Here is a 72,089-nt window from a genome sequence, read left to right as displayed (position 1 = left end):
CCAACCTAACACCCAATTCAACCCCTAAACATCATCAACATCTCACCCTCATCAAAACCCAAGTTTCCAAACTCAAGAACTTCCATTAATTCACAACTAACACATCAAAATCCTCAACTGAAAATTTAATAGAAAAACAGGGTATACCATGAAACTCATGGTTGGAACTTACCTCAAACTTGGTTTTGAATCCCCTTTCATGGCTGAATCAAGTTCCTAAGCTCCCACCTTTGATCTCCTAGCTTAACTCCTCAATTTGGCCTCTCAAAATTCAAAGGGAAGTGAAGGGAGGAACATGTACGGGAGAGAAAAAAATGATGAGGATGAGACTCTGTTTCCACAGCTTTCTAAACCCCAAAAGCTGATATAAATCCTTAAGGTCAAAAGACCATAATGCCCCTAGGCCAATTTAAAAGCTTCTAAACACTCCCAAGGGTAAATTCGTCATTTCCAACCTATACCGTTAATTATAATTAACGCTCTCCGATTCCCGCTAATCTCAACATTCTCAAATGCCAATAAATCATACCCCATTACCCTTTAATTCCCGGTAATGCTCTAATCATCAAAATGACCCCGAGACTCACCCCGAGCCCCGAACTTAATCCTGTTATGACTAGACCGAAAACTTGCATTTCCCATGATCGTCTCATGTCGAATGGCTCGAACCAATCCACACATAATGTGGTAAAATTATAACTCACCCATATGCATAAAATTACACAATCACGCCCCCAACGGCCAAATTACCAAAATGCCCTTGGAATTAAAATATGAGCCCATATGCATGCATTCACCATCATATAATAATATAATTCACATAAACATGCATATAATCATTAAATACCATAGTAAATCAATTATGGCCCTCCCGGCCTCCTAATCAAGGTCCTAAACCTTATTAGGAAATTTTGGGCATTACAGTGATGGACTGTTTAATGTATCGAATGTTATGTGTTCAAATTAACATTTGTTAAACAGTGGGAATAGTCAGCAGTTGTCAGTCTAATTTTTTATTGAGTCATTGAATAATTATAAGGACTTGATTTTCTGAGTATATTGAATAAAATAGAGATTATATGTTTGTGTATTTAGGCAGTGACCTAAAATCCCAAAGGATGAATTGATTTTCAATCAGATAGAAATTTTCAAAGATTGATATCAGTATCAATTTCTATAACTGTGGAGGAAACACATTAATCTGAAAATGTGCTGGACATTTCAGAATTGTAAATTCCACCATAGAAGCCGAAATGTAACAGCTACTGAGCAGTTAAATAGGCTATTTGATTTAGGTGAGTTTCTTACCATTCTACAAAAGGGTTTCAGAATAAGCTACTAGTACTTTATTGTGAAAGCAATGGAGATATAACTATTCTAGAAGAATTGAAAAATCATGAGGGGGAAATCACATGAAATGAAGTATCATATAATTCAAGATAATATTGCATAATTGAAGTAACGATCTTGAAGATAGCTTCAAAACATTTTCTTACAAAACTGTTTACAAAGATTTTGTTAGAGAGCTTCATTCAGGATAATGTGAGTGACACATTGAGAGAGATGCCTCAATTTGCTTTAGGGCAAGTGGGAGATTGTTGGGAATAGTTCCCTTAAAGCAATTGTAGTTGACAAATATTTTAAATGAAATAAATAATTGAATTGAATTATTATATATATAGACTGTGTCTGATATTATGTTGATAATATTAAGTAAATATCAGAAAATTCCAAAGTTCATTTATGTGGTCTTAATCTCATATTGGTATGAGAGGATCGAGATTGAGATAATGAACTTAAAATAGTTCGTAGTAAAATAATGTTATGGAATCTTTAGATTAATTACTGCTACTACGGTTCACTAGTATTATGAATACAAGTGACCTAGATCTGGGTCACTAATGTAGTAGGACACTTTACTGAAGGTACTTTCTATATATAGAACTGGACCAGATGTGACTTGTTAATACCTGTTTAAACATTGTTTCGTAGTATTAATCAAACACATCAAACGATGATCATATACACGATGATCTTAATCCTAAGGTTTCTATGAACTCCTATATATGACATCTGATCTTTTGATTCATTCGTTAAGGTTTGTCAGAATGATCAGGCTAAAAACAATTGTTTTGGGGACTCAATGATATATATGGTTGGGGACATAGTTTAAAAGATATGGAATCTATACCTTCTTATAGATTGAATACTGGTTCTCTATTGGGTTGATTTTTGGGACTGAAAAGGATATGAGAGCTCACATCGCAAACTTGTTGTGACACAACTATCACTGGTAAAATCAATGGTACACTAGGAACTAGATATAGTTAAATGGGTAAAACGGTAATTTTATTCCTTTTTAATTATGAACCATTAATAGAGGATTAACGTTGTATGTAATGAATATATCATTGGACACTTTATTCTTTAATAAAATACTTTGTAAATATATGTCTATAATTATCAAGAGTTCAATCTCATATTAATAGTAGAATAATCATGAGATTAATAAATATAATTATTTAATCAAAGAGCTTTTATTAATAATATAATATTTATTAGAGCTTGAAATTATAGGTCCATAGGTTTCCAGGGTGGCTCTATCAACACTATATTAAGGTAAGAGTTGGTACAAGGGTAAAACTGTAATTTGGAAATTTGATAAGAATTTTATTCTTCGAGTCAAATATATAATTATATGATAATTGAGGTTGAATAATTACTTGTAATTAATTATTAAATTTTGAAAATATATTTATTTATTTAAATATTAAATTTTTTGAAATATATAATAATAATAAATAAATAAATTTTTTAAATTAATTATTTTATTTGAGTGGGAGAAAATAAAATGGTAAGTCAAAATAGTTTTGATTTATTATTTTTTTAAAAGATGATGATAATTATCATCATTAATTTGAATTTTGAATTTAAAATTTAAAATTTAAATTTGAATTATCGTTATGATATTTTCCTTAAAAAGATGATACCATATTTTATGGGAATGATTTATTTAAATAAATAAATAAAAGAAAAGAGGAAAAATGCAACATTCCGTGAATGGGAATAATGCTACACGCATGACACAGTCCAAGGACTATACCATGTGTGCATGTGATACTAATAACGTATCAGTATTGGTTTTTTTTCTTCATATTTTTATTTATTTAATTAATAATTTGAAAATAAAATTTTCAAATTTGGTAAGTTAGATATTACCTAAATCTATTCCTATCATCATTATTATTATATTATATATTATTAGTATTATTATTATTATTAGTATTGTTATGAATAATGGTATAATTTATATCCTATATATATTAAAATAGAATGATTCAGAAAATTGTCTGACAATAAATTATTCATCTTCTTCTCTTATTATTCCAACCTTTCTTAAGTAATAATTCAAGTTCTCATGTGATGAGATAAACTTGTGATTTCTAAATTACAACATTTGTTCTCTATGTGTCCACCCACATCTTGATGTGTAAACAACACTCCGGAAGATCGTGGTTTGAGTACTTAAAGTGTTGGATAGGAAGATCGTTATTTATACATAAAGACTCAAGGACACTTGATAGGCTTCAAGAGGTAAATATTTCTATCCTTAAATATTTGTATACGGGTGCATGTAATATATAGTTGTGAGTATATATATATATGTATGCGTGTATATCTATGAATATATATACATGTATGGGCGTGTATATATATATATGTTACATGATTAATAATATTCTATATTAATGGTTCCTGCATGTATTCTTGAACATATAAACTGTTTATATGAGTGGTGGGAAAAAAATTTGTTGTTAATCAACAGGCCAACCGTGAAATTTTCTTGCGCACTTTGGATGTTTGGGGAAATGTTGTACCCCAAAATAAATACGACAAGTGCATGAAGAAAGCGTGTGGATAGAACATCTAGTTAACTCTGGAATGTGTAGCTCGAGTCAAACTTGACAGCTTACGACAACCAGATAGCCTCTTGCGCCAACAATTTAGTACGAGATGCGGGATGGCTAGATTGCCTTCTAGAAACTATGGACATGGCATGTGTCAAGATAGGGTAGTTCTTCGACATCCAGGTCGAAGGAAGTGTTCAACTTGTGGAAGCCTGGTCATGACGCACAGTGACGGATTCCAAAAGACTCAGAGATTCTTTATACGCCTCATAAAGGCCCAGATTTTATTACACATTTACTACCCGAGATAATGGGTGTAAATTATATAGGAAATCATATCCTTATTTAAATGGGAAGTTGCCCTAATTTATTATTTACTGTATTTATGTACACGCTTACCCAAAGTATTCCAGGAGAATCCTCTATAAATACCATGGGAATGGACAGAAAAATGGCCCAACTCTCTATATACTGAAACTCTGCTGAAATTGTCATTAATAATTTCTTCTAGAATCCTAAATAGATCAATAAGATTGTCTCGTGGACTAGGTGGATTCCAACCACTGAACCACGTAAAAGTGTGAGTGCTTGTGATATTTTTCATTTGTTCAATTACGGTTCAGAAATGCATAATATCTCTATTATCGGATTACTTAATCCATTGTTGGCGAAAAACCGCATCAAAAGTAGAATATTATCACTCAGAATTAAGATCAAATTGATATATGGTCAACGTTGTGACATTGATTAGATTCGATAACAATGACACTTATTTATCTATCAATAACCAATATTGGTACTAGTCCAATGTATCCATATACATCTGATCTTATCTACTTGGTCAATGTCTTGGATAAGACATCACACCCCGAATGTGTAAGTAGATCATATCGTAGATTACCAGATCAGTGATATGTGATAAAATTACCAAAATTATGTTAATTGTGACAAATTTTATTTTTGGGTCACATTTAATTTAATTAATTAAGCTTGGTGATATTTAAAAACTATATGGTAAAATTTTAAGGAATTTTAGATAAGTAAAATTACCAAAGGGCATTTGAGTGTCTAAGGAGAGAGGTAAGAAGGTGCAAGAGCATAAATGTATTTTCCAAAAGAGGAGAGAGAGAAGGGGTAGCAAGGCTATGCCTAGGGCTCTCATGAGCCTAGGACACCTACCCTAGGAAGAGTAAGAGCCTTACCCACTCATTGGCTTAACCTTAATCATTTTACTCTTACACATCTAATCATTTTTTTTAAAATTTCCTTTTCTCTCAAGAAAACAAAAACACACTCTTCTATTTCCTCTCCCCAAAAACTAAATCCTAGTCCCTCTAGTAGCAGTAGCAGTAGCAGTAGCAGTAGCAGTAGCAGTAGCAGTAGCAGTAGCAGTAGCAGTAGCAGTAGCAGTAGTAGTAGTAGTAGCAGTAGTAGTGGTAGCAGTAGTAGTAGCAGTAGTAGCAGTAGCAGTAGCAGTAGCAGTAGCAGTAGTAGTAGCAGTAGCAGTAGGAGTAGCAGTAGTAGTAGCAGTAGTAGTAAGTTTAACCTATAGTTTAGAAATATTAATTATAACATAAAGTTTGATTAATATAGCTGGTCCTAGGAATATTATTTATTATAACCTAAGGTTTAGATAGAATAATTAAGAACGTGACAATTGTCACATGTATGTTTATTAAGGATTTAAGCATTTTAGATGATTAAATTAGTAAAGGATAGATCTAGAAGGTCTAGAATCTTCCCTCATCTGGTAGGATAACATTTTACTCAGTCAAAGTGGTTTAAACAAACTTCAAGTGTGTCGAAAGTGTGCAAAAACGTGTTTAAAATATCAGTGTATGCCAATATATCGTAGCTATAGGGGTCGATATATCGCTTATGATCGTTACGGAAAACATGTCAACTTCACACAAACGAAACCATGGACCCCCGGGGTATAGGTAGGGGCGATATATCGCCTAGGGTAGGCGATATATCGGCTCCAGTAAGCCATTTTTTAATTTTCTTAGAATTCTGAACTAGAAACAACCCTCAACAACTTTGACTTGTTCCTGAACATTTTTGACCGGGTACTAGGCATCTGTTGAACAGATAATTCAAATTTATTCAATTTTTTAATAATTTATTTATTCATTTTAAAAGGAGTTAGTTTCACTCCTTGAACTCTATAAATAGGACCCTTCACTCAGCCATTTTATTCATCATTCAAGCAAAGTTCAGAGCCTCCAAGATGCTAAGTTCGTTCTAGAAAAAGAAAAAAACACTAGGTTTTTGGGGTTAAAGCTTTCAAATCTAAAGCTTTTCTGAACACTTTGGAAGTAAGCTTTTGTGTGATTTTGATGTTTTAGGTATAAATCGAAGCTCTAAGCCATCTAAGGTACCGTTCATCGTCAGGTTTAGTCCATTTCCATTAGTCTTATTCTTTTCTTTTATTTCAAAACCTAACTTGTTGTAATGACTTTTGGTTAGGTGTTCAATTTCTTTGAAACTTAAGGTCTTCAGTAAGTTACTATCTTGATGGTTTAGATTTTCTTTTCATCTTCTTGTCGTTAGAGGACTTATGGTTTCTTATGTTTGGTTTTAGGAGTTTTCAATCCCGCTCTTGTCTCCAATATTCCAGTTTTTTGGTAAGAAAAGTTAGATAGTTTAGTTTATGATCTAGGTTATATTTTGTATGACCTAACATTTCAGGTACAATAAAGGGGTAAGTGTGTCTAGACCTAAGGCGTCCAATGATGTATGATGGACTTATGTCCGGTAGGCTCGGTTGCCAAAACTTTATGACGGACCTAAGTTGATGTCCGGTGTATGATAGACTATTGTCTGGGGCTTAATTTCCACCCCTGTATAAGCACTTATCTTTTTATTATATCTGACTTGTTATTATGACATTTAGTTATGATTATGATCTATGACCTATAGTTATGATTATGACTTATGACCTATGATTATGACTTAGGATATCATATGACCTAAGGTTTTGTGATGTGATATGATTAGTGTCAATAAGTTATTATTATGACTCTTGTGTAATTTAGGATATGTTGATTGAATGATTATATGACTAACTATTGTTTGTATTGTCCTTACTGGGCTTAGAAACTCACCTCTTATGATGTTGTTATTTCAGGCAATTAAGGATAAAAAGGTCGGTGGCAAGTGGGACTTAGGAGCTTCGTGATGTACTCGTAGGGAACATATAGTCGAGGAAGATCAAGCGGGCCTATATATTTATTTTTAATAAAGAATGTGTTCTTTTAAGGTTTTTTTAAATGTTGCTCATTTTTATGTTAAATATAATTATTTTATTTTTGTAAAACCATGGATCCATATATTAAATTTCAATTTTTTATTCAATAAAGGAGAAATATTTATGTTTATGATCCAACGCTGTGTTCTCGATAATTTATGAGAAATTAGGGCATTACACATTTCTCATTGAAGGAGGGAGAAGCTCAAGAGCACACTAAACAAGAGTAAATTTCGAACCCTACTCTATTTTTTTCTCCTTTCTTCCTCTTCAAACCTGCAACCCTAAGGGTTTATATTACATGCATGTGATCTAATATCCATGCATGGCTTCGATCTTGTGTTCTAGGGTTCAAGAGAGGCTTGTACGAGTACTACCTCAAGGATTTAACATTTTTGTGATCTAGTGAAGGCAACGTAAGAAATCTTGGTAGTTTGCATGTTTTCTTCCTCATCTAAGTTTTCTACTCTAATACTTTTCTTAAAATTCTGCATGTGGAACTTGGGGCTCAATTTTGAGAGTTTATAGCACCACGGAAAGGTTTTGAAGAGCTAAGGAACACATCTCCAAGCTAGGGCTTCGAAAGGTAGAATCTATGGTTGAGTTTTTTATGTTTTGTGGTGATTCTTGTAGATCTGGTTCTATAGGTGTTGACGTGGTTCTTCGCCAACAGGTAATTAAGAAGATAAGAGAAAGGGATTAGTGCTTATGTTGAACCGAAATAGATGAATGATCTTTTTTGGAAATGGGCTGGTGACACAACTACGTTTTTAGGTGGTTCAAAGGTTAAAATCCTTCTACTCCACCAGTCAATATTATTGCTATATGTCTGGTATTCTTTTACAGGGTATTTCTTACATAATAGAATCCAACCCTTTGTAACTCCCAGGGTCTCCATATTTATAGGAGAAGGCACCTGGGAGTTGGTAAGAAGGTCATCCCGTGACCTTCTTACTTATCATATCAACTCTGTGACATTCATGATTAATTCCTAAAACCTGACACATAAGTGTGGTCTAATCAATAGGTAAGGGGATAATGGGCTGCACGGCCCAACCTAGTCGTGGGTGTCTGAATACGCACGTTCATGCTGCGTGTACGAGAAGTCAGGGATATATCAAACACGTGATGTCTGATATATGCATGTTTACCTTGCGTGGTTGACTTTATAAAGGGTCACAACCTCCAACTCTAGCTCGTACCACGAGCTGGATGCTTCCCTCGTCCTGTGGCCTTCAAAGTCCAAACTCAGTCTATTCTTGGTGAACCCTTAGGTTACCTCAAGCTGAGGAGATAGGATCTTTCTATGGCAGCTCTGATCTTGGGGATGTCCACGTGGTAGACATTATTAGGCCGAATCTCATGATTTAGGCTGTATCTCAGCTTGCTAACAGCCCATGGGAAAACCAGGGCGTACACTTGCCCCCCAAGCCCCTGCTCATGGTACACGAAGTCGCATAGGGCCACAGTAGGGGCTTTTAGGCTTCCCCATGAACTCTTCATATTCCACATTCTATGCAGGCGCCGAATACGTGGAACATCGTGGTTGGTGACGGTACGTCTTCCGAGAACCGCATTTAATGGCCTAGCCTATACTCAGTCGTCGTTTCGTCTTTCGAGTGGAGGGCCTTGGATCCCACATCAGGGCAATCCAACGGTCCTCCTCACGTGGCCCTTCACGTATATAAAAGGGGTGGCCACCTTACGCATGGGCCACCCGTTCATTTGAAATTTTTCAGAAATTTTCTTCTTCTTCTCTCTTCATTTTCAAAAGAAAAAACCCTCTTCTTTCCGGCTGTCATTCCCAGCACTCAAGAAGTTCAGGTGTAAGGGCCCCTTCGAAGCCTTGGAATCAACTATTCCGACGAAGCCCCCAACCTAGGCGATCCCTTCATCCTTTTCTCAACCAGAACACTCAGTAAGTCTCCTGACCGTGCATGTTTTGAAATTATTTTTCACTGTAGCTTAGGTAAATATTTACTGTAGCCACATGCAGCGTTTTGCTGGTTTGTTGTGGGTATGAAGGGTAAAAGCCTTTTAGGTTAGGGTATCATTTGTAGTAGAAAACCATTTAAGAGCACGGTTTATAGGGTGTGTTTTCTGGGGAAATTTTCTGGGTAGGATTTTTGGTAGGCTTGTTCAAAATATCCAGTATTTTGGGTGCAAAACCGGGTAGCTTAGGGGACACGCTTCACAGGCGGTTTTGCCTCTCTTGCCTACTGGAACTTCCCTCCAAGGAAAAATTCTATCCTGACCCTCCTGACACACGAATTCCAAGTAATTGGGGATCTGTTGGGAGCTTAGGCGCGTGTTCATAGAACCACGTGGTCTCACTCTCCACGGGCTGGGCTTACCTCAGCTCGTGTTAAGGAAACACATTCAGATTCTTCTCCATTTTTAGGTCGCCTTCTTCTAAAATTTCTTCTTTTTGTTCGCTAGGCGACCAGATGGGACCCAAGAAGAACGCTCCCAAGAAGACCGTAGGCAGCTCGTCTTCCCAAAAAAGCAAGGGAAAGGAGGTGATGGCTGAATCCCCGATTCCCACCTTCGGGCCAGCAGTGGAACGGGAGCTCGAGGTGGCCCCCGACGCATTCTTTGAGGCAGAGAGGATCGTCTCGAAGATCACTGACCAGGCGAGGGTAAACAAAATATTCCTCTCCCACAACATCGAGCTGGGGAGGGGAACCGTGGTTGCCCGACCTCCCTTAGAAGGCGAGCGGAGCTGCGCGCCACTTGATGAGGTGTTCTCAGCCTGGAGCGACGAACATTTCAAGGCGGGGGCCTTCCTCCCGTTGGATCAGTACTTCACCGATTTCCTCAATTACGTGAGGTTGGCCCCATTCCAGCTCCCCCCCAACTCTTATCGTTTGTTGGCGGGGTTAAGATACTTGTTCTTGAAACAGGAGTGGGAGGTCCCCACTCCTGCAGACATTCTATATTTCTTCTGCCTCAAAGCTAGCCCGGAGCAGCGGGGGAGAGGTGACAGGTTTTATTACTTAACCCGGTTCCCCAACATGGCTGCGGTCATCGAGCTGCCCAGCCACCCCAATGACTTTAAAGATCAATTCTTTATGTCGACGGGGTTCTGAAACTGCAAGCTACACTACTTCAACCGTCCTCGTAAGTGCCTTTCAACCTTAGCTCGTAAGTTAAGTATCGGTTAGCTCCTCTTGTATCCATTTCTGACTTAGATTAATTCTGCAGCTATCTTCGCGAGGACAGAGAAGTCTGTGATCCTCGGGAGCCAGAACGAGACACTGGCGGGCTTTCCCCCAGTGAAAAGGACTATCGCCAGCTCGTGACAGACGAGACGATGCCGGCCTGTAAGCTGATCTCCCCAGGCCAGACTCTGAACCTGAGGAGGCCCCGAGTGCTTCCCCCAGCTCGCAATACGAGGCCTGTCATCATGGAGGAGGTCGCGGGGGATGAATATGAGGAGGACAAGGAGGACGAGGTGCCTCTCGTGAGGACGAAGAAGCAGGCGTTGGAGGTCGCCCAAAGAACGGACGAGGAGAGGATCCAGTCCGAAGCAGCTGCAGGTCCCTCCGGCCAAGGTAACCCTTATACGTTTAGGAACTTAGATAGGGCCACTGCAGACCCTCGGCTAGCTAGGTTCAATCCCAGACAGATCGTCCAACGCCATTGAAGTGACCCAGACTTAGATGAAACCCTGCTCCACTGCGTCGACCAGCTCGTGCTGGACTACGAAAGTAGCCGCCCTAGGGGGACCATAGTTGTAGACAACACCCTAGCTTTTAGGTCGGTCCTATTCGAGGAGTATGGGACTAACCTTCGGTCATGGCCATCACTCCATGAGGGTACTGTAGCTCCAGGACTTAGGCAGTACGTAGAAGAGTCTAGTCCTGAGGCAGCCTCGGATCCAGAACCTGGGCCAGCTCGAGAAATAATTGCCTTAGATTCCCCTGCAGAAGCTCCGGGGCTGATGGTCGTAACCATAGACTCTTCTTCTAGCTTGGGGAGTAGGATTCCCTTTAGTACATATATATACTTGAATTTCGCATTTTTTCCCTTTGTTTTTGTTTTTGCATGACTGTTGACTTGTGTACTAACCATATATTTGTTTTGCCAAAGGAGATGTCTCAGTCCGGGGGAAAAAATCTGCGGGCCATGTTCACCGGGGGGAACTCCCCAGCTGGGGCCTCTGGGCCCAAGATGAAGAAGCTGCAGATGGCGAAGAAAGCCGCCGAGACCCCAACCAAGTCTCCTGCGAAGGAGAAAGAGCAGCCCCCAGCCGCCTAGGTCGAGAAAACCGTACCTTCTGCTATAGGAGGGAGCATGCCTCCACCCCCTCCGCAAGCTCCAGCCTTCGTCTGGGGCACAGGGGCGGAGCCCGGGACTTCGGCGATTGTGTCTTCTGAGGTACGCATCCCCGTGGACCCCTAGGATCTGGAGAAGATCCCAGATATCTTTAGGGGGACAGTGTACGAGACGGCGAACTACGTCGTCAGCCACTTCTACTGCTTCAAGGAGACGGAGCTACGGGCCATCGAAATGATGAGCCCGGTGGGCGTGCTGGAATCTTCATTGGGCATGGCCCTTATGGTAAGCTGACCTTATCCTTTTGTGATCTTTGATTAGCATGCCTTGCCCTGTTTTTCCTTTCTCCCTTCTCTTTTTCTTAAGGCAGTTGCTTCTCCTTTTTGCAGAGCACCTTGGCCCTTCACAGGAGCATAGCCAGGACCAAGGCCCAGCTCGAGGATATGAGGGGTGAGCACCAGTCGATTGTGGCCACCCACCAGACTTCCTTGCAGGAGGCTAGGGATGCCCTAGCGGCCGCGCGGGCCGAGCTGGAAGAAGCCCGCCCCAAGCTTCAAGAGGTCGAGGCAATCAAAGCCGCCCTCGCCGCTGTGCGGGCGGAGCTAGACACTGCGAAGGCTGGGGCTGAGGAGACCAAGGCCGCCCTGGAAGCCGAGAAGGCAGCCTCCAGCACCGCCATGGAGGACATGCTCTATCACAACTGGTTCTACAACCCAGACGGTGACTTCTCCTTCTTGGGAGCGGACGTCTATGAACCCTTGTTGGAGGGGTTTAAAGCTCGCCTCGAGAAAGAAGCACCTTCAAAGACCGGGGAAGTCTCCGGCATAGCTGAGCAGGAGGGCGAGACAGCGACCTCCACGGGGCAGCCTAGCGGAGCTTAGGGCCTTCCTCTTTTGCACCTTTTCCTTTAATATCATTTACCCTTTTTTTCGTTGTAACTTTTGCATGAGGTGTTTCCACCTCGAGACAATCTAATTATCAATTTTATTTTTAATTGACTTATTTCCTTGTCTTTATGCACTTTAGTTAGTATTTCGAAAAAACTTAGTTCGCGTTAATTTTTGTCGATATCTCGTGCTCTTTAAGAAAAACAACGATCAATCGATTTAAATTAACTTCTAAGTTTTATGACCTGGTTATATCCAGGAACTTAATTTGAAAACTTAGTTCATGCTAACTTTTATCAATATCTCGTGCTTTTTAAGAAAAACAACGATCAATCGATTTAAGTTAACTTCTAAGTTTTATGACCTAGTTATATCCAAGAACTTAATTTGAAAACTTAGTTCGTATTAACTTTTATCAATATCTCGTGCTTTTTAAGAAAAACAACGATCAATCGATTTAAGTTAACTTCTAAGTTTTATGACCTGGTTATATCCAGGAACTTAATTTGAAAACTTAGTTCGTGTTAACTTTTATCAATATCTCGTGCTCTTTAAAAAAAACAACGATCAATCGATTTAAATTAACTTCTAAGTTTTATGACCTGGTTATATCCAGGAACTTAATTTGCAAACTTAGTTCGTGTTAACTTTTATCAATATCTCGTGCTCTATAAAAAAAACAATGATCAATCGATTTAAGTTAACTTCTAAGTTTTATGACCTGGTTATATCCAGGAACTTAATTTGCAAACTTAGTTCGTGTTAACTTTTATCAATATCTCGTGCTCTTTAAAAAAAAACAACGATCAATCGATTTAAATTAACTTCTAAGTTTTATGATCTGGTTATATCCAGGAACTTAATTTGAAAACTTAGTTCGTGTTAACTTTTATCAATATCTCGTGCTCTTTAAAAAAAACAACGATCAATCGATTTAAATTAACTTCTAAGTTTTATGACCTGGTTATATCCAGGAACTTAATTTGCAAACTTAGTTCGTGTTAACTTTTATCAATATCTCGTGCTCTATAAAAAAAACAATGATCAATCGATTTAAGTTAACTTCTAAGTTTTATGACCTGGTTATATCCAGGAACTTAATTTGAAAACTTAGTTCGTGTTAACTTTTATCAATATCTCGTGCTTTTTAAGAAAAACAACGATCAATCGATTTAAGTTAACTTCTAAGTTTTATGACCTGGTTATATCCAGGGTACAGCTTAGTTCGCGTTAATTTTATCAATATATCGTGCTCTTTAAGAAGAGCAACGATCAATCGATTTGAATTAACTTCTAAGCCTTTTAAGGCGACCTGGTTATATCCAGGTACCATATGCCCCCCAAGTAACTGGGAAAGGGTCTTTCGTGGTTACTTTAGATTACACTTGTAAACATGTACAATCATAAATGAAAAATTAATTCCCATTGCTTAATACATAATAAATGGCCTTTTAGGCCTTACAAGGGAATCATTGATAATATCTCTTCAAATGGATGGCATTCCAAGTTCGTGGGACTGCCCCTCCATCAAGCCGAGCTAGTTTATAAGTTCCCTCTTTAATGACCTCGATGACTTGATATGGTCCTTCCCAGTTCGGTCCCAATACTCCATCCTTGGGATCCTTACCGGCTAAGAACACTCTTCTGAGGACCAGGTCGCCAACGCTGAAGGCGCACTTTTTGACTTTTGAGTTGAAATAAGGAGTGATTTTTTGTTGATAATGTACAAGCTGGAGCTGCGAATCTTCTCGTCTTTCATCAACCAAGTCAAGGGAAGTGCAAAGTAGCTCGTGGTTGCGATCCTGGTTGTATGCCCAGACTCTGTGCGAAGGTACCTTAATCTCCACGGGGAGGACCGCCTCGCTCCCAAAAGTCAGAGAGAAAGGAGTATGACCCGTAGGAGTCCGGTGCGAGGTCCGGTATGCCCAGAGAACCTGGGGGAGCTGTTCTGGCCAGACCCCCTTGGCTTCGTCTAGTCTCTTCTTGAGGCTCGCCTTTAACGTCTTATTTATGGCCTCGACCTGGCCATTCGCCTGAGGATAGGCCACGGAGGAGAAACTTTTCACAATTTCGTACCTTTCACAAAATTCGGTGAAGAGGTCGCTGTCGAACTGAGTCCCATTGTCGAAAACGATTTTCTTGGGCAGTCCAAATCGGCAGATAATGCTCTTAACCATGAAGTCGATGACTTTTTTGGAAGTTATCGTTGCCAAAGGTTCTGCCTCAGCCCACTTCGTAAAGTAGTCGATGGCTACCACGGCGTAGCGAACCCCGCCTTTTCCAGTGGGGAGGGCGCCAACTAAGTCGATCCCCCAAACTGCAAACGGCCATGGGGAAGAGATCATCTTCAGCTCGACTGGGGGAGCTCGGGCAACTGAGGCGAACCGCTGGCACTTGTCGTACTTCTTGACATACGAGATCGAATCCTTGGACAGAGTGGGCCAGTAATATCCTTGCCTCATGACCTTTAGGGCCAAGCTTTGCCCCCCAGTGTGATCTCCGCAAAAACCCTCATGCACCTCCTGCAGGATGGCCTTTGCCTCACCTGGAAGAACACATCGTAGGAGAGGTAGGGAGTGCCCACGTCGGTATAACACCCTGTCACCATCGTATACCTGGGAGCTTGATACAGTACTCGTCGCGCATCATTATGCCCTTCAGGTAGCTTCCCCTCGGTGAGATACTCAAGGATGGGGGTCATCCAGGTCGGCCTAGCGTCGATCATCTCAACCTCCGCCTTGGCTTCTTCTATACTTGGTTTTTCCAAGAACTCTACCGGAACTAACCCCAGAGCTTCCGTCTCTCTGGAAGTGGCGAGCTTGGCAAGAGCGTGTGCGTTAGCGTTCTTCTCCCGAGGTATCTGCTCGATTGAGCCTTGCCCAAACGCGGACAGCTCAACTTTTACCTTTGCCAGGTAGGCAGCCATCTTGGGTCCTCGTGCTTGATATTCGCCCAGAACCTGGTTTACCACGAGATGGGAGTCTCTGAAGCACTGGACGGAGCTCGCCTTCAACTCCTGGGCTATTCTCAGCCTGGCCAACAAAGCTTCGTATTCGGACTCGTTGTTGGAGGCCTTGAATCTAAATCTCAGTGCCGAGTGGAATCGATGTCCCTCGGGGGATATTAAAATGATTCCGGCCCCATAGCCATTCTCATTGGATGAACCATCAACAAATATCCTCCACGACGCCTGGGCTGAGTCTTCTACAGGATCCTCCCGGAATCCTGCGCACTCTGCTATAAAATCGGCCACGGCCTGAATTTTTATAGCAGTTCGTGGGGTGTACAAAATCTCGAACTGACTGAGTTCAATAGCCCACTTTAACAGACGTCCCGATGCTTCAGGTTTTTGCAAAACCTGCCTTAAAGGCTGATCGGTCATGACGTGTATTGAGTGGGACTGGAAGTACGGCCTGAGCTTTCGAGAGGCCGTGATGAGGCAGAACGCCAATTTCTCCATCAACGGGTACCGGGATTCAGCTCCGAGAAGTCTTTTGCTGATGTAATAGACAGGTCTCTGAACCCGGTCTTCTTCTCAGACCAATACGGCACTAGTTGCATCCTCTGTGACAGCTAGGTAGAGAAAAAGAGGCTCTCCTGCTTTTGGTTTGGATAATACGGGTGGCTCGGCCAGATGTGCCTTCAGGTCGAGGAGAGCGCTTTCGCATTCTTCTATCCATTCGAATTTCTTATTTCCTCGAAGCAGGTTGTAGAATGGCAAGCACTTATCGGTGGATTTTGAAATAAACCGATTGAGGGCTACCACCCTTCCTGTCAGGCCTTGGACATCTTTGCGCGACCTAGGTGAGGGAAGCTCGAGCAATGATCTGATCTTGTCGGGGTTTGCCTCGATTCCCCGGGTATTGACAATGAAGCCCAGGAATTTTCCAGAGGCGACTCCAAAAGTGCACTTTTGTGGATTAAGCCTCATGCCATACTCCCGTAGTATCTTGAAGCATTCTCCCAGGTCGGAAGCATGGTTATCGGCAGTCTTTGACTTGACTAACATGTCATCAACGTACACTTCCATGTTCTTCCTGATCTGGTTTGCGAACATTCTATTTACTAACCTTTAGTACGTAGCACCGGCGTTCTTCAACCCGAATGGCATGACCTTGTAACAATAAACGTTAGTCGGGGTCATGAAGCTGGTGTGCTCCTGGTCCGCCGGATTTATAGTGATCTGATTGTAGCCTGAGTACGCGTCCATAAAGGACATGAGCTCGTGTCCCACCGTGGCATCCACCAATTGGTCAATCCTCGGCAATGGAAAACAATCTTTGGGACAGGCTTTATTCAGGTTGGAGAAGTCGTTGCAGGTCCGCCACTTCCCGTTGGGCTTTGGAACCAGCACGGGGTTGGCGACCCAAATCGGAAACTTGGCTTCACGGATAAAGCCTCATTTCTTGAGCCGGGCCACTTCTTCCTCTAAGGCTTCAGCCCGGGTTGTTCCAAGGTGCCTCTGCTTCTGGGCCTTTGAAGGAACGCTTTTATCCAGATGAAGGGTGTGCATAATGACACTCGGGCTGATTCCCACCATGTCCTCATGTGACCATGCAAACACATCTAGGTTGTCCTACAGAAATTTAGTCAGCTCCGCCTTCCTCTTGCTACAGAGGTTTTTCCCGAGCTTGACCATCCGTGAAGGGTTCTGCGGATCGATGTTTATTTCCTCGAGCTCCTCAATAGCCTGGAGCTCGGACCTGTCCTCGCCTATTCGGGGGTCAATATCCTCACTTAAGACGATATTTTCCCCTTCGGCGCTCTGAGGTTTTTCAATCTCAGGATCAGCTAAGGGTTCCTGAGATTCCTCTCCACCACCTTGGATGGCCATTGCTAGCTGCCCGGGTTTCGATTTTCCCTTCATGGAAATGCTATAGCATTCCCTGGCAGCGAGCTAATCGCCATAGACAGTGCATATTCCCGTGGAAGTAGGGAATTTCATCGCGAGGTGGCAAATGGAAGTGATGGCCTCAAAGGCTATGAGCGTGGGTCATCCCAAAATTGCGTTGTATGCAGCGGAGCAGTCGATGACCACGAACTCGAGGAGTCTGGAGATTGTCCAAGGTCCTTCTCCTAGGGTGATCACCAGCTCGATAGTCCCTATAGCTGCTGATCCTTCTCCCGAAGAACCATACAGCATCATGGAGGTCGCCTTCAGCTCGGCGACAGTCAAACCCATCTTCTCCAGCGTGGACCGGAATAGAAGGTTTACCAAGCTCCCATTATCGATCAGCACCCTCCTAACTCTCCGATTAGCGAGCTGAACTGCTACGACCAGAGGGTCATTATGAGGGAACTGGACATGGTCTGCATCTTCTTCTGTAAAAATGATCAGTTGCCTCTCCAATCGCTGCTGCTTTGGCAGACGCTGCTCCGGGACGAACTCTACTCCATTATGCGCCTTGAGTTCGTTTACGTACCTCTTCTGGGCACCCCTGATTGTGCCAGCCATATGCAAACCTCCAGATATTGTGGATATCTCTCCTCCTATCACGGGAGGAGGGACGTCCTGATCTACCCGAGACTCGGGCTGACTGATCGGGACTTCCAGAGCAGGTCGACTTGCTGGAACCCTGTTCCGCGTGTACTGGGCCAAGGGTCCGGCTCGGATGAGAGTCTCGATCTCATCTTTCAAATGCCTACAATCATCGGTATTGTGGCCAACATCGTTGTGAAAACGGCAAAACTTGGAGGTGTCTCTCTTCCCCTTCTGGTGCTTCAACGGCTTCGGCCTCTTCTAGGGGAGACGAGTAGAATTTTCCAGGAATATATTCTCCCTAAAGTGGGTGAGTTCCGTATAAGCCACGTAGACGGGCTTAAACTTGTCTACGGGCTTATTCTTCTTTGGGCTGTGCTGGCCGTTCTCGCTGTTCCCCTTTCTTTTGCTTCCACCGAGCTGGTTATTCTGTGTGACGTTTTAGGTCGCTGTCACGACCTCCGTCCCCACTTCAGCGGGCTGCTCGGGGACCTGGCTGGTCCCTGCAGCTGAGGCTTCAGCCTCCTCCAAGTTGATCCATTCCTGGGCCCTGTTAAGGAATTCGTTCACTAAGCTAACTCCCTTCCTTTGTATATCTTTCCAGAGTTCCCCTCCAACGAGGATTCCAATTCTGAGGGCCATGAGCTTGGAGCTGTCATCCGCGTCTCTGGCCCGAGTAGCGACGTTCGCGAACCTGCTCAGGTAAGCCTTCAGAGTTTCGTTGGGCTGCTGCCTCACGTTAGCCAGAGAATCGGCCTTGACGCAGGCAGCCTGGGATGCTCGGAATGCCCTTTTGAAGTCACCGGAAAAAGTCTTCCAGGAACTGATTGATTGTCTTTTGCTTTGCTTGAACCACTGCCTGGCTGGTCCAGTCAGTGTGGAGGGAAATATCAGACACCTCAGCTCGGGGCCAATGTTATGGGCCTTCATCAGAGTGTTGAACATCCCTAGATGATCCGACGGATCTCCGTCTCCATTGAACTTGGACAGGTGCGGCATACGGAAACCGGGTGGGTAAGCCGTTGCTGCTATGCTGGGGGCAAAGAGCTCTATCTCGTCCCCTGAATCATATTCATCTTTTTCTTTCTCCGACAGGAGCTTCCTCATTAGCTCCTCCATCTAAGCCAGGCGCTCAAGGGTTTTGTCCTGATTTCCTTGGTTATTCTGGGGCTGCTCAACAGCTTCGGATCCATTGTACATATTTGGTGGTTTATTGCCCCTCCTATCTTGAGATAGGTTATTTGGGGCATTCCCACTGTTACGTACTTCGGACAGGTCTCCCCCTGAGCGAGCATGGCTACCACCTCCTACTGGCTCTCCTCTATGAGAGTTTAGGCGATCTCGCAGGTCGCCCCCGTGGGTGGCTTGAGGACTTTGTGCCGAGCTTAAATGCTGGCGCAGGTCTCCGCCAGAAAGGTCGCTCCGGCGACTGCCGGTCCAGTAGCTCCCGTTAGAAAAGCTAGGAGTTCGCCTTTGATGGTGAGGATCCATGCTTTCTCTCGGCGCCCTGCTACGTCGGGAAGGCCCTGCGGATGGCGGGTTTCTCCTGCTACTTTCGTAGGCTGGAATATCTCAGATGGGCCAAGGAAGAGATGGATATCTTATTGGAGAGGGAGGATGCTTGACCGGGGATGCGATCCTGGTTCCATTGGGGCGGATCAAGTTAGGTGGGGGCCTTTCGGCCCTGCCAACCTGCGGGTCCCGCGCCTGGCGATCTAGACGTGGCGCAGGACGGCTGGTGGGGACGGGCTGATGCTGTGAGCCCTCCCCGGATCTCCTTCTGGAACTTCCTCAAGCTCTCCTGGGCGCGCTCGAGGCTGGTTGGGATCTGGGAGTTGAAGTTTGGACCGAACGGCTGTACTGTTGTCCGGCTCTAGGCATTTCTTCGAAGTTTGCCTCTCGACGGTGTGATGAGGGAATAGAGTTGGCTGTTGGAGGTCTGTCCGAGCGGCTATGCCTGGACCGATTACCCCGGCGAGACTTATGAGTCTCGCCTTGCCTCTTTCCAACGTTAACGTCGGTTGTAGGAGCATTCTCCATCTCCACCGCAGTGTAATAACCTGGGTTTGGATTAGGTGGCCAGGGCGCCGAACTTCCAGTGTCATCTTGGCCCACCGGCTGCTTGCCTGGCCGCTGTTGGACTTCAGGAATTTGTTCGCCGAGGATGGCGATATGATGAGCCTCTTGCCCATCATGTTGTTCCGTCTCGTTACCGTGTCTGGATCGAGTGGTCACCATAGTGGATGTATTCGACAACACCAATCTAACTTGCTCTCAATGAAAGCACCAAACTATTGACGTGGTTCTTCGCCAACAGGTAATTAAGAAGATAAGAGAAAGGGATTAGTGCTTATGTTGAACCGAAATAGATGAATGATCTTTTTTGGAAATGGGCTGGTGACACAACTACGTTTTTAGGTGGTTCAAAGGTTAAAATCCTTCTACTCCACCAGTCAATATTATTGCTATATGCCTGGTATTCTTTTACAGGGTATTTCTTACATAATAGAATCCAACCCTTTGTAACTCCCAGGGTCTCCATATTTATAGGAGAAGGCACTTGGGAGTTGGTAAGAAGGTCATCCCGTGACCTTCTTACCTATCATGTCAACTCTGTGACATTCATGATTAATTCCTAAAACCTGACACATAAGTGTGGTCTAATCAATAGGTAAGGGGATAATGGGCCGCACGGCCCAACCCAGTCGTGGGTGTCTGAATACGCACGTTCATGCTGCGTGTACGAGAAGTCAGGGATATATCAGACACGTGATGTCTGATATATGCACGTTTACCTTGCGTGGTTGACTTTATAAAGGGTCACAACCTCCAACTCTAGCTCGTACCACGAGCTGGATGCTTCCCTCGTCCTATGGCCTTCAAAGTCCAAACTCAGTCTATTCTTGGCGAACCCTTAGGTTACCTCGAGCTGAGGAGGTAGGATCTTTCTATGGCAGCTCCGGTCTTGGGGATGTCCACGTGGTAGACATGATTACGCTGAATCTCATGATTTAGGCCGTATCTCAGCTTGCTAACAGCCCGTGGGAAAACCAGGGCGTACAATAGGGTATTTCAATAATTTTTGAGCTTATTTTATGCTTAAGTTTGAAATTTTGTGTGGTATGATGATTTGCATGCATGCATGTGTCAAGGGTTTATGCTGGAAAGCTTGTTGTTGTTTAGTGTGAGTGAAAATGCTTGCAGCCAAAATTTCGTGGTCTGGCTTCCAACAAGTCAGATCACACTCCACTGTCTCTGTTTGTGAAAAATATTTATGTAGTTGCATAGGAAAATCATAAAAAGGTATTTTAAACCCAAGTTACACACTCTTTGCCATTGTGAGGCAAACCTGGAAAATTTTCTGGGCAGCATGCACTGTCCATATTGTTTTGACTTTTGAACGACTTTTACAAATTAAAAAGCTATAAAATTTTGTAGAGTGTTAGTTTAAACATTTAAAATGGTCACTGAAATTTTTTAGAGAAAAATGTGTTAAGGTATAAGAGATATAATTTTTCAAAGTTTTCCCTAGAATCTGGAAACGAAACTTTTGGGCAACAAGCACTGCCCATATGGATTTAAACATTTTATTAAGTTTTATAATTCCAAAAATTATGAAATTTTTAGGAAGCTAACTTATACATGTTTAAATATGTCTGTAAAATTTCAGAAATAACTGGGCTACGGTGTAAGAGAAATAAATTTTCAAACTTACCATAAAATCTGGGAAAAAGTTCTGGGCAGCAGGCACTGCCCAGATTTATTTAAAATTTTGAATGGATTTTTCCATTCCAAAAATTATAAAATTTTGAAGGGAATTAGTTAAGATGTGTGCAAGGACTCCTGTAAAATTTGAGAGAAAAATATTTTGAGGTTTAAGAGAAATATGTTATCTAAGTTTGCTCTAAAAAATTGACAAGTAGCAATTTCGAACCTTAACAAAAAGTTGATTTTTACCATTTTATAAGTCAAGGGTCCAATTGCCCTTCTTTTAAAAAATAATATAAGAAGAGATCCTTGGTTATGGATAAAAATAATAAAAATGGGAGTTTAGGGTTTTGTAGAACCTTTAAGAGAACAGGATAACATTGTCTGATATTATGTGTAAAAGGTCAAAAAGCGGTATTTTGGTAAATGATAGAAAACGATAAATTTTCGGAAGAGGACGACTAGTTAGTATTTTTCTAAAGTTATGAGGTGAGTAGAACTACTTTTTCCTAGAACCAAAATACGAATTATCTGATAAGAGAGTTCTTATTTAAAGAATATTAAGATGCACGACACGTAGAGCGCGTTGCGGTGATGCTGATTTTCTCATGATATTGTAAAGATTGAAACGAAATCAAGCCTTATACAATGTAAGGTGTATAAGAGACTATAGTATAAAGTCCCTAAGAGAAATTTATTACATATAGTTATCGTAGAATATTAGCTAAAAGAGTATGCCATAGCTAGAAGAGAATTTTAAATTTGATTTAAATAAATAATTCAATTAAATCATAATTGATTAATTTTGAATTAATAAATTTAAAGAAAAATAAAACTGTTTTATTTATCTTTATAAACCAAATAGAAGCGATTCTTTTAAGTTGTTAATTGTTGTTATCAAACTCTCTCAGAAAAGTTATGATAGAATTTTCTAGGCCTAAAAATTCTAGAACTTTCTACAAGCCTTCTATCTTCACCAAACTCTCTAGATCTCATGTGGTGAGAATAGCTAGATAGCCTAAAAAATCAACATGTGAATCCGACATGCCCACAAACGTCCTTGTGTGTTAGAGGAACGACTTGGAAGGCTAAGGTGTGAGTCTTCACTTGGATAGGAAGATCATTGATTATACTAAAAGACTCAAGGAATCTTCATAGTCTCCAAGAGGTAATCTCTATTTCTTTGTATGTGTTGATTTAATGTATTGATTATGTCTGGTATTAATGATTTTTTAAAATCTCTCTCCCCACCTTCTGCTGCGTCCCTGATTTTATTCTATTTAATATCAACAAAAACAACATAAAAAATACCTTTTTCAAAGGAATATAAAAAATATTTCTCATCAAATCGTACAAATTTGGAGTTCTTGTACTAGTACCAAGTTGGAGTTCTTATACCAGTACTCTAGTTTAAAATCCTTGGTATTGTACCACTTTCTCTAACAACATACTTGCCTTCAATGTACGGGCAACACTCATAAAATCATATTTAGAAAACATAAGGACAACCCAAGAAGCTATAATAACCTTCATAATTATCATCCTCATGAGCACTTTCATATTTGTTTTTCTTCTTAATTCCACTTGCAATCTTTCCCTTAAAAGATTCCAAAGTAACTGCAAATGACTCCTTCCCCCAACAATATTGATGATATAGACCACTATCAACACAACAATATCTATATCTTTCTTAGAAACTGCTCTATCCTCAGGAAAACTCAAAAGAAACCACTTAACCAAATACAAAATAACTAACTTGATGGCAAGCTCATCATCATTCCCCCACCTCTCACCATTAAATGTATCTCCAATACTTTTTTTGTGAATTTTGCTTACTCCAACAAGACATTCTTCAATAATATTATTGTAATCTTGCCTAAAATCTATTTTGTTACAATCCCCCTGACAATTCAAACCAGTGATCAAATTAAATTCATCAATGCTAAATCTAATCCTACGATCATAAATATTGGCCCAAAACTCATCAGTATTAGGCTGATGAACCACACTCAACAATAAACTATTGGACAGTCAAGGTTGAAAGTTGTAACTAGGAATACCAAAAAAATGACCAAATACGATCTCAGAAAACATCACCTTTTGCCTATCAGAAAAATGCTTATTGATATTTGTAGTAAAACTATGATTACATGTTGCAACCAATTTAGTATGAAAATAGTCTGACTCGGGATAATAGTTCCCCCAAAGCTACAAAAAAAAATTATTTAGATAAACATTACAATAACCATGAAAAAAGTGACAATTCATAAACTAGAAACAAGAACAAGTTGTTGACTAGCCTTTTCGCTAACAACTAATTAAAATAAAGCTCAATGAAATAAAGAGAGAGACACGGGGATTTACGTGGTTCAGGTTATTAATTAACCCTAGTCCATGAGTCACTTGTATTAGGATGAGAGAAGCTTGGAGGTTTCAAGCTTGTATGGAATTTTAGGCTGTGTTTTGGCAATGCTCTGAATACAAAAATCAGGGGATCCTCTACAATGTATGCCCTAGCCCTATTTATTGATGGTTGAGGGAAATTAATTTCCTAATGAGGGGTAATTACAATTATCATCCCTTAATAGGGCATTAAATGAACAATAAATAATACATTCCATTAGTTCATACGCTGGTGGGCACGTGCGTATCACAGTGGGCCCAATTACGATGTTTTAGCCAACTACTTTTTGGGGTAGCACATTCTTGACAGTGTCAAGGGGTAGCTGCATTTTTTCCCATGTCAGGTGACATTGTGTGACATCCCGTTTGTCGCTTATACGGACTCGACACCATAATTTGTGCAACAACAAATGTCAGACAGTCGCTTGTGGTCCAAGGCTATTGTGCTTGACACCTGGCACTCTACTCTAGGCTCAGAGGAGGAGTTTCATAGGCTTGGAGGACTTGAATGGAGGAGGTGTGAGATGGAGCAGACATTCTTCATGTGGTTCTTGGGAAGTAGCCTTCCTCAATGACATACTTCTCCGAAGGTGGTGAACGGGAATAAAAGGAAATGCTTTCATTCCGGAGAGCTCTAGGCGAGCTCTTAGGGATTTAATCAACTTTTGTGAAGACTTAATTACTCTTAACGTGTGCCACATGTCACTTGTTGAAAACACGAACAACACAAGTAAAAGCACAAAATCGAACAAGAAAAAGCTCAAAAGAAACCCTAAAACAACCCGCAATCAGAAACAAAACCCAAAACAACAAAACAAAAGAAATATATAAACCAATTCAGTATAAAAAAAATGCATAAAACTTTGAATCAATACCATAAACAACTAGCATGCATTACAAAGATCATACAATAATAATGGTCAAATTTAAAAAACAAAACGAAAAGCAACTGGAAATAAATCAAACTGAAACTAAAAAAAACCTTACTCCATTTATTCTCATGCAATTTTTTCACCTTCCTGCCAGAATCTTCAATAATTTTTTGACACCACTTTTAGTTCTTATCCTTTTCGCTTTCCTACCTTCAACTTGATCAGAAACTACTCTTTTTTTTTCTAGATTTTGAACTAGCTTCATCAGCTTTTTCCAGGTTTCCTTTAGGTTGTTTTTCTCTCGCAGATTAACCAACAACTTTCCTCCCATTCGTGAAATTTATTTAGGACACTTAGATGATTTTCTGGGTTTTTTTGGAGAGGGAGAAGATAAAGCGGAACGTGTAATAGCCACTGCCAGTCACACACACATATATTTATAGAGATAAAAAACGGTTTACAAAAATTTGAAAATATATTTTTTTTTTTTTTAAAAAGAGAGGGAATAACAAAAATTGCTTGAAGAACCATAAATTTGATAGGCATGTGATTGTGGAGATGAAAATCGTTCGTCTGATCGAGAAGATCATGAGTAGAGAGAGAGAGAGAGAGGAATTAAGAGAAAGAGAGTGGAGTGAAGGGTGAAGGGTGAAGGGGTTGTTCAAACATGTAAGGATTTTCAAAAATAAAATAATTTATAATTGAGAAAACGTGTAAAAAGAAGGAAGAAATGTGTAGATAAAAACAAGACAATAAAAAATAAAAAAAATAAAGCACCTAATAGTAAAATTGTAAGAATATTGCCAATTTTTTAAATATTTTTTACATTCTACTTGTTTTAGTTCAACCTAATAATAATTGGGAAATTTGAGCTTCTTTATATACCTCTTAATTAAAAAAAATATGCCCAGGTTTTAAAAAGTGGTCTTTTGTAAAATGACCTGTTTTTATTGGTCAATTTGCATTTTGGCCTACTTTCAATATTTGTTAGCAAAATGGTCTTTTTTGTTAATGAATTTTCAAGATATTAACAGCTAAAGTCCATGTTCTTCCAAAAGTATTGTATTTATGTCCCAATTTTTTTAGGTAGAAATATTCCCTTCCATCATTGTATTGTTGCAGGCATTCCCCAACTCCATTAAATCTGACACACAGCTCAAATGGCATCATTTGATTTGTCCACGTAATTTCATTAGTAAAAAAATATAAATTGTTTTAAAAATAAAAAATCAATTTATTAAATAATTTTAAATGTAATTTTTAAACAAAATTATACACTAAAATATATTAGATTAAAATCTTTAAACAAATTAAATCAAATTTAAAAAAAATTAAACAAAACTCGATCATCTTCCTCCCTCCTCCCTCTTCCTTATTTCTTTTTCTTCAAACATTCATTCTCATAATCTTAAAAAAAAAAAATTGCAGCAAAACCCTCTATTCTTTTGACTATGTTACATATATGACCCCAATCAAAAATCTTGAGGGAAATAATACTTTTTCTTAGTGTTTAGTTGCACCCTTTAATTTTGAGTATGCATGATTGTATGTATTAAATGTGTTTAAAGACTCGGTTTTGTGAAGAAAAAAAATGGTTTTTTTTTATAATTTTTACCTGTTGATGGTATATTTGTAATTATTATGTGCTATGTGCTTGAGACCACACTATTATGTGGATATATTTATGATTTTCAGCATGAGTGGATCCTTTCGAGCGGTTCTTTTCGAGCAGTTTTAGCAGAAAAGTCACAACAGAGAAAATACTTGACTCAGGTCGAGCCTAGGGGTATTTTGGGAATTTTTTTATTGGTGAGATAAAATTAATTGGTTGAATAATTATGTTTGGTTGACATTAGTTGAATGATTTTGGAGATAAGTGGAATAATTAGTATTAGTGGTAAATGACTAAACTACCCTTGGGGATTTATTTAGGTGGAGAATTTAGTGGGAGGGCATTTTAGTCTTTTGTCTTGGAAAGTAGTAGAAAGCTGATGGGTGAGCCTTATCCCTCAGATACGTTCTATCCTTCTCTCTCTCTTCTAGTTTCTTCTTCACTCATCTTCACAACCAAGTTACAAAAAGCAACACCTAAGGCAAGGATTAAGCTTTGCAAATTTGAGGATTTTAAGGGAAATTCAAGCCATAAGAGGGAACTTGCAGCCGGTGGGGATTCTTTCCTTCATAGGAAAATAAAAAAAAATATTGAAGAAAGGTAAGAGGTTATGTGCTTGTTCTTCATTGTTCTTGAGGAATTTTGAGGTTTTGCTTGAATTTCAAAATTTGATGGTTCTAAGTTGTTTATGTGGATATGTTAGTCGTAGAAACATGTTTATGAATTAATTTGGGCCTTGAATTTGAAGAGAAACATGGAAATCTGCTGAGTTTTGGGATTTGGGGGGGGAAATGGGGATTTTGACCTAAATCCTTGAATTTTTGGTTGGAACCTAAAATTTGAGGTTGGGTTACCGTTATTGGAGGTATAATAGGTTGTATACTTGATTTGGTGCATAAATTTTGAGTTAAAGGTAGGTTGGAATGAATTTGGGTAAGTTTGAGCTTTTAAAAAACGTAGAGATTTTGCTCTTTGACTTAAGCTAGTCGACCAACCTAAGGCACCCAGTCGACCAGCCTACGTTTTGGACAGGCTAGGATTTTTGGTCAGCTGGTCGACTGGTCTAGGGCAGGCGGTCGACCGGCCTTTGCTAACAGCTTAGTTTCAGGTTCATTTTCAATGGATTTTGATGGGTAACCTTAGGGGATCATAAGCTAAGGTTCCTTTGACATAATTGGACATGTTTAAAGAATATTTGGAGCCTAATGAGGTTTATAGAAAAGCTATGGTAGGTTGTGATTTAAGGGAAACTAAACCTACATTATATTGTTGTGACTAGGGTTTCCGAGAGGGTCGCAGTCTAGGTTGTCTTGATTCTCGCACATGACCTAAGGTAAGAAAACTGGCATATGCACATAGAGTAGGGCATCTGCCTGGTTATGCTGGAATGTATTTATAACTGTATATCTAAATTTTTTACGACTGATTTCCCCTTTATGTATAATGACGCTTGCTATGTTTATTTATGTTGAATTTTCTGTGAATGATTGGCATGGTCCGTATTCGGCTATAATCATGTAGAATGTAGGTCGTGATGGTTGGGCCACCATGGGAGTGTTATACACACTCGTTCGGCATGGACCGTAAGCTAGGTGCCAGGAGACGCGCCTTGCTCGGCACAGCCGTGTGAATGGTTTAAGTATTTGAAATGAGCATGTTTATAAGTTGCGAAACGTGTTAATGATTTATATGATTGGAATGAATGTAATTATAATCTATGAAACATGCCAATTGTTGTTGATATTTAATGCGATTATTATTATGCCTTGTGGTGTTTCTTGTTGTGCCTTGGCTCACGGGTGCTCTATGGTGCCGATAAAGGCAAAGGAAAAGTGGACCAGCCATGAGTTAGAGGGCTCTAGAGCGATGGGTACATATTCGACTTGCTCGACCATCAGGGTTGAGACATCTGAGAGACTTGAGTTAAGAAGTCCATTTTGTCACTTAGGTCGACTATTTTTTAGACTATTGATTGCAATTATGTTTTGATTAACCTTTTTGGGATCCCATGTAAATTTTTTTTATACTATCAATGAAAAGTTTAGACCTTTTGACCAAAAAATTCAGTACCTAAACCTTTAATTAATTTTAATTAAACTTTTGAGTCCAAATGACTAGCTTAACGAGTTCAACACCACTTTCAAAACACGGTGTAATGATCCTAGAGTAGTAGGGCGTTACAGGTTTATCTGTCTAGGGCGGTGGACCTCATGAACTATCGATGCTAGGCTCACGGATGGCATAAGACTTCCTTCGAGATGCAACAATGGCAACTGGAGCTAAGGATGCCCAAACCCAGCTCCCTAAGTCACGGACGATGCTTACCTCCTTGATCCTCGACCCTCAACTTTAACTTCATTGGCAGGGATTGGTCGATCGATGATTAGGAAGCTTGACGTTAGAGCTGGGTCGATCAATGAGAGGCAGGTGTGTGATGGAGATTTGTGGTGGTAGTAGAGTTGTTTTGGTGGCAGAGGAGAGATCCTTGGCTAGATCTGAGTTTGACCTTCAATTTCTTCTCTTTTGATTTCCTCTTCTTCTCTTATCATCTCCATCGAAGGAAGCTGGCTCTTGACACCAGATATGTCAGAGAAATGGTGCCGATGAATCTTGATCCCTAGAACCACCAGAGGTTCTGCTACAGAGGAGAAGAGAGACCCATTTGAACAGAGGCTAGGGTCTTGCCAGAGAGTTTCTGGGTTCTTTGTTGTGTTTGTGATTGGTTCGTGGGTTGATATGGTTTTGAAGTTTGGATTTAAGTTTTTGTGATCTGTTCATGGGTTGATATGGGAATTGTGATTTTTATTTTTGAGTTTGAATTATGAGTTTGGATATTAAATAGAACATTGATTTTCAATGTTAACTTTTTATCCTCATAAATGTTGTTAAATATTTTTACTTTTTAATCTGGATTGGAGAAGGATGAACTCTGGAACACTAAACCCTGTTTTTTAGTTTTGATTTTAGGTTTTATTTTAATTATGTTTTAGGTATATAAATTTTAATAAATCTTGTTTAAAAACTTGTTGATATAATTTTAATTTTATTTTAATATTTTATATTTAAAAAAATTAGAGAAAAAATTCAAAATTATACACATAATTTCTTTTGGCACATCAATAACACGTGTAAATGTAGAAAAATTCACCAAGGCAAAGGTCTAAGCGCATGCCTAAGAGTCATGAAGCCTCACCACACAAGCGAGGCCTCCTCCTCAAACACCTAGGCCTCATGGTCTCGCATTGGTGGCCACCATGTCTCTCAAGGGCAATGCGAGGTGTGGATGAGGAAAAATGGCAGGAGATGCCAAGTGTGGAACAAGAACTCAAGAGAAGTCCCAAGAGATAGGAAAAAGCCTTGGGGATCAAACTCGCACCTCCCGAAAGCTTAAGGGGTGAGATCAAGCCTCCTTGGAGTTTGGGGGTTAGATCAAGCCTCCCTTGAGCTCGGGGGGTGAGCTCAAAGCCTCACTAGTGCTTGGTGGTTAGCTCAAGCCTCCCTAGAGATTGGGGGCGAGCTTAAGCCTATATGGAGCTTGGGGGCAAGCTCAAGCCTCCCTGGAGTTGGGGCGAGCTCAAAGTCTCCCTTGAGCTCAGGGGGCAAGCTCAAGCCTCATTGGAGCTCAGGAGATGAGCTCAAGCCTCCCTAGAGCTTGGGGCGAGTTTAGGCTTTACTATAGCTAAATACATGGTCTCAAACTCAGTTAAAAACCCAACATACCTAGGGTACAAGCTTGGAGTAATGCAAATGAGACAATGATCATGGATGAGGAATTCCAGAGTATGAGGTATTAACAGAAGAGAGTTGTATGACAAAGGCATGAAGGCACCAGAGTTCGGATTAGGTACACCCATCAGAAGGGTGGTGGTCGTACAATGTTAGAAGGAGGAGGAAGCACTACACCACGTCCCCAACAAATAACAGGCTCAACATCCACTTTTCCAACACCACTACCACCTGCTCCATGATCTTCTGTTGTACCTCATAGTGTCGTTTTATTTTTCTCCCTTGGGGACCACATGTTATAAAGACAAAAGCTCTCACTTATAAATAATGACCCTCTGCCAAGAATGAGGGGAGGTTGGATAATCATTGTAACACCTGATTATAGAGAGATGCACACATTTTTCTCCATTATTATTATTCAAATTTTCTTTGAGTTTTATTTCCAAATTCCTTTAAGTTCAATGACTTCTTACTAGACCTTGCATTAATAGACCATAACGTAGTTGACGAGTTCTCATCGTCAATAGTTTGGTGTTGTTTGTGGGAAGAACAAGTGCCAAATAGTTGTTCTTCCATTCTTTTTTGTTAAAAAATCATACCAAGACATCCAAAACGCTTGCATCTACTCGTCTTAAGTCATATACTAATTGGAAAATTAATGTGAACCTGTTGTGATTATAAAGTATGCAATACATGTTAATGTCTATCTGAGTATTTGTTTTACTTATTTGGGTTTTCTTGCTAAGCCTTGGCTCACATGTGCTTCGTGGTGCAGGTGATGGCAAAGGAAAGATGGACTAGCCATGAGTTGGAGAGTTGTAGGAGTGGCATGTACATACTTAGCCTGCTCGACTGCCACAGTCGAGATACTTTTGAGGAACAAGGGTTATTAGTCTAATTCTACCGCTTAGGTCAACTAATTCTATAATTTTGATAAACCTGTATTTTTTATATAGAAACCTTAGGGATCCCTTGTATTTAGTCAAACCTTTTTAATGAAAAGTGTAACTTCATTGACTAAAATTTTTAATACCGAAATTGTTGTTTAACCTTAATTACACATTTGAGTCCAAATGACTCGCTTAACGACTTGAGCACTATTTTGAACACACAATGTAATGGTCCTGGATTAGTAGGACGTTACACACACCATGTTGGAAAGCTTGTTGTCAAGTATATGCTCAAAAGATAAAGGGCAGCCTCTCAGTGTAGGGTACACTAACATGCTTCTCACATAATGAAAAGGGTAGCGACCCTGAATCAGATCATCTTAAGGTCCAAAAATAAGTGCCTTCTTTTCTTTAACATCTCAAAAGGGAACAAAAGGTTCTCTTGGAATGAAGACCGCAAAGGAGCCTTCACAAATTTGAAGGCACACTTTGAATAATCATCCTTATAAGCCAAACCAGAAAAAAGGGAAAAGGTGTACCTTTGCTCGCCATGTCCGAATATGCCATAAAAGTGGCACTAGTGAAAGGGGAAAAATAACACCAGTAACTAGTTTACTATGTTTGCAAGCTCCTAGTAGACGTTTCTCAACTCAATACCTTGAACTGGAGAAGTTGGCTATTGCACTCATAATAGCCTTTTAAAAATTGAGGCTCTGCTTCCATGCCAACTACATCAAAGTACTCACCAATTACCCCTACAGGATGTCCTCCATAAGCTCGTAACTTCAGGAAGATTTTTAAAATGGACCATGGAGTTTGGCCAATTCGACATCAGCCATACTCCAACGGTATCAATCAATATGCAAGTCTTGGTGGATTTCATGGCCAAAATGACCTACTACTGTAACATCCCAAATTACCTAATAAGGCTTAGGGCCTTGATTAGGGGGCCAGGATGGAAATATATGGAATTATATGCTTATATGATATATTTGTGTATGATTATGTGAGTTATATGATAATTTTGACCTAGGGCTTCAAAATGGCTATTATTTTATTGATTTTTTAATTAAATTAAATGGCCTAATTGAGTCTATAAAAGGAGTGCTTAGAGAGAAGTCAAAACATAAGTCACAAGTGAGATTTTCTGATAGTTTTAGATTCTCTCTAAACACAAGTCATTTTCTAAGCCTCTTTGTTATTTTCTCTTCTTCTCTCTATATCTATCTCATGTGTTGAGAATTGCCCACACTAGTCTAGGTGGTTCTAAGGATACATTGGACGATCGTGAAGAAAATAGAAGATCGGTTCAGTTTCTTGATAATACTTTGCGACAGAGAGGATACAAGAGTTAGAGAAACTGAAGGAATGACTCTTTAATTCTGCTGCGTATACTGTAAGTATTCTATTCTTTGTTTCTCTTTGAATTCAATTTTAGAAACATGTTTTAGGCTATCTCGTATTAATTTGTTTAATATTAGATATACATGAAAATAAATAAAGATCCTGTATAAGCTAATCCAACAGACAGGACCGATGAGAATTAATTATCTTTATAAACTTGCCGTTTGACATAAAGATTTAATTCCTGTCATAACAGATGATCATTTGTAGATCATTCTAAATGTTGAGTATTTATGAACTCCTATTTATGTTTATTGGATCTTTTGATTCACTTGTTAAGGTCTCTTAGAATAATGAGGCTAATGATTTTTTAATTTTGAATTAACTAATATTTATGTTGGAATAAATATCTTGTCTTAAAAGTCGATTAAATAAACAAATGAGATAATTATGGCAACTTTAATAGGGTTGTGCGACACACACTGTACAATACAGTGTGTGGCGCCTATCATCAATGTTTTTATCCCTAGGATTTGAATTTTGAATTTCAAATAAATTTGTTTAATCAGTTGTTTAATTATTCTTTTTAAATATGATTTAAATAGATAATTAAATGAAAATATTTAATCATATTTAATTTGAATTATATTTTAATTAAATATAGATGCTTTAATTGATTAAATATCTTTATAAATCTGATATACGAGATATTAAAAAAAATAATGGTTAATTAGACTTTCTCTCTAAAATGATAGTTTTCTCTAAACTTGAAAACTATTCTAAACATTTTCTCTCTCAAAACTCTCTAGATCTCATGTGTTGAGTACATCTAGGGAGTCACATAAATCAACATTTTGAATCCTACGTGCTCATACACGTCCTTGTGTGTTTGAGGATTGGTTTGGAAGATCAAGGTGTGAGATCTCAAAACGCTGGATAGAAAGATCGTTGATTTATACAAAAAGACTCAAGGACACTTGATAGGCTATAAGAGGTAATCTATGATCTATTTGTATGTGATTTAATATTTATATATGTATATGATCGTGACTGGCATTAATATTTATTAAAATGGGTTCATATGTTCCGCTGCGTACATTTGATTTGATCATTTAATACCAACAGTTGAATATGTTCACACATAATGGATACCTTGTGAAGTTTGTTTCCTTTATTTTTAGCTAAATATAAAAGAAGACACTATCATCACCCACTATTTTCAAAGGTAGGTATCCTTCTTTTATTTGATATTGTAGTTGCAATATCGTTGTGGCGGGGTTGCTTTGAAGATGCTGAAATAGCTTCTGTAAAAGGTCTTTGTAGATGCAATCTACTGGTATGAATTCTCCACTAGGTTCAAAATTGATGTAATTATTCAGTCTCCATTTTTCTGTATCAGAATTGTACTGCATCCATTCCCTGAAAGGTATATAATCAAAAAATTTTATTACTCTATTTAATGTGCCAATTTATACAATTTTTGCATTTTAAGATGTAGGTGTGCCAAGCCTACGCCAACCACAAAGCCATATCAACTTTACTTTAAAGGAAAACTAAAAAGATCCTCCTTGTTTTTGTTTCAATACCAATAATTAATATTTAGTTGTTTTTTCACCCAGATTTGTTGTAAAACCATAAAACAACCAGATTTTAAAGACAGTTATCATTAAGCAACATGTAAAACACTTTACAATGAACTTTGATTTAGACATTTAGGAAATTATATTTTAAAATTGGCATACCTAAGATTAAGATTTCACTTCATATGGAAACTTTTTATCAACGTTTTTCCTTGTACCTCATTGTTCTACAAAATAAAAAATATCATTCTTACCCGTATTTGTTTTAATTTTGTTGAAGTTGTTTAGCTGTATATCAATCGTTGTATTGGGTTGTTTTCTATTTTATGCGTAAATCCTTGTCATCTACAGTGATTTGTTGGTTTATCTGTTGTTGTTGCTGCTTGCATGGTTCCCGAAGCGAGAAGCTTCCTTTGAGCGCGATCGAATTAAAGAGGAAGTCGTATTTTTGTTTAAAAATTTATTGTACCATATAAAAGTTATTGATTGTGTATTTTTGTAAATTATTCTCCTTATGGGTATATTTGAAAAAACCCCAAAACAAATACAAAGTAAAAAAAAAATAGTAGGAGAGGCGTGATCCAGTGTAGCCGAGAGTAGACATACATTTGGCCAGGCTTCAGTAAAGCCGCACCCACGTATCAGACGCGGAGAGCGAAAAAGTCCCAAACTCCTCGCCTTTTCATTGGGTCGCTTTCTGAGATATCTCTCCCATGTCGCCGACCACTTGCTAAGCTTCGCCAAAGGTAACCATTCTCAAAAGCTTCTCACTCTTCTCCTCTCCGATCTCCATAACTTCACTTAGTTTTTCATTTTTTGTTGTTTAATCTATTATTTTTGGTTTGATTTTGGCATACAGACGCAATCGATTTGAGATTTTTTTAAAAAAAAATTGGAAAACGAACTATGGCTGCGCCACCAGCAAGGGCTCGGGCCGATTACGATTACCTTATCAAGCTCCTTCTTATTGGTGACAGTGGTAAGTTTTTTTTTCCTGATTGTTTGTTTCCTTAGAGATTCTTTGGTAGATAAAAATAGGAGGAGAATATATCGGGATCTATTGTGTTTTTTCTGAGTTTTATAGGTTTGGGGTAATGGGTTTTGTTTAAAAGTAATTGGGGTTCGTGATCTGAGTTGGGTATTCTCTTCAAGCTCTTATTGATCTGCGTATAATGAAATTCGTTGATTTTGTATTTGATATAAGTAGTTATTAGTGTCTGATTTTTTTAATTTTTTTATTTTCCGTAAGGGGTTTTCTTAGTAGATTAATTGTGTAGTGGGGTGTATTTGGGTGTTTAGTAACTGTTCTACTTTTTCTGCTTGATGGGTTCTGTTAAAATATTTAATCTCTGAAGAATATGATAGTTTTTTCAGTTATATCAGCTGTTTTCCTTGGTTTTTGGCTTGTTGCCTACTTTAAACTTTAAACCATGTAGAGAGAGATCAATAAGGGCATTCTTCTGCTTGGCTGCGTTATGCTTATCCTTTTTTTTTATATGCTGCTACAGGATCTTTATTGAATATGATCTTGGATTTAAAATTTTGCATTGGAAGTGATTGTTTAAAATAATTTGGAGTATATTGTTTATCTATTTAGGAAATATTGTTTCTTTTCTTGCTGTGGATTAAATGTATAGTAAATATTGTGCAGGTGTGGGAAAGAGTTGTCTGCTTTTGCGTTTTTCAGATGGTTCATTTACTACCAGTTTTATCACCACCATTGGGTTTGTATAATTGTCTCTCCTGTATCCATAGAGTCTTTGTATCTTGAATTTTTGTTAGAATTATATATTGTTCCGAAGAGAATGAGCCTATTTAAATGGATGCTAACTTTTGTCATGAGTTTATAGACTTGGTATTTAAAATTTTGTTTTAAATTTGTTTTTGATCCTGATCATAGATGCAATAAACATATTGATTAGGGAATCATGTAATGTATTGCCGAATTACCCTTTTGTCAATGAACCTTTGGCCTTGTGGTGTCGGCCTCCCACCACTTTATTCTAAAATGGTGGTCATATCTCAAATTCAGGTTTGGGCGAGGTAAGGGTTGAAGGTGGTTGAAAGGAGGGAGAGTTAACCCTTGAAAAAGAAGATAAAATTTAAGGAAAACTGTTTATAGTTGACGTGATTCTTCTTTTAGATCTTGCATCTTGGTTAAACATTTCTTCTGATCCTTTCTTACTCCATTAACAGCATTGATTTCAAGATAAGAACAATTGAACTTGATGGAAAAAGGATTAAACTACAAATCTGGGATACAGCTGGTCAAGAGCGCTTCCGGACAATTACTACAGGCATGTATATGGGCTTCAGTAATCTTTTCTTTTGATTTCATATCTGGTTGTGGATTTGTTATTAGTTACTAATGTGCATAGCTGAGTTGTGTGGGAAATAAATTATTTGATACAAAAGTTGCTTTATAAGCTTAAGAGCTTCCTTATATAGGAGTTAACAAGTATAAATATTTTTGAATCTAGGAAGCATTAAGTGAATATCGAAATAATTGGGATAATTTCATCAGGTTGATGTCTGGCCTGCCGATTTTTATTTGCGTTGAAGAAAATCTATTATATATGTAGGTTTGCTTAACCTTTGTTGTTCTCTGCAGCTTACTACAGAGGAGCCATGGGCATTTTGCTGGTGTATGATGTTACGGATGAGTCATCTTTTAACAGTAACTCCTTGTTTCTCTGTGATAATTTCTGTTTTATGGATGGCTTGCCTGCTTTTGAATTATGCCAGATTTTTTATTTTAAATGTGAATTTCTTTTCAGTCTGGACTATTCGGGAATTTTTTTTCTCAAAATCGTGAATTTCTTTTCAGTTGAATTGGACAGTTGAAATGCTTTCGGTACTTTTTTGATTCCTGGTTTCCACAATTCGTCACTCTTCATGCAGATATTAGGAACTGGATTCGCAACATTGAACAACATGCTTCTGACAATGTAAACAAGATTTTGGTTGGGAACAAGGCTGACATGGATGAAAGCAAAAGGGTGAGTAGTTTAGTGATTAACTTGTGGGAAGTTTATGTTTTGTATTTTTTGTTAGTTGTGCCTACTGGTATGAATTAACAATGAATATGTCTGATCTCATGTGTGCACTGTCTCTTCAGTGTTTAACATTATATGAAGTTCTAAAGCAAGTTGGAATTTTGCCTTTTGTTTTCTGATTTCTTTTTAAAGTCTAGATACTGGAGATGTGCTCCTTGGTTGAATATTTTATTTTTGCATATGATGTTCGCATGTCTTCTATTGTACTTCTGTACTGATTTCTTTTTTTGTTTCCTCTAGGCTGTTCCTACCTCCAAGGGTCAAGCTCTTGCTGATGAATATGGTATCAAGTTCTTTGAAACTGTAAGTGGCATTATGCTCTAAGCTCAAGTGAACATGGGATCCCTTGATTCAGCATATGTGCTTTCTTATACTGATCTCAACAAAATATGTTCTACAGAGTGCAAAGACAAATTTGAATGTGGAGGAGGTTTTCTTTTCAATAGCAAGGGATATTAAGCAAAGGCTTGCAGAATCTGATTCCAAGGGTTCTGAGGTGTGTCCTCTTCCTTCCTCACAAATTATCTTTTTGACTTATTTTCTCCATTCTTTCATGCTTTTTGAAAGTCATCGATTTTCTTCCATTCAAAGTTCATAACAGTCTCTCACTTTGATCTTACAGCCTCAGACAATTAAGATCAACCAACCAGACCAAAATGCCGCTGATGGTCAAGCAGCACAAAAAACAGCTTGTTGCGGTTCATAATCGAATAAAAAAACATTACAAAAGGGGGGAAAGATTCTACTACAGCTTGCATTGGTCTTGGTGTAAAACTAAAATTGACGGGCTAGTTACATTACCCCTTGATATATTTTTCAGCTTCCAGCTCAGTATTGGAGGTAGTTTTCTTCGTCCATTTTGTTTGTGGAATTTATAACCAGACTAGTTCTCTTACTCTTTTATGTCTTTTGGTTTGGGGATTTGTCATCATTGACAGTTTTTACATGTCACTACTCTTGATGTAGATAGATAATCAGGTTTGAGCTTTCTTCTCAGGAAAATGCCTAGGAATAGGATCAAGTATCTGCTCAAATCTTTGTTAATGTATTGGAATCCTATAAACTTTCTGCAGTCAAAGATGCCATATCTATCTTTTCTATGTTTGTATGAAGTGGTTTATATAATCGTGCTGACATTCTAATATGCTAGTTTATCTATATTTGAGAATTTTTTACAATGAAATATTTTTTGCTATAGTAGTTAGAAATATGATATTTAAGCATTTTCTAACAAAAAAAAATGTTTTTAGAATAAGTGGACTGCAACCTCCATCCAATATAGATAAAATTATGTGTTCGAAATTTGTTAGCTATCTACCCCTTCTCTTTGTTTATGTATTGTGTTATGGAAATAATGTATTGTTTAAATACATACGGAAGATTTCTCAATGGTTACTATTCATAGATGAGTACTAAGAATTAGGTAAATTTTTTTTTTTACATTAATTTTTAATTTAGTTATTTTGTTCTGCCATAATTAATGTTGTTTTCAACTAATAAGAGATACTGACTATATTTAAAAATTGATATGCATTTGAAAAATGAAAAGTTTATAATATTATATTTTTATATTAAATGCACGTTTTTTATCAGGTAATTTTTACAAAAATTTGAAAAAATCAAAATTTATTTTTACAAATATTAATTAACAACTATAAATGTGAATTATTGATCTTAATCCAATGATTAATATTAAAGTAACAATCAACGGGTAGTAATCATTAATAGTGTACCCATATATATATATAGGATATAGTTACAATAGTGCAGATTTCTAATGCGCTACTATGGTGAATTGTCACAATAAATCACTTGTATTTTTATCTCAGTTTTTGTTATATGATAGTGTTTATTGTAGTCACAATAAATTTATTGCAAATTTTCAGGAAAATTTGAATAATTTAGGATACTGAAAAAGTTTCCAAACTTTCAAAATTGTCAAGCTTGTAAATATTATTTTATACCTTTTGTTGTGGCTACGATAAATATTATCTATGTAAAAAAATTAAGATCCACCACATATGCATTGTGTTGAAAATCGATATAAAAAAAATATAATGTCTGATATTTTGTAAGAAGATAAACTTTTTTCATTGAAATGTCTCCCAAATATCGGAGAAGTATCAGTAAAAAATCATTATCTTCAAAATTTCCAATTCAAAATGCTTTGAAAAAATCATAATATGGAAGGAAATTTATTTTTCATCTATACCCGGATATTTTTTTTCCAATATCGGTTATTTTGTATAAAAAAAAGAAAGATACAACTATTCATATATATATATACACTAAGTAAAAATAAAGTGCAATACAAATTTGTTTAGTTTTAAAGTTATGATCATACTTATTCAAATATGTATTTATTTTTATTATTTTTTAATTATTATATAAATTTTAAATAAATAAACAATATCATAAAAATAAATATAATATATTTAATATAATGTATGACATAAATATATAACAAAATTAAGGCAAAACATTGTCTGTAATTTTAATAAAAGTCGGTTCATTTTTTTTCAATATATAATAAAATGAATTAGAGTTCTATAGTATATATACATATTTATATCAATAATCTCTACATATATGACATCTAAATACAACATTGATATAGATATATATTTACATGGATACAAGACATATATATAAATTACAATAATATTTAAAAAGAAATTAATAATATAATAAAATAAGAATAGAAAAAGTCATAGTTTAGAGTAGTATACATACATCAACTATTTTTAGTTTCTAATATAGCTCGCAATGTCCTTTGGTGAATTTGATAAAGAAAAATAGCTTTAATCACTTGATAAAAAAATAAACTATCACACAAATTTATAAAACAAAAAAAAATAATATGTATGACTTTATTATTTTTAAATAAATATGATTTAATTATTTAAATTATCATAAAATATCTTATTTTAATTAATTTATTTATTTTTGTTTAAGTTTATTTTTGTTCTAGTTTTTTAATTTGGCAGTGACAACATGAGATTATATATTATATGTTTAATATAATATTAATATTATACATGGATTTTAAATTTAAGTTTGTTACTAGTTTTTTTTTTTTTTTAAAAAAGTTTGTTTCTAGTTGATAGTTGATAGTAGATTATATTATGTTTTATGTTTAATATGATATTATTCTAATACGTGAAATTTAAAATCAATTAAATTTTATTTAAGTTATAAAACGTATAATTTAATTATTTTTAAATAATTGTCATTGTAAAATATCTCATTTTAATTTATTTACTTATTTTGATTTAAGTTTAAATCATGTTTACAATCTGTCGTTAAATATAAGAATATTCTGCTATATATAAGAATATTCTATTAAAGTTAACGAAAAAAATTAAAAAACCGTTAAAACTAAGAATTTCCGTTATCTATGATCGTGAAAATATATATACGCAAGTGCACACAATCAATTCAAGTAATATAAATGATAAATAGAGTATGGTTCCCACGAAGACTATTTTCTAATTACCACTAATTGTTCTTTTAATTTATATTTGGCAACCAAAGTTTAGATGAATGAATTTAATTTTAAAATTATAAATAACTAAGAACAATAATAACTAATTACAAGATGAAAATCACTATTAAAAAGACATAGGGTGTTAATTTCATAAACTTTTCATTCTACTAATTTTATTAATCAATTCTAAAATTCTTTCCTTCTATTCTAATAGCAGGTTAACATAAATTGATTCCTATTCTTTTTCAAGATATAAGATCTCATCCTATATGCAGGTTTTTTACATCTTTGTGATAAATTTAAACATATAGCAGACATTAAGTATGGAAACCTAATTACTACACAAGTCATATATATACTTTCGTCCAATATGCAACTTATGTCTATATAATGATAACATATTCAATTCTCATCTTTAGAATTTTGAATTAAAATCATAAATTAAGCAAATATTGATCAAGTATTTACTAGCATTAAACACACATTATATAGATTAGAATAGAGAAGAAAAATCAATAGAACATCATAATTAAAATATATAGAAATCCAAGTGACTACGTTAAACCCTAGATAAAATTGTTTAGTTAGTATCAGACATGACTAAATCAACAAAATAATAATTCAAAAACATAAGATTCCCAAACTTAAAGAAGAAAGAAAAATATAAAAAAGCAGAATCACTAGTTTAAGAATCAAAATTAATCTCTAAAAAACGTAATTAAAAATTGACCTAATGACCTAATTAAACCCTAAATATGTATTTATAGTAAAAAAAAATTACAAAAGTTGTGTTTTTCATATGCGGGCCACGACTTGGCCTTCTCTGAGTCGCAAACTTTTTTTTTCAATATATATACTCTCTATTTTTTTTTCACTTTTCATTTTCTAAACCCACTAAAATCACAATTAAACCCCATTACACATCAATCCCCATAATTTTTCTCAATCATATGCTCATAGTATATTAGGGACGGATATATAACCAAGTTTCACATATTAGACTTAAATGATGGTTTAGAACAAAAAGATACAAAATTAGGCTCAAAAGGGGTAAACAAAGGATCAAGTAATTTAAGGTTGGCAAGAAAAGCTCAAATGGTCCAAATGATAGCCTAAATCATATTCCTAAGCATACATGATATATTATTTCGCTGCAAATAACAAGTAAGCAAGTTCTAGAATCGTAGAAAATAATTTCCACTTTCCATTCATCATTCCACTAACCAATTCCAGCAAACATAATCAATATCAAAAACATAAATTTAACATCATGACAAGATATTCAACAAATGTTTTCTAAACTAAAATGAACTAACGGAGTGTTGAATCAAGCACACAGATTTTGTTTTCAGGTTTCATTTTCTTTGAATTATACTCATAACATTCACTTTATTCTCATCGGAACTTGTTGTCAATCATTATTCATGTTGGTACCAAACTAAACACACACTAAACAAAACTCCAAACACTAACAAAACCTAAACAAATCACACAAAACAAAACTAACAGAAAAAATAAGCTCACTCCCCCAAACTTAAACCAAACATTGTCCCCAATGTTTAAAAATAAGTAAAGAAAGAAAACTTACCTGGTGCGAATCACTTCTAAAATGGTGGTGGATCTGGAAAAGAATGCCAAGGCGGTGGATGAAGAAAGTACTAGCGGTCCGCCTCTTGGTTTGACAATCGTAAACCAGCTCATTCTGTCTGTCAACCTGAGCCCTATGATAATCATAAAGCTCTCCCAAATAATTGTGAGTATGCTAGTTCTGCCGGATGATATAATCTAATCTGGCCAAGTGCGGATTCGGTGGGGTCTCAAGTGCCAGTTATTGAGGATATGCTTCTCTCCTCTCCTCCTCAGCTGCCCGTGAGCTATTTGGTTGATCATTGGCAGGTATAGGTTCCTCAACCGCTTCTCTTTCCTCTTCAACTCTCACATTCCTAGGTTGTGGTACTGGTGGATCCAAGAATGGGGCATTGAATTTATACACAGTAGCACGAGAAATAGGCCCCATTTCCTTCCTATAAATATCACTAGGATATTTAGGTACCTCCCAGACTTCGCATAGATTAGTAATCATTGATCCGTGCCCCAACCCAGCAGTAGTAGTCAATCGACATAAATCCCTGATACTTTGGCGGATAAATCAGCCAATATCGATAAAGAGTCTCTTCATAATAGCATAGACTAGAAGACACCTATCAGTTCCCACTTCAGACAAGTGAGTGTTGGGAATAAGCCGCGCACTCACAAAGAGAGTCTAGGCTTTGTCCACACAATTCATTTGATATCTTCGTAAATGCTTCGGTTCCCCATTCTGCATGACAAAAGAAGCACCAGAAATACCTAAAGTTTGTGCCACCTCAGTCCAATCAATTTCACTATGATACGCCAATCGATAGTATTCATCTTCTTCTTGAGACAACATTAATAATCTAAATAGGGCACTAATATTATCAATGACACACTCAACCAAAACCCCTCGGACAAACACCTTTTTTATTAACAACCCCAAGAAAATTGGCATAGAACTCATAAACCATTGAACAATTTGCCTTCGCCATTTTACCATCCACAAAAAGTTTCCAACCTCAGTGTAGAATCTCAGTCCTAATAATATTATAAGTTTCTTGAGGGTACGGTTCTTCTTGATATTCCATTCCGCACTCTTGAATTACTGGAAGCTGAGATAACCTTTGATAGTGATCAAAGGCATCCTTGTTAATAAATCGGGTCAAATCAAACTCTTGAATTGGTTGAGGTGTTGGCGAGATTGGCTGAGTTTGGGGTGGTTAGTTGCAGGATGTTGAAGGACGATTAGCATTCTTAGAAGAGGCAGCCCTAGTAGGTTGTTTTCTTGGACCCATACTTACAATTGATCAAATATGACAACACAAAAATTTGGCAGTACTTTCCCTAATTTACTATAATTTCCTCCACTGAATAAATCCAAAAAAATCACTCAAAGACACTAAATATAATAACAAGGCAGTTCAACAACCCAATTCAATCCCTTAGCATAAAAGTACTTCAATTAAAACTTCAAAAAGAGAAGACTTACAAGCCCTTGATTCTTGAAGACTGCCCACTCCTCAATGCTCCTTTTGATCTTCATTTCTTACCAATAGAAAATAATTAGGGTTAGAGTAAAAACAAAGAAGAAAGAGAACAATATGGATTAGGAATTAGAAATTATAAATATGGCTTAAGGGTAATTGAAATAGAAGGTAAAGGGAAGAAAATTGAGAGCTTTTTCACAAGAAAAACTAGTTTAGGACGAAAGGAAATGACAAATGAGAGGTATTGCTTAGAAAAAATGAATTTTAAACCACTTCCCCTCTGTCTGACACAGGCGCGTCATGACCCAGATAGGGCAAGTTGCGGCCCACATCAACATTTCCAAAATTCTCGCTCCCAGGCGCCGCGACTCAGCCTCTTCAAGTCGCGACCCGCCTCTATTTAAAAAAACTCCAATGCTCTCTGTTTTGGCCCAGGGTCGCGACTTATAAGCCCCAGTCACGACCTGCCCCTCCTTCAATTTCCATGCACTCTCTGGCTTGTGTTAATGTCAGGACTTACTTGTTCAAATCGTGACTTGACCTGAAGACTAATTGAAAAACAACCTTTTCATGATTTGCACGAATTTTTTTACAGACTTTATACTAAAAATAAATAAACATTACAAATCCAAAATAAAATTAAATAAATTGTCCACTAATTAAAAATAAAAACAAAAACTAAAATAAAATATAAGAATGCCTCCTATAGCACTGTTGTTAACGCCATTTAGCCGGACGCTGAATACCCCATTTAAAGGGGTTCCAAAACCATCACTGATTTGCACTTTTCCACCGGTCCTTCCAAATAATGCTTTAACCTCTGACCATTTACTTTAAAATGTCCTGTTTTCTCACTATGAATCTGAATCGATCCATAAGGTAATGAGACCACAACTGTGAAGGGTCACGACCATCTAGACTTTAGGTTTCCTGGAAACAGCTTCAATCTAGAATTAAATAACAGAACTTTATCTCCTGATTGGAAATCCTTTCTAATTATCCTTCTATCATGAAAAGCCTTAGACTTTTCTTTATTAATCTTTGCGTTTTCATAAGCCTCATTTCGAAACTCATCGAGCTCATTCAACTCTAGAAGCCTATTCTACCCCACCATAAATAAATCAACATTCAACTTTTTCATCGCTCAATAAGCTCGATGCTCAAGTTCAACTGGTAAATGACATGCCTTCGCGAAGACCAACCGATATGGTGACATACCAATCGGAGTCTTAAGGTTGTGCGATATGCGCACATTGAATCATCAAGTTTTTTCAACCAATCTTTCCTTGATGTGTTTACAGTTTTTTCTAAAATACTTTTAATTCCCAGTTTGACACTTCAGTTTGACCATTAGCAAGTGGATGATAAAACAGAGCCTTTCGGTGATGAACTCCATAACAAGCACATAGAGCTGTGAATGATTTATTACAGAAATGACTACCCATGTCACTAATAATGGCTCCTGGAGTACCAAACCGAGTAAAAATATTCTTATGAAGAAATTTAAGTACCTCATTTCCATCACAAGTAGGAGTTGTTGTAGCTTCCACCCATTTAGAAACATAATCTACTGCCAGCAAAATGTACTTATTATTATAGGATGATGGGAAAGGTCCCATAAAATCTATTCCCCACACTTCAAACAGCTCAACTTCTAGAATTCCAATCATGATCTCTTCTGGATATATTATCGGTCGTTTGGAAACAATCACAACTCTTACCAAAGGCATTAGCATCTTTAAATAATGCAGGCCAATAAAACCCACATTGCAAAACTTTTGCTGCTGTCCTTGTTCCCCCAAAGTGATCACCACAATGTAAAGTATGACAATGAGTAAGTATGGAAATCATTTCCTCTTCTAGGACACATCTTCTAAGCACTTGATCAGCACAATGACGAAAAAAATGGGCTCATCCCAATAATAATGCTTCACTTCCGAATAGAACTTTTTTAGTTGTTGCCTTAACATGTCTGGAGGCACAACTTTAGCTACCAAATAGTTGACATAATCTGCAAACCATGGTATCTTCTCTTCACATTCAATTGAAAAATAATTGTTCATCCAGAAAATTTTCATCAATTGGTTCCTCTTTAGCATTATGCTCTTCTTCTTTTTCCAATCTAGATAAATGATCAGCAACTAGATTTTCTGTCCCCTTCTTATCACTAATTTCCATATCAAACTCTTGCAATAATAGGACCCATCGAATAAGGCGAGGTTTAGCATCCTTTTTGGTCATAAGATACTTAATAGTTGAATGATCTGTGTAAACAATCACCTTATTACCAATTAAATATGGCCTGAACTTATCAAATGCAAAGACTATTGCAAGTAATTCCTTCTCAGTAGTTGCATAATTTAATTGAGCATCATTCAAGGTTCGACTAGCATAATAAATCGTTCAGAATACCTTGTCAACTCGCTGTCCAAGAACCGCTCCTACTGCATAATCACTAGCATCACACATTAATTCAAAACCAATTTGGTGATACAACAATTGGAGCAGATACCAATTTCTCCTTCAGTGTGATAAATGCCCTTAAACAATCAGAATCAAAGTTGAATACCACACCATTCATTAGTAAAGTAGATAAGGGCTTCGAAATTTTTGAAAAGTCATTTATGAACCTCCTATAAAATCAAGCTTGGCCCAGAAAACTTTGAACCCCTTTAACAGACACTAGAGGAGGTCAATTTTCTATTGTTGAAATCTTGGCCCTATCTACCTCAATTCCATGGCGTGAAATCTTGTGGCCCAAGACTATTCCTTCTGTCACCACAAAGTGACATTTCTCCCAGTTTAATATTAAATTTGACTCCTCACATCTTTTTAGAACCCTTTCCAAATTAGCCAAACATCCAACAAAAGAGGGTCCAAAGACTAAAAAGTCATCCATAAAAATTTCAATATCTTTTTCCACCATGTCTGAAAAGATTGACATCATACATCTTTGACATGTGGTAGGAGCATTACATAACCTAAATGGCATCCTCTGAAAGGAAAATGTTCCATAAGGGCATGTGGATGTAGTCTTTTCTTGATCCTTCGGTGCTATAGGAATTTGATGGTATCCCGAATACCCATCCAAGAAGCAGTAATAAGGATGGCCTGCCAATCTATCTAGCATCTGATCTACAAAAGGTAAAGGAAAATGGTCCTTCCTGGTGGTCTTATTTAGCTTACGGTAATCAATACAAATTCTCCACCCCGTTACCGTACAAGTTGGAATAAGTTCATTATTATTATTATTATTATTATTATTATTATTAACCACCGTCATGCCACCCTTCTTTGGAACTACTTGGACAAGACTAACCCAAGCACTGTCAGATATTGGGTAAATTACCCCTGCATCCAACCATTTAAGGATTTCTTTCCTTAACACTTCTTTCATTGAAGGATTGAGCCTCCTTTGAGCATCAATACTAGGCTTACTATCCTCCTCTATTAATATATGATGCATCACTGTTGAAGGACTAATATCCTTAATATCTGTCAAAGTCCATCAAATTGCTAATTTGTGAGCCCTTAATATCCTAAGAAGCTTCTCTTCTTCAGTCACAGACAAAGAAGCTGAAATAATAACTGGGAGAGTGTCATTCTTCCCCAGATAAGCGTACTTAAGATGATCAGGTAAGGATTTTAACTCAAGAGCTAGTGGCTTCTCAATGGATGGGTGAGGTCTCTCAGGCACTTGCCCCAATTCCTCATATTTCTTTTTATAAATTTTCCCTGATGAATTCAACCACTTAACATACTCACTGGCTTCAGTACCAGCACACTCTTCAGGGCTTGCAATCAAACTCAACTCCAATGGATCCTTAATAGACTAGACCCCTTTACTTGGTTCCTCCAATAGACTAACACAAAAACAAATATCACTAGCTGAAGGATATTTCAAAGATTTGAAAACATTAAAAACAACCTCATCACCTTGTACTCTAAGCCTTAACTCTCCCTTCTGAATGTCTATCAACGCTTGCCTCGTGGCCAAAAATGCTCGTCCCAATATAATAGGCTCGTCCTCATCTTCCTCCATATCTAATACAATGAAATTCGATGGGAAAATGAACTTATCTACCTTTACTAGAACGCCCTTTATAATACCTCTGGGGTGTGTTAATGAACGATCAACTAGTTGAAGAGTAATAGTAGTGGGTTTAGCTTCCCCCAAACCAAGCCTTTTAAATACAAACAACGACATTACATTTATGCTTGCACCCAAATCACATAAAGCTCTCTCACAATGAAAGTTCCTAATGGTGCAAGGTATAGTGAAACTACCCAGATCTCTTAACTTTTGAGGAAGCTTCTTTTGAATGATTGCACTACACTCTTCAGTTAATGTAACTGTTTCATAATCCTCCATTTTTCTCTTATTAGACAATATATCTTTCATAAACTTCACATAACTAGGCATTTGTTCTAGAGCCTCTGCAAAAGGAATGTTAATGTGAAGTTTCTTAAATACTTCAAGAAATTCAGAGAATTGTTTGTCAAGATTAGCCTTTCGAAACCATTGAGGATATGGAATCTTTGGTGTAGGCTCAGTGTATTTTGGTTTTTCTATCTTTGGAAGGTCTTCAGTAACCTCCTCTTGTATTGGACTAGTAACATGTTGATCCTCTTTCTTCGTCCCCTTGTCTTCCACTGTAGGTCCATCATACTTAGTCCCATTCCTCAGAGTGACAGCTTGACATTGCTCTTTAGGATTGACCTCTGTGGAACTAGGCAAATTCCCTTGCTGTCTACTAGAAAACATTTGAGCCAATTGACCTATTTTTGTCTCCAAACTCCTGATTGAAGAACTTTTCTCTGTCATGAATTGATTTAATTGGCCTGGCTGAATTGTTTGTGGGTTCATTTAAGGGTGTGGTGGTGGATGAGATGGGCGTGGGTTTGGATCATAATATGGTCTAGAATGTAATCCATAAGTCGATTGATGAGGGGGTTGTTGAGGTAGGTACTATGGATATTGCGGTTGTAACCCTTGATTATTTTTCCAAGACAAATTAGGGTGATTTTTCCAAACAAGAGTATAGGAATTGGAGTACGTGTTGGGTGCAGATCTTGAAAAATTACCAATAACATGTGCTTGTTCCAAAGGAATATTATTCACATCAGTTGAGCAACTAGCTGTGCTCGGCATTGTTCATAAGAATGTGGTCCCCCACAAATCTCACAACTCACGACATTATGTACTTGCATTGCTTGTGCGGCGAGATTAGTATGTTGCAATTGCTTGGTTAGAGATGCCACTAGAGCGGTCAATAGCGCAATTAGATCAAATTCTAAGACTCATGCTACTTTCTTGTTCTCACGCTCAGTAGGCCAATTATAGTTATTCATAGCCATCTCTTCCAACAATTCATATGCTTCATTAGTGCTTTTTCTCATAAATGCTCCTCCTGATGCTGCATCTATAACTGTCCTTGTATTGCCCCCCCAAATCATTGTAAAAAGTATGAACTAGCAGTCACTTCTCTATTCCATGATGTTGGCATTTCCTTTGCAGCTCTTTAAATCGTTTTCATGCATCATATAAAGACTCCCCATCCAGCTGATGTAAATTATTAATCTCTCCACTTATTCTGGCTGACTTGGCCGGAGGAAAATATTTACCAAGGAATTTATGCGCCAAATCTTCCGAAGTAAGTAAAGAGTTCACTTGTAATGAATTCAACCAACTCTTAGCTCTGTCCCTTAGTGAAAATGGGAATAATCTCAATCTTACAACATCGTTACTCACCCCATTCATTTTGAATGTCGCACATAGCTCTAAAAAATTTGTGATTTGGAGATATGATCCTCATTTGGTAACCCCGCAAATTGTACACAATTCTGCACCATCTGAATAATTGAGGGTTTTATCTCAAAATTATTTGCCTCAACATTTGGAGGACGAATGCTTGAATGTATCCCCATAATAGTAGGGAGTACATAGTTTCTTAATGGTGGATCGACTTTAGTTGCATTACCCATATTTTCATTGTTGTTGACAACGTTATTTATTTGCGTTCTCAGCCATGGTGAAATCCAACTGTTTCTTTATATTTCAATTCTGTCTGCATGTTCTCTCAATTTCAAGATCTATTGGTATGAGTACCTTTTGTCTACTTCCTCGCATATATCAACAATTCCTGAAACACAATACAACCTTGATCCGAATAAGTGTAAAATAATAAAAATAAAAAATAAAAAACCAAATTAGAACAAACAAAAATTAACTTTGATATTGGAAATTAAGTCCCCGGCAACGGCGTCAAAAACTTATCGTGAAAATATATATACGCAAGTGCACGCAATCGATTCAAGTAATATAGATGATAAATAGAGTATCGTTCCCACGAAGACTATTTTCCAATTACTACTAATTGTTCTTTTAATTTCTATTTGGCAACCAAAGTTTAGATGAATAAATTTAATTTTAAAATTATAAATAACTACGAAAAAGAATCACTAATTATAAGATGAAAATCACTATTAAAAAGACTTAGGGTGTTAATTTCATCAACTTTTCATTCTACTAATTTTATTAATCAGTTCTAAAATTCTTTCCTTCTATTCTAATAACAGGTTAACATAAATCGATTCCTATTCTTTTTCAAGATATAAGATCTCATCCTATATGCAAGTTTTCTACATCTCTGTAATAAACTTAAACATATAGCAGACATTAAGCATGGAAACTTAATTACTACATAAGTCATATAGGTATTAAACACATTATGCAACCTAATTCGTCCAATATGCAACCTATGTCTATATAATGATAACATATTCAATTCTCATCTTTCATCTTTCAAATTTTAAATTAAAATAATAAATCAAGCAAATATTGATCAAGTATTTACTAGCATTAAACACACATTATATAGATTAGAATAGAGAAGAAAAATCAATAGAACATCATAATTAAATTAGATGGAAATCCAAGTGACTACATTAAACCCTAGATAAAATTGTTTAGTTCATATCAGACATGACTAAATCAACAAAATAATAATTCAAAAACATAAGATTCACAAACTTAAAGAAGAAAAATATAAAAATGCAGAATCACTAGTCTAAGAATCAAAATTAGTCTCTAAAAAAACGTAATTAAAAACTGACCTAATGACCTAATTAAACACTAAATATGTATTTATAGTAAAAAAAATTACAAAAGCTGTGTTTTTCATATGCAGGTCGCGACTTGGCCTTCTCTGAGTCATGGCCCGTGTCTATTTTTGAAGCATTCCGAATCTACACAAGTCTTTAGGCGCCGCGCTCAAGCATATCAAGTCGCGACCCATGTCCAGGATTTTCCCTTTGCTTAGCCTCTGACTTTGCCTTGCGCCGCAACTTATAAGGTCAAGTCGCGGCACTAATTGCCTCAAGCAGCCATATGTTTCTGACTTGCCTAGAGTCGCAACTTATAAGCTCAAGTCGCGGCTCTAATTCCATTTTTCTCAAATTAGGTCTTTCAACTTGTCTTTTCATCAAAAACTGACTTTTAATTGTCCTTAGCATCATTTTGAGTCCAACAACCGCCAAGAGCATCATTTTTCTACTATTTTCTCTTCTTTTTACATTTTTCTCATGTTTTACTGCACCAACCTACAACAAAGACAAACAAAAGCGTAATCTTGCACAAAACACACATAAAGACTCAAGATTACCACAAAAATACATTCTAAAATGACACTAAAATGAAGTTATCAATCTACACACTTATTATATATAAGAGATATAAAAGAGAGCACCAAGGAGATGATGTGGTACTTTAAAAATTCTTCAAACCACTCTATCTATTTTCTCTTTTAATCTAATTTTTTTTATTCATTTTATAGATTATAATAATAATAAATGTGATTTTTTAAAATTTAAATGAGATATTTATAAGATATTATTATTTAAATATAGAAAAATATCTTTTTGTGAATATATATATATATGTTGACCCTTGTTTTGGCCAACTGACACGGAGTCAAATGCTTGATGTGATGAGAAGTGTTGAAATAGATTTAATGGAAAGAACAGTAAACGACACAATAAATTATAGTGGTTCGGCCCCACAAAGTGGTAATGACCTACGTCCACTTAAGCTATTATTGATATAAGTTCTCAAAGGAGTAATCAAAGAACTAGGGTTCTCTGAGTTTCACAAGCCTTAGAGGGATGAATAATACAATCAGAAGATAATAGCTAAATTTCTCTTGTAAAGCATAAACTTCAATCAGCCAAAAGTCCCTTCCTTGAGCTATTTCTCTCTATTTATAGGCTCAAGGAGGATTACATGATTTAGTTACAGATATTCTTTCCTAAATAATCGGGTCATCAGGGATCATGGGAGATAATCTCGGATATGATTACAATTGTACAAGATTATCTCAAGATATACGGAGTATACGACCAATCTGGTCATATATAAAATCTAAATGTTATGTCAGGGGAATCTCATTGGTCGATGGTCGAACAGAACTTCTGCCAGGTGTCAGTCACGTGTTAAAAATGTCTGCCACATCATCCACGCCTGCTTTTTGGATAACATTTGCCCCCAAGTTACGACCAGCAATAAATAAACTTTTAGGAAAATGACTCTTCGATTACCCCACCAAATCTGTCAGAGTAGTTCGTGCCCCCTTGGAAAAAGTGACCTACTCACGTCTAATCATGCCCTTTCGGTTCCTAAGCAATCCTATGACGGCTATCACTCTTCCCCACACCTTGAAAAAAGGGAACTTATGATTACCTCTTTTTCCATATCTCAGACGAAATATATAGCTTCCAAAACTTCCTTTTTACTTTACGCAAGCTATTTTCTTATCAAGAATTCCCAAGTCAGAACCCAGAATCTCCCTGAAGAACATTCTTCGACGTTCCAGGAGTCGGCCATTCGCACACCTACGCTCAAAAATTTTTCAGCACTTCATAATCTTCGTCTAGGTAAGCTTCAGAACTTTTGCATCCTTTACTTTGCTGTGCATGCCGATTTAAGCTAGTGTTTTAGGCTCTGATATTGCACTGTGTTCTTGGGTAGAGATGCATGAAAATGGGGTATTTGCCGAGTGATACTAGATATGGTGGTGTATATTTTCCATTAAGGAGTTATGAATTAGTTTGATAGTCGAGATCATAAATTTAGGACGTAAAATCGAAGTAAAAATTCGATTTTTATGCTAGTTGAAAAACTGAGTTTTTCCTGCCCTTACTGAAGTTGAAAAAGCTTTTTCAGAAAAAACTTTTTGCTTTCACTTTTTGATCTGTTTTTCAAACTGTTCGCATGAAAAATGTAGTTTTTTGTTAGAATGCTACTGTATAAAAGTTAGACTTTTATACACGAGCAGCGTTATTCTAACTAACTTTTTTGGCTCTTCTTCCTCACCTCCCCATTTTTCTATCCACAGATTTTGATGCCAGATTTGTGGGGAGGTGAGAGGCCAATCGACGATGACCTTCTTGCTCAGCTGCTCGAGAGCGAAGAACAGCCATCTCAGTGCGTCCACAAAAGCCCTTTCTCTAGAATTTCTCCTGCCAGAACTCAACCAACTCCAGTCAGAATGGGTCGTGTCAAGTCCACTGCCCAAAAGAAGAAAAAACTTGAACACCCTTCAAACTCTCCAGCCCGGCCTGATTCGCAGGCTAGGGTTCCCTCGACCAGTGGTCGAGAAAACATTGCTCTAGACCCCCACATCCAAGTTAGGGCCCGCCCTCGGCATTCAGTTCTTCCCGATGTCGAGTGGTATCTTTCCCCCACTTAGCCAAGTAACCCCCAGGATGCTAGCCAACTACTTCAGAAAGTATGGCCTAACTGGAGTAACTCTCAAAATCCCTACTGCGGATCAATGGGAAAATTTTCCTGGAGGCGTTTACATCGCCTGGTCGAGGTATCACATAGAGGCTGGGGCTACCCTTCCTCTCCATCCATTCTTCCAGGAGGTGGTGAACTACTTTGGTGTCGCCCCCTTCCAAATTACACCCAACGGATATAGAATGCTTGTTGCACTCTATATCCTCTATAATCATAAAAAATGGCCAGAGCCTACCCCCCATGAGGTCAATTATATTTTTGACCTTAAGTCCAACCCCCAACAATCTGGTACAGGGTTCTTTCATTTTTGTCACCAGGAGACCACCTGAACCTTCCTGAATGACACCACCCACATCTCCAACGTGGGGAAATGCAGTCAGGAGTATTTCCTCACGCCTGACATGGTCGTGAATAACCTGGCCTTCACTTGAGGAGGTAAATGCCTTTTTCCACTGGTCGCTGTTTTTACTTAGCAAATTTCTTTGCATTTTTCTGAAACATCTTGTGTTTTTCAGGCCCATGGTTACGACCAGACCCAACATCAGACATGGTGTTGAGGTCTGTCATGTTGGCCAGCATGACGGACATTGAGAAAAGCGTCAAGTCTCTGGTCACCGAGGCCAACTTAAGGCTAGCTGGCCTCCTGGCCCCTCACCAGGATGTGAGGGAACCTGCAGCAGTAAGTGCCACTACTGAGGAAAATCCCGAGCAGCAACCACCAGCGTCTCCTCCTCGACGGAGACCGACTAGGGTTACAATCAGGGAACCTACTGGCACTCCCCCAGCAGAAAGGTCTTCTGCCCCTCAAGGAAAGGGAAAACAAAAGGCAGCCGAGACTGTCATAGATTTAGACAAGTCCTCTGACGAAACGGTATTGTTATTTCACTCTTAGATAACTTGCCAATTCCCTGTCATTTATTCGACGGGGACGACAATTTTACATATGCTCCAAACCTAGGGCCAGACTTCTTCATGCCAGAGAGTGAGTGTATGACTAGTAGAGTCAATAGTGTAGCGACCAGTAGTAATAGCTCGGGTATTTGACTCTGTGATTTTCTATATTTCTTTTTTGATGCAACATGACTTGTCATCTATTTTTGGCTTACTGTCTGCATGTTTATCTCTTTTGCAGAAATGGCTTCTGCAAACGTTTTCGATTTATACAGCACTCAGGAGGAGGAAGAGGTTCCCTTGGTCTGAAAGAGGAAATCGGCCAGGAAACACGACGGTGAGTCCAGCCAGGTGCCTTCCGCCAAGAAGAATCAAGCTACTGATCCTTCGAAGGATGGGCCCTCTTGCCAAGCATCTGCCCAGCCTCCTACTCCTATCGAGAAGGAAATTCCGCCTCCTTCTGCTCCTGCTGCCACGACTCCTTCACCTCCGGCCCCTACCGACCAGACCCAACAAACTGAGGGGGTTCCCCCAGGGGCCAAACAATCGGGTCGCACCCTAAGGTCAGCCAAGGATCACCTTGCTCACATCCTTAAGCATGACCGCTACAAGGAGGCGATGGCTGACGCGGAAACAATGAGGGTCGACCAGATCCTCAATAGAGCTCTCAACGAAGTGGCCAGTGTAAGTAATCCTCCTTCTCTTTTATTCTCATGGTCCTGATTTTCCCTTTTGAAGTCAGTCTAACACTTATTCTTTGATTACAGGCAATGCTGACCATGACGGCTGCTCGTGTCCGCGCGGGTGCAAGCATCAAGCAATCCCGTGCTAGGGAGGCGAAGCTAACGGAGGAACTTCAAGCCGTGGAGGCGAGGCACGCAGTAGAGCTGGAGGTGATAACCCAGCAAAAGGATTCCTTGGTTGCAGAGTTGGCGGAGAAGCAAGCCTCTCTGGAAAATGCCAGAAAACAGAGAGATGAATTCCAGGAGGTCGGCCGAACCCACTGGCGCGAAGTCAAGAGGCTCCGGGAGGAAAATCTCACAAAGGACAGGAGCATCGCCGTCCTCCAGAGCCAAGTGGAGCAACTCAGGCTCACAAACGCCAAGGACCTAGAGAGGTACAAGAACGTGACACTTCAGTGTTTCTACGACTTCTGGAAACACAATCAAAGTGCCAACTTCGGCTACCTTCCAGAGGATGCCAGGACATCTGAGTTGGCTCGTTGTGCTGCTCAGCTGGCTGCTGAAGAAAGGGCCAGAGTTCCTGCCTCCCCAGAGATTTCGCTAGCCACGGGGATGGACGGAGGGGAAGCTGCAGAAGACGCAGTCGACCAGAATGCTCCCCAGGATCCTCCTGCTGCTTCTTAGTCTGTTTTTATGTTATTTCCTTTTCTTTTCCTTACATGACCCACGGGTCATGATGTTAAGACACTATTTACTTTTTTTATTGCTGCATGGGCAGCTTTACCTTTTAATTTAACATTTACATCCGAGCAATACTGCTCGTGGTGTAAAAGGATTCCTTTGACATTATAATATTTCTTTTTTATTATAATATATGTTCGCATGACCGAACTTAGCATAGTACTTTGACTTGATTTAACAAAACATAAATTTTGAAAAATACTCTAAGTACTGTAGCATGCTTTCACTTATTTTGTTCATGTGTTTACATACCTCTTGGTATGCTTTGCTTTCTATGTGCCTTATATGCCCCCCAAGTGATTGAGGAGCTTTAGGTCCTTGGTCACTTGCCTTGACCACAACCTGTACGAACATTACTGCTTGGTATAAAATGCAAAACTTATAATACAGCAAAACAACACATGTAATGAACAAATACTTGTAAAAAATTACAAATTTTGGCAAGAATGACTGGCTGCGCACAGTCCCTTATAATTCTCGTATTTAAATGGACTAAACATGTCTTTACGAGTGATCTTCGAAAGATCTTACACTTATAAGCGATTAGCCATATAACTTGACTAACCCTTTTTCAAAACTTGTAAAAAGTAAAAATTAATACAAGCCAGTCCTTTAAGAAGGACTATTTACTGATAATACTTGCGCAGGTGTTCTCCATTCCAATAACGCGGAACGAGATCTCTATTTAAGCGTGCAAGTTTGTATGTGCCTAGATGAAGGACTTCTTCAATCTGGTAAGGTCCTTCCCAGTTTGATCCGAGTACTCCAGCAGCTAGGTCGCGAGTGTTCAAGAAAACTCTTCGAAGTACTAAGTCTCCGACGCTGAACTTTCTCTCTTTTACTTTGGAGTTAAAATATCGAGCGACTTTTTGCTGGTACGCAGCGACTCGGAGTTGGGCTTTCTCCCGTTTCTCCTCGATTAGGTCTAGGGACTCCATCAACAGTTAGCTATTTTGGTCTTGGTCGTATGTGATTCTTCGATGTGAGGGCGAATCTAACTCGATTGGCAACATAGCTTCATACCCGTATGCTAAGGAAAATGGGGTATGACCTGTTGCTGTTCGATGAGAAGTTCTATACGACCAGAGTACTTCAGGCAGCTGTTCTGGCCATGCTCCTTTAGCTTCCTCGAGCCTTTTCTTCAGGGTATCCTTTAGTGTCTTATTTACTGCCTCTACTTGTCCATTTGCTTGCGGATGGGAAACTGAAGAAAAGCTCTTGATGATGCCATGCCTTTCGTAGAAGTCTATGAACATGTCACTATCAAACTAGGTGCCATTGTCCAAGACAATCTTTCTTGATAGTCCATATCGACAAACAATGTTCTTGATGACAAAATCAAGTACTTTTTTTGTCGTTATGGTTGCGAGTGATTCAGCCTCGGCCCATTTGGTGAAGTAGTCGACTACCACAACTGCGTATTTCACTCCACCTTTTCCTGTTGGCAAGGACCCGATTAAATCTATTCCCCACACTACGAAGGGCCATGGACTTTGCATCTGCTTTAACTCATTTGGAGCTGCCCGTGGGATCTTGGAAAACCTCTGACACTTATCACATTTTCGCACAAATTCCATCGAGTCTTCGTTCATGGTCGGCTAGAAATAACCCTGCCTTAGAATCTTCTTTGATAAGCTCTGCCCCCCAGCATGATCTCCACAGAAGCCTTCATGTACCTCCTTCATCAGCTCTTTAGCCTTTTCTGGTGTAACGCACCCGAGTAGTGGCATTGAGTATCCCCTTCGGTATAGAACCCCATCGACTAGGATATACCTAACAGCTTGTCTCTGAAGGGTCCTGGCTTTGTTTCTATCTGTTGGTAGTATACTGCTTGTGAGATACTCCAAGTATGGTGCCATCCAGGTATCTGCCAACCGGACCTCCATATTGGCTTCCTCTGCTCGTATGCTTGGCTCGCGCAGCTGTTCAACTGGCACTATATTTAAAGTGTCAGCATCCTTTGCACTTGCGAGTTTGGCTAAGGCATCTGCGTTTGAATTTTGATCTCGAGGTATTTGCTGGAGGGTATATTTCTCAAATTGTGCCAACAAATCTTTGGTTTTGTTCAGATAGGCCACCATTTTCAGACCTCGTGCTTGATACTCCCCTAAGACCTGATTCACTACCAGCTGTGAATCACTGTAAATATCCAGCACTTTTATGGTCATGTCTTTAGCCAACCTTAACCCAGTGAGTAGGGCTTCATACTCGGCTTCGTTGTTTGAAGCGGTGAAATCGAACCTAATTGCGCAGTGAAATCGATGCCTTTCTGGCGTTATCAATATCACTCCTGCTCAGGCGTGAGATTCATTGGACGATCCGTCTGTGAATAACTTCCACGAAGGAGCTTCAACTTGAGGCTTAGGTGCACTAGTCTTTTCACCCCGTTTGCTGTTTAGGAGTTCAGTAAATTCGGCAATGAAATCAACCAAGACTTGTCCTTTTACTGCTGCTCGTGGTGAGTATGTTATATCGAACTGCCCGAGTTCGACTGCCCATTTCAACAAACGACCAGCAGCCTCTGGCTTTTGTAAAACTTACCGAAGGGGCTGATCAGTCAAGACTGTGATTAGATGGGCTTGGAAATAAGGACGTAACTTCCGTGAGGCCAAAATTAGGCAATAGGCTAATCTTTCAATGGGAGGATATCTCAATTCGGCCCTGATTAACCTCTTGCTTACATAATACACCGCCTTTTGTACGCCTTCTGCTTCTCTTACCAGCACCGCACTAGCAGCATACTCGGTGATCGCCAGGTAAATGAACAAAGTTTCCCCATCTATAGGCTTTGATAAGACGGGAGGTTGTGCCATGTGGGCTTTTAAGGCTTGAAAAGCCTGTTTGCAGTCTTCAGTCCACTCGAACTTCTTGTTGCCCCTAAGTAGATTAAAGAAAGGGACGCATTTATCCGTCAATTTTGAAATAAATCTACTGAGCGCGGCAATCCTTCCAATCAAACTTTGCACATCTTTGATCTTTACTAGCGATTTCATATCAATCAAGGCTTTGATCTTTTCAGGATTAGCTTCGATTCCCCTCGAATTGACAATGAACCCCAAGAACTTCCCTGATCCTACTCCGAAGGAACACTTGAGAGGATTTAGCTTTGTTTGATATTTATTCAAAACATTGAAACACTCTTGTAAATCCTTCACATATCCTTCTGCCTTTTTTGACTTTACCAGCATGTCATCAACGTATACCTCCATGTTTACTCCAATAAACTCCTTAAACATGTGGTTAACTAGTCGCTGGTAAGTCGCACCAGCGTTTTTCAATCCGAAGGGCATTACTTTGTAACAGTATAGCCCTGTATCGGTTCGAAAGCTAGTGTGATCCTCATCAGGGGGATGCATACTAATCTGATTGTATCCTGAGTATGCATCCATGAAAGATAGGATCTCATGTCCTGCAGTTGCATCGACCAGCTGGTCGATCCTTGGGAGTGGGAAGCAATCCTTAGGGCAGGCTTTATTAAGGTCTGTGAAATCCACACAGGTTCGCCATTTTCCATTAGGCTTGGGAACCAGTACTGGATTAGAGACCCATGATGGATAAAACGCCACCCTGATGAATCCGTTCTCCTTTCGTTTTTCAACTTCTTCTTTTAAGGCTTTCGATCTGTCTTTATTGAGCAGCCTTCTTTTCTGTTGCATGGGTGGAAAGCTTTTGTCGACGTTCAGGACATGGCTGATGACCGCAGGATCTATCCCAGCCATGTCTTTATGTGACCAGGCGAAAACTTCCTGGTTCTTCCTCAAAAATTCCACCAGTGCATGCTTGGTTGTTGCTTCTAAATGTTTGCCGACCTTTACAACTCTGGTCGGAAACTCTTTGTCAAGTTAGACCTCCTCAAGGTCCTCGACAGGTCCAACATCTTCCTCAAAATCCCCAAAGCGAGGATCTAAGTCTCTATCCTCACTTTGGGCAACACCCTATTTGGTGACTTCATCACCTGATTGGGCTTGTATATCAATGGCCATCTGCAACTTTTCTGGGGGAGAGCTCCTCGACATTCCCTTCTTGGCTTTAGTGATCGAGGCATTATAGCACTCCCTTGCTTCCCTCTGGTTTCCCAACACGCGTCCTACCCCTGCATCTGTTGGAAATTTCATGGCCAAGTGCCATATTGAGGTGACGGCCCGAAGGTCAACCAGTATGGGTCTTCCAATTATAGCATTGTAGGCCGAAGGACAATTGACTACTATGAAAGTAGTGAGTAATGTCCTGGTAGCGGGTGCTACCTGCTGTTACTGGAAGCCTGATTGACCCTGTTGGAGCGAGTCCCTCACTAGAGAAACCGTAAATTGTTTGGTTGCAGGGCTCCAAGTCTTTGACGGACAACTTCATTCGTTCCAGCAAAGATTTATATAGGATGTTAACTGAACTTCCTGTATCGACCATCACTCTCTTTACCATCATGTTGGCAATTTGAACATCCACGACCAACGGATCGAAATGTGGGAATCAGACATGTTGGGCATCACAGTCAGAGAAGGTTATTTCACCGTCCTCTGTCTGAGCCTTCTTGGATGCCTGGTCCTCCACAGTCATCATCTCGATGTCCTGGTCGTGGTGTAGGGTCTGAGCATATCGTTCCCGTGCCTTTCCACTGTTTCCCACAAGATGCGAGCCTCCGCAGATGGTGAGTAAGGTGCTAGCCACAGGGTCAGGCTGTAAAGGTGGCGAGCGTTGGCGTGCAGGCGCCTGCTTGTTGCCACTTGGAGCCTCTCGTTGGGAAGCTCCCGAGGCCCGCACGTATCTTCTCAAGTGTCCTTGTCTAATAAGGAACTCGATTTCATCCTTCAGCTGGTTACACTCGTTCGTATCATGTCCGTAGTCGTTGTGAAAACGACAGAACTTGGTGGTATCCCTTTTCAAGATATCCTTTCGAATGGCAGCGGGTCTTTTTTAAGGCACACTGGAACTTGTGGCCTGATACACCTCTGCTCGAGACTCGACAAGGGCAGTGTAGTTGGTGAACCGTGGCTCATAATGGTTGCCCTTAGCGCGCTTATTCTCGGAGGTGGAAGGTTCGTTATGGGGTCTCTTCCCCCCATTTTTGTCGTTGCCATTCCCATTGCCTTTACCGTTGCCGTTGGGTTTTGACCCATTGGCGGCTTTGGCGGGGTCTTCAGTCCCCTTATCTTTGTTTGGGGTCTTTCCCTCGCTGGCAATGGCATCTTCGAGCTTGATGTATCGATTAGCTCGATCCAAAAACTCTTGGGTAGTTTTAACCCCATGCTTCCTGAGGCTACTCCAAAGGGGCGTACGGCGCCTAACTCCTACAGTTAAGGCCATCATTTTGCCTTCGTCTCCCACTGTTTTGGCTCCAGCCGCAGCTCGCATAAAACGCTGGACGTAGTCTTTCAGTGGTTCTCCTTCTTGCTGGCGTATCTCGACCAGCTGGTTTGCCTCAGTTGGGTGCACACGACCTGCATAGAATTGTCCGTAAAACTCATTTACGAACATCTCCCAAGATACAATACTTGCAGGAGGGAATTTAAAGAATCACTCCTGTGCAGCATCAGAAAGTGTTGCAGGGAAGATCTTTCACCGAGCGTCTTCGGACACATGAATGTCCATCTGTATCTCAAACTTATTGATATGAGATACCGAGTCACCATACCCGTCAAAGTTCAGAAGTGTGGGCATCTTGAACTTACTGGGAGTCTCTACCACAGCAATCCTCTGAATGAAAGGAGTGCCCCTTCTCCTGTCGTACTCGATGTGAGACGTTCTTCCCCCGACCAGCTGTTGCACTGCTTGGTTCAGGGCATCTATCTGGGCCTGCACGACTTCAGGAATTGCCGGGGCCTCTGGCACCGAGGGAATGTACTCGTCGTGCCGTTCCCGGTGGTCGTTGAGTACATCCCTTAAGTCTTCGTCTCTCCGTCGTTTCTCGTTGGCTCCGAGCTGGCTAAAGACGTTGTTTTGTCTGGGCTGCCCCCCAGCATTACGTCTCGCTTGTTGGTCTTCTCTAGGTGGTGGGCTTCTGCCTCCACCTCTCTCCTCATTTTTCTGATCGGCATTCCCTCTGCCTGAGTCGGCCTCATTGTAGCCATGGCCATCTCTGAACCTCGATTGGCTATGGTGAGACCGACTGTCTCCTCGGTTGCCTCCTCGGGCTGGAACTTCCCGAGCGCTAGGGGGAGACCTGCGCTGGTTGGTAGGTCCCCGTGCATTATCATGTCGTGGGGGGCCCCTGACCACAGAGCCTGTCTCTGAGTTCCTTCTGTTGCCAGAAGGACGATGTCCCCTGCTCGGTGGGTGCGGCTCTTCACCCCCCTAGCGTCTAGGGCTGCTGCCCAGCCCTATTCTGCCTTGGCAGTGAGGGATCGCCTCGACCAGCCTGGGATGAAGGCTGCATCTTAGGGTCCCTAGGTGGGACATAATCCTGAGGCATTGGTGGCTGTTCCGGCCTTTGAGGGCTCGTTGGCTGGATTGGAGGGCTAGGATTGGGACCCCTTTGAGGTGGCCCATTTGAGGGTTGATTAGGCTGCGAGGCAAGTGCAGCCTGATTCCTAGCCAATTGCAGGGCTGCTTCGAGGGCTGCCATGACCTCCCTCTGCCGACGGTCCATCTCCGCCTGTCTTTCACTCAGTTCTTGGCGCTGACGCTCTATCTCTTGCTGCTGTCGCACCATGGTCTCCGCAGCACTTTCTTGACTGGCCCTCAGATTGGCCAATTTGTCTTGCAATACTCCCAAGGTATTTCTCAGCGTTTTGGAGTCCAGTTCCTCCTCATCAAATTCCAAGTGTGGCTCATTTTCAGCCATGTTCGGAGGAGGAGGTTGAGATGGTGCAGCGCCAGCCGCCTGCCCAGTCTTTTTTGTTGTCTTTGCCATTAATGCTTCAACAACCTCATCTCAAGCTCTCAATGAAAGCACTAGAATGTTGACCCTTGTTTTGGTCAACTGACATGGAGTCAAATGCTTGATGTGATGGGAAGTGTTGAAATAGATTTAATGGAAAGAACAGTCAATGACACAACAAATTATAGTGGTTCGGCCCCACGAAGTGGTAATGACCTACGTCCACTTAAGCTATTATTGATATAAGTTCTCAAAGGAGTGATCAAAGAACTAGGGTTCTCTGAGTTTCACAAGCCTTAGAGGGATGAATAATACAATCGGAAGATAATAGCTAAATTTCTTTTGTAAAGCATAAACTTCAATCAGCCAAAAGACCCTTCCTTGAGCTATTTCTCTCTATTAATAGACTCAAGGAGGATTACATGAATTAGTTACAAATATTCTTTTCTAAATAATCGGATCATCAGGGATCATGGGAGATAATCTCGGATATGATTACAATTGTACAAGATTATCTCAAGATATACGGAGTATACGACCAATCTGGTCGTATATAAAATCTAAATGTTATGTCAGGGGAATCTCACTGGTCGATGGTCGAACAGAACTTCTGCCAGGTGTCATCCACGTGTTAAAAATGTCTGCCACGTCATCCACTCCTGCTTTTTGGATAACAATATATATATATATATATATATATTCTAAACATTCTCTATTAATCTCATATTTTCATCTACTCTAATTTTTTTTCTCTTCTTCTCTCTAAATTCTTTCAATTTCAATTTTCAATGAATTCCAATTAATATCTCCAAATTTGATTAATTTACATGTTAATGATAACACAATCGTCTTGGGTATTTATTCAATTATTAATGTTTGTTACTTTTTAAAGTTTGAGTATTTATTCAATTATTAATGTTTGTTAATCTATTACGTTTTTATTTTAAATTATATATCTTGATATTCTAACATCTTCATCTTATTTTTCTATCATGTTTTAGATGTTATCAGATGTTTATGTTGTGCGGGTGATATTGAGATTGTTGGTGGTGGTTGGGAAAAAAGAAACATCAAAGTTTTAACAAATTAGTAAGTATAAGTTAATCGATAAATCTTCAAATAGATTATGTAGCATCATTAATCAAAAGATTTTCCACCATCTCCAATGGTGTAGACGCTATTGTGAGTTATAGTATATTTATATGCTTATTTGGTACAATTTGAATTGAATCTTATAATTATGATACAAAAGTCTATAATCTCTCTAAATAATCTTTCCCTTTTTTTTTTAAAGAGATACGAGTAAATAGAATGGAAAAAAATCTAAATTTACCATCCCATAAAAATGTGTTGCTACATAGAAAATTTAATATATGTATATGTATTGTAATATCTTTTAGTAGCAATAGTATATAATAACTTATCACATACGCCAACTTCTAAAACTAACAAGGGTTTATACCTTTTTAGACCCTGTGTTTTGCCTCATTACTTGTTTGGACCTTGTGTTTTGACAAATTATTTTTTGGACCCTGTGTTTTGTAAAATGGCTCAAATAGGCCCCTAAACCTGATTTTGATGAACAAAAAATTGAGTATAACAACACAGTTCTTAGGCAGAATGACTATATTTTTGTTCTGAGTTGTTAGTTTGATGAATTATTTGTGATTTTAGTTCAAAAAACTTTGATTAAAATCGAGTTTAGGGGTCTATTTGAACTATTTTAGAAAACACAGGGTCCAAAAAGTAATTTGTCAAAACACAGGGTCCAAACAGGTAATTGGACAAAATACAGGGCCTAAAAAGGTATAAACCAAACTAACAAGTATGAATAATACCACTAATCAATAACATATTCACACATTTAGGAAGTTATCATACAAGGTAAACAATAATCATGTCCAGAAATCAAATTCATCAAATCTAAATGAAATACACGGTCTCTATGCATAAATGAACTTGATAATAGGAAGCAAAAAAACCCTTAAAACTTGGCTTTATAGAATTAAGCTACTCAAGTTCCATTTGTTTCTAAGCTCAAATAATCAACAAATAAAAATTTTGAATACTGTCATTGCCTTGACAATAATGTGATAATCTAATTGAAACAATTTTATTTGGCAAAAACATAAATAATACCTATAAAGTTCGTCGTCAGATATATTTTAAATGACAATGTCAAAATCGGAAAATGTCACACGTTTTTTTTTAAATAAAAGGAGAATTCAAGTCATAATCTCTAATCTATTTCTAATTTTTCTAGATTTTTTATTTTATTTATGATTATTAATTAATTAAAAAACAAAATATCTAAAATCATCAATAACGGCAATGTCTCTTCGGTAACTCTTTTTTTAATATTTATTAATAACTAATTTTATAATAATTATTATAATAAATCAACCATATATAAATTCACATTTATCTTGAAGATTTTCCAATTCATGATAATATTTTTATTGTTTCATATTTCAAATTCAAAATTTAAAATATCTTAATTTATTTATAAATAACTATTTTTTTAATAATTATAAAATTAAATAATCATATATAATTGACATTTATTTTAAAATTTTCCATCTTATCTTTTTGTTGTTTTGACATTTCTAATTTAAAATAAAAATATTTTTATTTATATTTAAATAAAATATTTAAAAATAACTAATTTTTTTAATAATTATAATAATAAATTAATCATATATAAATTGACATTTATCTTCAAGATTTATTGTTTTGATATTTCAAATTTAATACCAAAATATCTTAACAATTAAAAATATCAATATGTATACACATGATATTAATTTGATTGAGAACATTATTAATTAAATTAATAAAAATATTTATTTAAAAAAATGAATGATTGTGCAAAAGGTCATGATTTGTAAATTTTCTATCCTGAAAATATAAAATTCTTTAAAACTTTATATAATAAACAAAAAAACAACGTAAATCATATACAATAATACTAATATTAAATAAAAACACACGTACAACAGGTAGCTTGAATTTTATTTTTGGCACTTTAATTATTCAGAATTTCTCAAAAACATACGAGTCTCCAAGAGGCTTGCTATATAACGAATATTATTATGAAAAAAAAAATACGGTCAAGACGTCATATATATATATATATATATAAAAAAAAATTCTTCACACACAATTTTCTAAAAATTAATTAAAAATATATTTTGTAATCATTATAAAAAATCTGAGTGAATGATGACTATGTTTTATGATTATGTTTTATAATTTTATATAAAGATAAAATAAGATTACGTCAATAAAACAAGAATCTCAAATAGTTGTAATTTTGAATTAAAAAAATAATAAATAAGGTAAATAAGAATTATCTTTTTCATAATTACACATAGAGAAACAAAACTTCGCCTATACAGATATAAGCTTTCTAAATAAGTTTTCTATTTAACATGTGGCAGCTTACTCATACTACTTTTTTTTTTAAATAAATAAGTACTTGATAGGCACAGTAAATTTATTTATTTGACATGCATTCTTTTTCTTTTCATTTTCTCCTTTTTATTCATGAGGGATGGTGAAAAATACATATTTATTGATCGTAATAGTAAAAATAAATTAGGTTTAATTAATATTTTTATGGAATTAATATCATTTATTTTATAAATGAAAATATTTGATTATAATTTAATTTATTGTTATTTTGTAGGAAGTAAAGTTGCATTTTGGCATAAAGAAAAAGAAAGAAGAAAGAAAGAATCAAAAGGAAAAAAAAGAGTTGAAAAAGTGGCATTTTTGAAGGGAATTAGGCTCAAAATGAGCCCAAACAAGCCCAAGCCCAAGCTTGCCACCACTTGGACATGTAGCGCGTCTCTATTGGCTGCACTTGGTCAACACTTTCAGCCACCTTTTAACCCAATTTTTGTAAGTTTTGGGTCTTGCACCTTTCCATTTTGAGCTCTTAAACTCATATTTTGTGGTGTTTTAGAAAAATAGCAAAATGACCATTCACTAAAATAGCTAGGTTAATATTAATAATAAAATTTAATTTTTCAAAATCATATTTTATTATTAATATTTCAAATTTATTTTGTAGATCCCATTTGTAATTTAATATTTTTTTAGTCATTTTCTCATTCTATAAATGGAGACTCTTCTTTCACATTTGGTATGTAATTTTTATTTATTTTTTTGGTCAAGAAGAAATAACCTTCATTGAACAAACAAGCAAGTACAACCAAGGGCAAAATAGCCCAGAAAGAACCCGATTACAACCAAACAAGCTACCACCTCACATTTGGTATGTAATTTTGAGAGTAAAGAAACTATAGCAAAATTTCTACTCACTTTCTTCTCATATTTTCTTCTTATAATTTTGTGAGAATCATAAGCATAATGGCCTAATCTTCCTAGGAAGGTTAGGGATGATTCCATATGCTAGTGATATTATTTTGCTACTTTGATTTATTATGTTCTTAATATAATGTATTTGAGTTATTTATGTTATTTCATCTTCATCTCTATTTTGTTATCTTTATTACTTGTGCTAATAGTATATATGATTAGTCATGCTCTTTCTATGTGCTTCTAATTAGTAAAAGTAATATTGATACATAATTTTATGTCTAATCTTTTATTCCATTATTGCCCTTGGGTATTTTGTCATTTTTAGATTTTTCATAAGATTAACATTGTGCTCCTAAAGTAAAGAACTTTATAACTCAAATGAACTTTTGTTAGAAAAGAATGTGGACTTTAATGTTAGATTTTCCAAGTAAATGTTGGGATGTGAACTATTTACTTGTGTATTTTTGTAAATCAAGTAACTAAGTAACCAAACAAGCATATGGATGATTCTTAAAACCTTTCTATTTCTCAAACTCTTGATTACACCTTACTTTTATTTCACTTATCTCACTTTATCATTTCATCAAAAAGACAATACCAAAATCTCAAATGTCTTTTCATTTTCATTTTTTATTTATTTCATGTTACTAACTTTTTGTGTTATTTTCTACTATTCTTTTGGTTTTAGGTTACCTCCTTGTGGATCGACCGCCCAATTTTACTACAACTACCGCTTAGTGGTAGTCACATTTTGGTGTTAAACAGGCATGCACTTACTTTTTTGTTGAACCCATTATTATTTTATTATTGTTATCCCCGTTTCTCCCCAAGTGTATGGATCCACATTCTGAGTCTGTGGGCCGCATTATAGGGACTTAAAGCCTCGAGTAGACGTAGACGGAATGAACTCTGGCGGCCCAAGTCTTGGTAAGGCCCAAAGGGCATCCCGGAATAGAAGCCAGGACCATCGCGTTGGCGCGTTGCATACTCCCAGACCGCATCCTTCGATGCCTCCCGGGATGCAATGAAGAGGTCATGTTTCCCAAGTCCAAGATTAGACTGGGACGGCTGTGGATGAACCCAGGTTCTGGTAAACGAATCAGGACTCTAGTAAACGAAGAGGGATGTTGGTAAACGAACCTGGACTCGGTGGCCAGGTTGGGCGTGATAAAGTGTCCCCGATACCGACATCACCCCAAGAAGTGTGGAGCTATGTCCCCATAGTTAACCTGCAGAAGAGGTTACATCGGGAATGTACGCCGTCGGTTTAGAACTGTACTGCCACTACTCTGACAGATCATGTCCCCCGAATCTCCCTCGAAGCCCATGACACCCAGACTGAAGCAACATTCTGTCGTTAGTCTTATAGTGTGGTTATGCTTGGGCTGGCCCAATGGGCCTTAGTTAGTGCATTTTATATATTACAATCCTTTGTATTAAGCCTCCATCAGAAAGCAAATAATATTTATACCCCTATTGGGCCCGGATTAGTCCGGCCCAAGCCCAGTGCTCTCACTTGCCTGTAAATATGATAGTGGTGCACTGGGGAAAAGGATCGAATTCTTCTCTGAAAAGCATACACACTGCTCAAATTCAGAGAGTTCATTACTTGAGCTCCTAAAAAGCTATAATACAATTGACTCGTGGACTAAGGCTCTTTAACGCCCCAACATCGTAAAACTCCTTGTGCGATAATCTTTATTTATTACTTTCTAAGCTCTCTTATATTTGATAATTCTAGTTTTCGAAAATCTCGGTAAACATTTTGGTGCTTTCAATGAGAGATTGAAGAAAGCTTGAGTTGATCTTGAACATCTGCAACAATGGTGAACACAAGACACACCACTTTCGACCATACTAAACAAGAACAAGGCAATGGAGAGCCACTGCCCAGTCAACCTCTTCCTCAGAACCAACCCGAGGACGCACCTTATCAGATGTCCCAGCTTGACGAGTCACAGAACTATGAAGGTGGGGCGGATTATGAGGAAGATTACTACAAGGAAGAGGAGGGAAATGAGGGGGAATACCATGATCTCGAAGCTGAGGATCCAGCGATCCCAAAAGAAGTAGACTCCGACCAGGAGGACCCGGAGGTGAAAAAACGAAGACAACAAGTCCTGGACCAAGAGGCCAGGATTGCTGAACAAAAAGAAGCCACTCGATGGATGCAAGAATCCCTCCTGGCCCTGCAAGCTTTCATTGCCGCCCAAGGGTTGGCGGCTAGTCCTCCAGTTATTTCGCCCCCAGGAACACAACCGCTTGCCCCGTAGGCTGGGAATAACGTGCCCAAAAATGCGAGGCCGATTCCTCCTCCGGGACAAGATCCTAAACAGGGCCCGCCTAACCCAGCTCAAGAGAAAAGGAAGGCCAAAGCGGCCAACCCCAAGGGAAAAGAAAACCCCCAAAGGAAAACTCCTCCAGTTAAGAAAATAGGGGCCAACCCCGGGCCGCTCCCTAGGAGAGAGAAGGTGCGTCTTGTCCCAGGATAGGATCACCCGATCAATCCGCAAGGGATGCGCCCGCAGGGTACCAGGCCCCGGGCTGCCCCTAGGAAGACTGGACGGGAACAGCTTTTCTGCCCAAGCGCCTCCATGAATAAAGATCACCGAGGATGCCATCATGATGACGAGCCAAACGCCCTTAGCTCAGCGGATGACACATCCCGGGCAGATCTGCGCGACTGACTGAACGATCTAAAGGAGTGGGCCCGCGAGGAAAAGATATGCCCCCGAGGAGGCGATTTGAGAAATAATCTCAACGACAGAAGGAACGAGAAGGTTCCCCTAGATGATAGTATGGCCAGACAGTTCATGGAACAACTAGCCGCCTTAAAAAAAGGTCACGGATCGCCTGGTCCGCAAGCAAGAGGGAGGAGATTCCGACTCCGAAGAAGAGGAAAAGGAACCCTGCACCAAACAGATCCTGGATGTGGTGCTTCCCAAGGGGTTCAAAATGCCAAATCTACCCGCCTACACTGGGAACACCGACCCTAGAGACCATCTATCGCGCTACAATCGGTTAATGACCGTAGCCCACGTCTGTGACAACGGCAAGTGCCTCTACTTTTCGATTACTTTAGATGGACCTGTAGAGGAATGGTGGAAGAGGCTCAAGCCAGGATCCATCCAGTCCTGGTCCGGACTGCAGTCGGCGTTCCGCAAACAATTTGTGGCCGCCATGAGGATGGATATGCAAATCAGCGCCCTCGCTAACATTAAGCAGCTCCCCACAGAGACTCTGAGGGCCTATATCCAGCGTTTCACAGAGGAAGCCTCAAAAACCAAGGTGGACGATGGGCAGCGCCTGGTGGCCCTGCAATCCGGGATCCAGGCCTGGTCTCATATCTGGGATGACATGCAGCGCAGTAAGGCGGCCACCCTCGAAGAATTCATAAGGAGGGCACAAGGCTTTATCAACTGGGAGGAGGCCCGAATCCAGGCATTCGGATGGCAGCCGACTCCATAGCCAAGTGCCCAAACCTTTCCGGGGTACAGGATGCAATATCCAGCCCTGCAGTATCTAACACCCCCGATAGTACCAGGATCGATGGGTACGCCTGGAATGACTTTTTCTGCAACTATGGTCTACGGTCCTACATCTTCCGGATACACCCTGGCCTAATCTACCCCTTTCCCCAGGTACAAGGTGGCACCAGTCAGATACAGTGCTGCTCTTGGCGGGACCCAGCCGTCCCAGATGGGGGGGATTGAGGCAAGTGTGAACCCCTCCCGGGGAAAGAGATCCGGAAAAGGAAAAAATCGGTCTGAGCCCTCTAAGAAGGGCAAGAGGGGCTTCGAGCCCCAATATTTGAAATACACAAATTTAGTGGATACCAGGGAAAATATATACCTAGCCACAGAGAGGACGGTTCATTACTGAAAACCTGCCCCCATGTTCAAAGGGGGAAAGAATCCCAGGGATATCAACAAAAGGTGCGCGTACCATAAGGAGGTGGGCCACACGACCGAAGAATTTCGGCAGCTGAAGGACAAAATCGAGAATTTGATCAAGCTGGGACATCTCCACCAATGGGTCAGGATGCCCGTGGGTGTTATGGGACTGCCAGCAGTCCCCGGACAATCCACGATTCCTGGTGCACCTAGAGCATACCCGCCTCCCCAGGGAGAATAAGCGATGGGCCTGGGAGCACAGGTCCCTTAGGGGGCCCCAACTATGCAAGCGCCAAGACCTGGAATGCCCTACCCTTCCGGAACCGCGCCCCCGCGAGTAGATAATCACGTAGCCACCATCTCGGGCGGGCCACATCTGGGAGGACCATCTCAGAATGATAAAAAATGCTACCTCAGTGAGCTTGACCACAACCAAGAGGTATGCGCCTTGGTCCAAGCACCAACTCAACGCCCGAAGTTGATGAACCTCCCCATCACCTTCATGGAAGACGACGCCCACAACGTCCATTTCCCGCATCATGATCCTCTGGTCATTGATGCCCAAATAGCTAACAAGATGGTGTCCCGAGTATTGGTGGACGACGGAAGCTCTGTCAACATTTTGTTCAAGCTAGCCTTCGCCGTGATTGGCTTGACTGAGGCAGATTTGGCCTCATGCCCAACCCAGATCTACGGGTACAATGGAGATTCGATACTCCCGATGGGAAATATCCAGTTGCTCGTAACACTGGGGAATGAGATCCAAGGCTCATTCAAATTTTTTACATTCGTAGTGGTGGACTGCCCCATCGCGTACAACATCATCTTCGGTTGGCTCGCACTGGTTGACTTCGAGGCTATCACTTCCATCCACCACCTCTAGATGAAGTTACCCTGCAACAACGGAGGAGTAGGAACAGTCCGTGGAGACCAGAAGAGTGCCCGAAAGTGTTTCCACGTATCTGCCCGACCCATTTATATGGTTCGCGAAGAACCTCTTGAGGAGGAAAACGTTGTTCCAGTCCCGCTTCCTCCCTGGCAAGACAGATGGTCCGAGAAGAAGATAACAACCTGAACTCGCAGATAGGGGAGGACCGCGCACTGGAGCCCATGGAAGAAATTGAAGAGGCGTGCATCAGTGACACCGATCCGACCAAGGTGATCCAAGTCAGGAAGAACCTGAGTGCAGAGGTCTGGGCTGCCATCATTGCCCGAATGAAGGAGAACCAGGATGTCCTGTCCTAGTCTCATTCGGATATAACCAGGATCGACCGCAATATCATCTTCCATGCCTTGAATATCAACAAGGATGCGACCTCGGTCCGGCAGAAACGAAGACCCCTGGGGGCGGAAAGGCCAGAAGCTCTCAGACTGGAAGTTGAAAAGTTATACTCGATCAACTT

The 72,089-nt window shown here is 38.9% G+C and overlaps 1 protein-coding gene and 1 non-coding gene across 2 annotated transcripts; both read left to right on the top strand.

The window, feature by feature from the left end:
- The first annotated feature begins 34,526 nt into the window (after window positions 1-34,526).
- Window positions 34,527-38,093, top strand: LOC133798457 (ras-related protein RABE1c-like). Its single transcript, XM_062236737.1, has 9 exons — window positions 34,527-34,683; window positions 34,797-34,916; window positions 35,589-35,661; window positions 36,134-36,234; window positions 36,549-36,614; window positions 36,839-36,936; window positions 37,234-37,296; window positions 37,394-37,489; window positions 37,616-38,093. Exons 2-9 carry the CDS (start codon window positions 34,844-34,846, stop codon window positions 37,697-37,699), a joined length of 654 nt encoding a protein of 217 aa, XP_062092721.1. The 5' UTR covers window positions 34,527-34,683; window positions 34,797-34,843; the 3' UTR covers window positions 37,700-38,093.
- Window positions 38,094-49,031: 10,938 nt separating this feature from the next.
- On the top strand, window positions 49,032-49,138 carry LOC133799076 (small nucleolar RNA R71). Its single transcript, XR_009876281.1, has one exon. It is a non-coding gene; the product is annotated as a small nucleolar RNA R71 (small nucleolar RNA).
- Window positions 49,139-72,089: the final 22,951 nt, after the last annotated feature.

This window comes from Humulus lupulus, chromosome 8 (genome assembly GCF_963169125.1).
Source record: "Humulus lupulus chromosome 8, drHumLupu1.1, whole genome shotgun sequence".
Taxonomy (NCBI): domain Eukaryota; kingdom Viridiplantae; phylum Streptophyta; class Magnoliopsida; order Rosales; family Cannabaceae; genus Humulus; species Humulus lupulus.
Note: the sequence above shows the minus strand (reverse complement) of the source record. Positions and strands in the feature narration are given on the sequence as shown.

Excerpts from the sequence above, each read along its gene's own strand:
- LOC133798457 (XM_062236737.1), top strand. The coding sequence starts at position 34,844 with ATGGCTGCGCCACCAGCAAGGGCTCGGGCCGATTACGATTACCTTATC. Across the intron at positions 36,615-36,838 it reads GGATGAGTCATCTTTTAACA|ATATTAGGAACTGGATTCGC; the intron begins GTAACTCCTTGT and ends CTCTTCATGCAG. Across the intron at positions 36,937-37,233 it reads ACATGGATGAAAGCAAAAGG|GCTGTTCCTACCTCCAAGGG; the intron begins GTGAGTAGTTTA and ends TGTTTCCTCTAG.